The sequence below is a fragment of the Buteo buteo genome, chromosome 12 (assembly GCF_964188355.1).
Source record: "Buteo buteo chromosome 12, bButBut1.hap1.1, whole genome shotgun sequence".
Taxonomy (NCBI): Eukaryota; Metazoa; Chordata; class Aves; order Accipitriformes; family Accipitridae; genus Buteo; species Buteo buteo.
In genome coordinates, this window is record NC_134182.1 from 27,308,608 (window position 1) to 27,380,401 (window position 71,794).

General features: G+C 43.3%; 1 protein-coding gene and 1 pseudogene across 1 annotated transcript; one reads left to right on the forward strand and one right to left on the reverse strand.

The window, feature by feature from the left end:
- The first annotated feature begins 975 nt into the window (after positions 1–975).
- LOC142038106 (protein ELYS-like) lies at positions 976–42,549 on the forward strand (annotated as a pseudogene).
- A 1,877-nt stretch (positions 42,550–44,426) lies between these two features.
- SCCPDH (saccharopine dehydrogenase (putative)) lies at positions 44,427–55,151 on the reverse strand. The gene is made up of 12 exons (XM_075043147.1): positions 54,891–55,151; positions 54,499–54,611; positions 53,269–53,349; positions 52,671–52,800; positions 51,068–51,117; positions 49,331–49,461; positions 48,675–48,792; positions 47,394–47,513; positions 47,241–47,297; positions 46,589–46,700; positions 45,696–45,777; positions 44,427–44,985 (listed from the first exon to the last, which is right to left on the reverse strand). Exons 1-12 carry the CDS (start codon positions 55,096–55,098, stop codon positions 44,880–44,882), a joined length of 1,308 nt encoding a protein of 435 aa, XP_074899248.1. The 5' UTR covers positions 55,099–55,151; the 3' UTR covers positions 44,427–44,879.
- Between the last annotated feature and the right edge of the window lie 16,643 nt (positions 55,152–71,794).

The window sequence follows — 71,794 nt, forward strand, 5'->3', positions numbered from 1 at the left end:
AAGCTGTAGTTTGGGGTCCCACAGCCCAACCGTGGTTGAAACGTAGAACATAGAAGTGATGCCTGCTGCCAGGCATTTGTCGTCTCTGCTTCCCAATCCCAGATCCCAGCGATAGTGCCACACAGAGCTATTCCTTCCTGCCCAGGAGCAGCTTGCTTTCCCGGCCACTTTCCCAGTCCGTCAGCTCCTTCTGGAGGAGAAGGTTCCCTCTCTGCTCCCCTTTGCTCTCCTCCTGCGCTTCCTGGGCCTCAGGACTGAAAACCGCTCTCTTTGCAGTCCTTTCAGGCAGGCTTTTGCTGGACTCCAGCACTAATGCCTTCTTATTCCCTCTCCCATAAAAAGAGGTCAGGCACTTACACCCCAGTCCGTTATCCCAAAGCGGGTGATGGCTCGGTGACCTTGTAGCCGCAGCAGCCTGGCTGTTTGCAGGTGTCAGGAGCAGAAGATTTAATGTCTCCAGCAGCAGTTCAGTCCTGCAGAGAGCTGAACTGCTTTCATGTGCCGATATGAACGCAGACCAACAAACTCCCCACGCCTGAGCCAGCTCCGTGCAGGGGCAGCTGGAGTTGTCCTTTGCCTGCCTACCTGCCGTACCCACACTTACAGTGGGTGAGGTGTGGTTTTGAAGTACCCCATCCCATATTGCCCTGCATACTAGAGGCAGAGCGGCTATGGCTCCATTGCTGCAAGTTAGGGTTAGCTGGAGAAGAGAAAGGTTTTCGTGGGCTGGCAGGGGCAAAACCAAACCGGGCTGTGATTGCTGGTAGCGGTACAGGAGAGGGCATCAGATGTTTCCACCCAAGGAGCAAAGTGGCTGTGAGACTTTTTCGCTTGTGAAGTTCCAGAGCTACATGGGATATTTCCAAACAGGGAAAAGAACAAAACAAAACCAAACCAAAAGTCACGTTTGATTGGAAACGTTGTCGTTTGCTGGGATTGTCTGGGTAACAGCTTCTTTTTTGTCTTTTATGTATTTTCATATTTAAAAGGACAAAACGGGTCAGGAACAAAGCAGTGGTAAATGCCAGTCCCAGTGGGAAGCTTCTAAGAGAACCAACCGCAGGCTGCAAATAACAAACTGTTGTGCAGACTGGCTGGGCTCGGGAGCACAGGGCGACCAATAGCCGATGGAACACGTACGTATTTCAGCATAAATACAGCTATGAATAGCAAGCAGATTTTGACTTCCCAAAACATTCTCAGGAGGCATTTTTGGTAATCTGTAACACCGAAGAAGTACGGTGGGAATGGAGCTGAGGAGGATTCGCGGGGGTTGGCTCCTGTGCACGCTCTGGGCACCGTGTTTTGTTGATCACCTTCTGGTTAGACGAGGACAAGGAAGATGGCAGCTTTCATTTCCAGTTCAGGATGCTGACAGCAGCAACAAACGTCTCGGCTGTTCCGCAGCGAGGTGGGTTTGTGTCCCCACGTGCCGTACGGTCCCCAGGAGGTTTGGGTTGGAAGGGCTTGCTCTGCAAGAGGCCAGACCGCCTCCCACTGCATGGCTTCCTCGCTGCTGGTCCTCGTCTCTCACGGGGTTTGATATTTTACACATAGGTACCCTGGTTAAAGCTGTCTTGCTGTTCACAAGAGGTGTGGTTTTTGCTGGCTGAGAACAAGTGGCAGATCTGGAGCACGCAGGCGACGTGGGAGTCCTGGCTGGAGGAAGCCCAGAAGGAGTGGGAGCACCAGCACACTGCAGTGGCTCAGGCGAGTTTCCCAGTAATGGGCATCGCGGGCAGATACCTTAACCTCTGCTCTTCTGCTTCTGATGTTTTCCCCTTCTTGTCATCTTTAAGACTCGTTGCTCACACACTTCTGTGCCAACAGTGCCCCGATGAGACCCTCCAGGGGCTTTTCAGCCTGGGTAAACTGGCAATAACGTAGCCCTGGGTTACGGGTCCACAACATAATAGCAAATCTCTCATGAGCTCAGATAACAGCATATTCTGTCTACTTCTAAGTACCTTACGGTTTCTTGGTTTCATTTTGTAGTTGTGAGAAATCATGACTGAAATAAAAGGTGCCAGTGAATGTACCAAGCCGTGTCAAAGCAGCTCAGGCTTGGGTCACTTCAAAGTCCTTGACAGGGAGAACCAGAGGTTTTCCCTTTAAAACCAGTCATGAGATGAACACCCTAGAACTTGGGGCAGATGTGTTCTTTGCACTTTCTGAAAAAAACCCAAAAAACAAACCAAACCCCCCCCAAACAAACCCCCAAAACCCAACACCCCCCCCCCCCTTTTAGTTTTGGGCATGTTTCTGAAAGCAACCAATGTTCACATGACTTATTTAGCCAGCCAGAAGCATTTCAGTAGGAGGCTGTGGCGGTGCGTGAGAGCCAAGGAGTGCATGACGGGCTGCTCTGGGAAAGAAGGGGCCTGATGGTGACTTGATGAATAAGTCGTTCAAGGCACACCTTCACTGAAAGGCCATACGCTGCTCCCCTCCCAGCTGCTTCTCACGAACCATTTTATTGCTTCAACATGGGTAACTGCCAAACAGAGGAGCTGGGAAATCGGCTCTCTGCATAGAGCGGCGATCGATTGCGGGAAGAGGGCTGGGTTTAATGGGGAGAGCAGAGCTTTACAGGAATCCCGCGCGTTTTGTGGGGGTCTCTTGATTTTTGCATGAAGCCTGCATCACGCAGCAAAGTTGCTGACTTAAACAAAAGTGCTTGATTTCTTCCTGACTCGAGGTCTGGAGCTTCTGCCAATAGAAGGAAGCGTGGAGTCAGTCTTTCAGCTCTAGTAATTGCTTGCTGATGGTGTTTGGTAAAACTAGGGGACATTCAGGGGCTAAATTCTGTCGGGAATGCTGAACCCCGTGTAGGGTGTACGGCTAAACGTGGTAGTTCAAGTGCCGCCTTAGGCCCATCGGTCTGGATGATGGCATCAGTCTTGGCTGGCAGCTGTCACAGGTGTTTGGGCACACAGGACAGGACCCTGTTCTGCTGAGGACAGCTCCTCATCCACTTACTGCATCGGCTCGTTTTCCTGCATTGATTTGCCCGGGGTGTGCTTTTTTAAGATGGTGAAATGAACTTAATCGGGCTTCTATTAGTTTTGAGTCTTCTCCCCAGCAAGCTGTTGGATACAGTTTTAGAGAAGTAATGGTGACAAGCCTTTGCTGGTGTGGTATTTTTTCACCTGTGTGGTGGAGAGAATACTTAAATTGGTAGGAGAGAGTCACCAAAAGCCTGGGCCTGTTGCACGTGTTGCCAATGTTTTTGCGGTTCAGCTTGTCAGGTTGCTGTTTGTCCAAGTACGTTTCAGAGCTGGATACTCAGAAGCCGTCTGGACGTGGTGCTGGGCAGGCTGCTCTAGGTGAGCCTGCTTGAGCAGGGGCTTGGACCAGATGACCTCCAGTGATTCTGGAAGGCCGCCTGCTTCCAGAAGAGAACTTCTGGAAGTTCTCTTCCTTGTGATTCTGTGATTCTAGAATTTGTGCTGGGAGGGGCAGGCACCGGGGCGATGGCACACCGGTGTGGTATGCTGGAAATGTCAGCTGCTGTCTCCCTCTCTTAGGAAGGCTGCGCGTGTGTTCTGTGCTGAGACACTTAGCACCTATGTCTGTCTGTCCAGGTACGCCAAGCAATGTAAAAAGAGCGTAAGTTCAGAAGGGACTTTAGGAACTTTTGCTCGCTTAGCCACGTTAGACAGGGGCTGCGACTCTTGAATGAAAGTATGGTCGTGTTAGAGAATAACCATAGGAGGTGGCTGGGTAAACTGGCTCCAGTGTCAAATTCTGAGCTGTGTTGGTTTTGTTTGTGTTTTCCTTTGAAGGGAAGTCAAATCTATGGTCTTAGCTGTTGGGGGTTGTTGGGCTAGAGAGCTGAAATTCTTCCTTCTCCTTGCCTTCTGCTGTAGGTTTGGGCTTGTGGAGCATCCGCACAAACTCTGCAAGAGAATCTGTAGGCTGCGCTTGAGTGAAATAAGCCTGGCTGTGGAGTTCCGATACAGACCGTCTCTGTTATGCTAGTGGCTTTTTAGACTAGAACTTAGGCTTTGGATGAAATGTAGGGTGGTTGCCTAAAGCATCGGGGCGGGGGGGGTGTTTCTGCCTAAGTGGGAAAGAAATGACCCGGTGGTACTCACAAAGTCACCTGCTAACTCACTCACTAAATCCTCTTTCGGCTGGAGTAAAATATGGCAAAGCGCAAATTCACTGAACCCGACTACTAAGGTGCAGAAAGTGTCTTTTCCATCCACTGCTCCTCCAGCGCTTGTGAGCTGCCTCCTGCTTTTCTGGGGAAAATGTCATTGAACCAGTCGTTAATAATAATTCAAAAAATTCTGTCATTGTCATCTTTAGCTGTTATTCAACAAAGTGGATGCTGGTTTTCTCAAAAGGACTTAGTTTTTCTTCCATTTCTTCTTCTTTGGCTTCTTCCCACTCTGTGTCCTGTTTCCTTGGAAAATGTGACCTGAATCGTGTCGCACGCTGTTGTCCGTTCTCTGATCACCAGGTAGCACTTCCCTGAAATCGCTTTAGCTTCCACATCTGGCTGAATGAAAGAATGATGCCTGTCAGCTGCAGCCTTTCTCAGTGAGACAGTGAGTCTCTACGCGCACGAGGGAGTTAAAAGTTGACTGACTGTGTCTCGGGTGGTGTCCTTTCTAAAAGGAAAGGGTTCTGCAGCTCTCCTTGCAAACTGCGTGTGTAGTTTCACACGTGTATGAGCTAGCGTAACGGCTTACTGCCACAAAATGGAGACGGACGAATTCCCTCTCCTTCTTCCCAACGCACTGTCCTGCCTCCTTCCTTGTGCCAACTTTCATGCTTGCCAGTTCTCTCTGCCAGCCAGTTTAACTCTCTAAGCTGGTGGAAAACTATCTACTTTTCTGGGTTCGTTTCCCATCTGCTTAGGCAGTTAACCTGGCTCGTAAAGTGCTCTAAAAAGTGCTCAAGTCAGTGCAAGGTAAGCCGCAGGAATACAGCAGTAGAACAAAGGAGCAGATGGAGAGATGGGAGGCGGCAGCAAGGCCTCTCTTCCGGCGGCAGTGAAGGCAACGTGTTTTGTGAAACCGTATCTTCAGCTGCGACTGAGCGTATTTTTAGCTTTTTCTTCAGTAAGCCTGTAACATTGTTGGCCTTTGATTTTCCTGGACTACCGTCAGTCAGAACTGACATCGCAGAACTCTGACTTGGCTGTATGTGATTCCACTCGAACATGTAATTTCTCTTTTTTTTTTTTTTTTTTTCCCCCTGGGGATTTTTAATCCAGAAATCTGTCATCAGTCTATGACTTGTGGCATGTTCCTTTCTTTGGAAACAGTTCATGGTGTTTAGAGGTCATAAGTAGCAAGGGTGAAGAAGAACGGTAATTTTGGCAACTTGTGCACAGACCACTTTGGTGTAGCATACAGCAGGGAGGTTGGATTCTGGCTTCCTCCTGAACATGGAGTAGGCCTGTGGCATTTTACACTGATCTGTTTTCTACCAGACAGAAGGAGGAATGTGACTGTAGTTGTTGTTTTCAAAGAGAGCAGAAACGCAGTTAGTGTTGGATATCGCTCTTAAAGGAGAGGCTTCACGCCTTTAACCTAGTTCTATCTAACTATTTTCCCACTGTGTGGATTTGCCAGTAATCCTTGGTTCAACTTAGCAGAATGATGCAAGTAAAACGTCCTGATAGCCAGGTCACTGTATATACAGTTCAGGCTTTATTGTGGAGTTTATTTTCCTAGTTCCATATTACCAAGCCAGATGTCTAGGAACAAAATGTTTCAAACGGCCATTGGCGTACTGGCGGAAACCTGGGCATGCCTGATGGTCTAGCGTTTTCACGTGCTTTTCTATGCAGTTAATAACTGCAGCGGAATTAAATTTAAAGTTCCATGAATGGTCCGGGCGTGGGAGTGTTACGTACTTGATGGTTCTTAGCGGTGGTATGGGCCTGATAAGCACATTTGTTGTGTACTGTAGGCAGGAGTACACTGTGTCAAGGTGTGAGCTTTCCACCAGAGAAGAATTCTTTCTGATTTGGTGGGGAGTTTGGGGTGGCGAGTGGTTTGTTTTTACGCTCAACTCTCCCCAGTAGAGTATCTTAAAATTTGATGTGCAATTTGGCCACGCCAAGTTCTGTGCTCTTGGCCTGTCCAGGTAGGCAGTGGCAAAGGCAGGGTGACGCAGGGTGACTCTTGTTCTTCCTCTTCTGAAATTTCTTCCCGTGATAATCTTCTCTGGTCATTCCTCCTTTCTTATTCAGCATCACGGTATTGCTGAAGGCACCTGTCAAAACAGCTGGACGTTGAAGGCCTTTGAGAGATGCTATTCACCAACCCAATAGATCTGTATTTGTATTTGGTATTATGGGTTACTCATAAAACATATGGATTAAATCGTGACAATTAAACTGAGCCGGAAGGCTGGTCAAACTGTGGGGCTTTTTACTCTCTGGAGCCCCTGGATGCAGTGCAAAAGTTCATCCCGCTGTCCCTGTGAAAGGATGACAAGTACCAAAAAGCAAACGCGAGAAAACTACTGCAAATGAGTTGTCCCACTTGGAACTTGACCTGTGCTAGTTGTGAATGCTGGCAGGGCGGTCAGGCTGGCCGGCTGCAGCAGCGTCCTGCAATACTGGCTTTGCCATCGGCAGCCTTTTTTTCCGAAGGTTGACTTGCGCTTAGTGCGGGACCCTGGCTTACACTGCCTGTGTTTCACGCGCTCATTGTTTTCATGCTGGCAGAAGATACTGGAACATGTTCTCAGGTAGAGTGCTTGTGACCTGAAATATAGTAGATTCCAATGCCCAGGCTTTAGAGCATAACCTTTCTCCACAGAAGTACAATCTGTGTAAATGGTATTATTTATAAGCGTTTCCCTTTAATAACTTTGTGTTGCTCCCAGAGTCTGGTCTTCAGAACTAGCTGTAACCTCCTATGCCGTAAGGAAAATAGGTTATTAGTGCACGCTGGAAGAAGCAACCATAAAACTTTGCTTGCGGGAGAACATGTGTGCTACAGTTAATGCAATGGGCTTTGTGTGCCCATTGAAGTGGCTGGCTGTACTGGTTTGTGGCATAGGGTAAGGGTTCTGTTTGATGCCCGAGTTGGTCAGCATGTGTAATGCCCAGGAATAGCGAGCTACGTAGAATATCTTCCTTCTGAGACTCCATGGAGAAAGCAGTGCTATTTGAAGAGATGCTTGAACCTGTCTTGTCTTCCGGAGGCTTTTTCAATAACCCATAGAACTTGCAAAACGTAGTGACCTAAAGTAGTTTGTATTTCCACGTGTGTGGAATATCTCTTATTTAGCCTCCTATTCAATCTTGTAAGTCACCTGAGCTTTTAAGTTCCTGCCCCCTCCCCCCAAAAAAAAATCTATCTTGACATAGTGAAACGTGAACTGTCTGTGGAGCACCGATAGAGGTGTGGAAACTGAAAGGCCTCAAAGTTTTTGTACAATAGTGCAGAGATGTGATAAGGACTGGCAATAGGAAGGAAAGGACTGGAATAAGGAATATGGGGATTTAAGTGTAGAAAAGAATCCGTGTTTTAAGGTGCTGTGTTATGTTCAGGTGATAAGTGTATGGAAAACTACTTTCCAACTGATGAGCTATGAAAGTCTGTATCGCTTGTCATGCGGAAACATCAACGGTACATTTTCTGGAAGAGTTTGAGAGTGAAGGTAGTTAAGAACTTAGTATTCCTTAGAGTTCAAAATAAACACACAAGAAGTGAACAAGACACAAACGATGCCTGAAATCTACTAGAAGACAATTGGCAATAAATAATGAGGTACAAAATCAAGAGCAAGGACTAATGGAACCTCACACCTCTTACTGCAGCGCTAATTGAAATACGCTTTTTCTCGGATTGCATCTTACTACAGACTCGCATTTCTGAGTAGACTTGAACTCGGTGTATTGTTTTTTTTCCTGTTATTGACCTTACCAATACCCCTGTGTCGCTTTTTGTTGGTGATCTCATAGGCATTAGAAAAGTAAAAGGATTCTCCTTTTGCTCTGCTGTGAGATCAAAAACTGTCCCGAGTGCCATTTTTTGAAGGAAAAGAGCTACAGGAGCTGTCTAGGAGATTACTTGCGGCATACTGATGAAACTTCTGTCAATCTCAAAAAGCAAATCTCAGTTATGGCTGACATGAGTCTGTTTTTGCATTTTTTTCTTTATTTACAGTGAAGAATGCGAGACCTATCAGCTCAGGTAACGAGCAGTCTGCTGCAGTTTCCAGAGGTGACTACTGAGGCACTTGGGGAAGATGAGAAACCCCTAGGTTCTGTGCTGAGCGGGAAGTTTTCTGGAGGTGAGCGTTCTCCTTTAAATTTGGTCTCGGTCTGAAGTTCTTATTGCCTGGAGGTTACCTGAAGCACAGGGTCACAGTATCGACTGTGTCAGGCTGGTGCTGTTGTTAAGATGCATCAGGTTTCGAGAGAACAGGAAGGAAGTTTTAACTATTAAAAATGCTAATATTAAAACCTTAAAACTAGTATAGTTAAACTTTGAAATTACAGCAACCTTCACCAGTCTTGTGCTATTAAAATAATTTAGTTAAGCATGCTGAGTCAGCGGGCCTTCCTCAATGTTGTGGTCACTCAATTTTTAATTAAATAAAAGGCAGTTTTCAAAAAAGTGATAGTGTTGTTTTGGGCCCTATTTATTTGTACCAGCTCAAGCTCTATGACCATCATAACACCACATGCGGAACTAGTTCTTCTACAACGTTACAGAGGCACCCCCCTCCCGCCGCCCACCCCCCCCCCCCGCTTTTTCTTTTCCTAGTCTGAATACAAACAGCAAAGGAAGAGGATAACACTGTTAAGCGCTGCAGCCATATTTCCAACGTATTTAACAGGGTGCAGATGAGTACCCAGGGAGAGCTGCTGAAAGTGGCTAAGCAGATTAAGTAGTTGACTTTCTAGGTGATCCGCAAGTAGAGCTAGCTGGGTGCCTACCTGGTTGTCTAGGCTCTGTTAGACCAGGTGGAATCCATCTACCTGACTGAAAGTGCAGTAATTGAGTTAATACTTCCTCCGAGTTTGTTCAGTGAAACAAAATGTGTTAAATTCTTTCTGTCGTCAGCCCGTGTAAAAGATCAGATGTACTCATGCAGTGCCCATTTGACGATAATTTCTTGCTGCCGTCCAAATCCCTGCCCCAAGTAGGCGTGTGTCAAGTAAAATTAATAAACTAGAAATGAATTGGTTTAGATTTGTTATCTTTGAAGTGTGCTTTAAGACTCGTATTCCCGTATGTATTTAGACGATTTCTAGCCAAAACAAGCCGAATATGGGATGAAGTCTCTAGATCAATATGTTGTCATCTTCATCCCAAGCAGTCCAAATCCTTCAGTGCGGGAATGACAAGTAGAAATGCAAAATAATAAGGTTGTTAATATTAAGAGGTAGTGCTGGAGGATCTCCATGGGTGATTTTGAATAATTGACCACAACTAGGGAAGTCGGTCTTCCCTTTTGGGTACTTTTAGTGAAGGAAAGGGGCAGTGGCTGTGATTTTTCAGTTGTTTTCAGTCTTGTATTGGAAATTTGCTTTAGTCAGCTTTCTTTTCTCTTACAGGGAGAAATGGCTTGGCATGGCTGGCGTGTGGTCCTCAACTGGAGGTAGTGAGCTCTGTGACGGGAGAGCGGCGCTCTGCTTACCGTTTCCGTGGAGTAAAGAAACAGCCTCCCACCATTCGTGTGGTAAAGGATTTTTCCTGGCAGAAGAGAACGGGACTGCTGGTTGGGTTGGAAGAAGCAGAGGGAAGTGTTCTCTGTCTGTACGACCTCGGAATATCGAGAGTGGTTAAAGCAGTTGTTCTCCCAGGAAGGGTACGTACACTTTAATCGGAGGAACGAAGCTTTTGCGTTGTCAGGTGCTGCGTAATCCTGTTTCAGGAGAAGCTTTGGAGCGTCTCTTTGTAGGCGGTATTTTTTCTATCTTGCATTAGTGCAGACTGTCACTTCAGAGTATCCAGTCAAGAGAGCCTTGGTGCAAACTCTTGGGCTTAACGGTACCGTTATCTTTTGAGCTTACTGATTGTAAAACAAGTTTTCTGGGTTTATGGTAGAGCACATAGTTACCTAATTCTCCACTGCCACAAAAAGGCATTGAGAACTATCTTTTATTGGCCAGAGTGAAAAAGGAAAAAAACCCCCGCTGTTCCCAGTGTCTGTAACATACATTTCCGAAATGCTTGATTTCTATGTATGTTAGAAATACTGTCTTTAAAATATCTGAAACTTCCATAGTTGTGCTGTAAATGACTTAGACACATTCCCCTGAATCTCAGACTAGCAAGCGGGTGGCTTTAGAGCAGAACAGATTTTTATGTTGACTTAGGATAGGAAAGAAGAGCCGTTAGGGAGTTACCTGACGGATTGTTGAACGATTGACTTTCAACCTGCAGTCCTTGAATCGCTGCTTATTGAATATTGTGTTTGTGTAGATGGGAGAGGCTGGTGGAATGTTACTCATTTTTTTCTGTCTTCTGTAACCCAGGAAGTCCAATGATGTAATGTCCCCTAGTCTCATTATCTTAATGTAAACAAGAATCAGTGCAAGTTAATAGAACATCAAGATTGACTATATTGGTTTTTTCTTGATATAACTGGAAACAATGCTTTGCTTTTAAGTCTTATGGTCCTCTGCATTTACTTTCTTGTTTCTGATGTGCTAATTCCGGCTTCACTTTTGAATGATTTCTGTTCAGCTTGTCAAACAGCTTAAATGCTAGCTTGCAGTTTTCCTGTAGGTAACTGCTATAGAACCCATAACTAATCACGGAGGACCCAGCGTGAGCACTCGGCACCTACATCAGAGTCTGCGATGGCTCTTTGGAGTGGCAGCAGTGGCTACAGATGTTGGTCACCTACTTCTGGTGGACCTTTGTTTGGATGATTTCTCTTGCAGTCAGAATGAAATACAAGCATCGGGTAAGCCTGCAGTTTTTAAACTTGAATTTGAGAGTAGGAAAACTTGTGTATAAACAACATGCATCCCACTTGGAAGACACTAGTGTGCAGGCATTTCTGACTGCTGGTTACAGATGGCGGTTTGCCTTGGTATAGTCCCGACCTGATTAAAAATGGGAGTGGCTTAATACTCCTTCTAATGTTATAAATGCCCCCCTGCCACCAAGATCCGTACGTCACTATGATGCTTGCCAGTGAGGTGTAGGAATTTTACCACGTGAGTCAGTGCAGCTGCCTAAGAGGAAGTTGTGTCAGAGGCGCCCTATTTCTTGGGAATGTTCTTCTGCTTCTGTGGGTTGACTTGGGGCAAATTTTAGGCTTGCTTGTTAAAATGAATCCGACTTGTCAAAAATCGTGCATTTGGATGACTGAAATCTCTAATTTGCATATTTGGATTACATACGCTGTTTTGGCTATTACAAGAGTGGCTTCAGGAGTTGGTGTCGCTTCAGACAGCTTCATCGTGAGGCCCAAACGTGTGATTTATAGAGCCCAGGAAGAATTTGTCTACGAAGGTTACGCTCTTACTTGGTTTTAAAATACGAGTGAGAATACCTGTCCGATCAGAGAGTTCTTCTGTTCTTTGGAAACATACAAAAGAAAGCGTTGCATAAATGGGTATTTTGCCCCGGACGGTAGAATTGGATGAGACGTGTTGTCACGTCAGTGTTCAAAATGCAGCCTAAATGGCCTGACACATTAACTCATGGCGTGGTTTTGTGTGTGTAGGTCTAGAAGTTGTCACTAGAATTCCTGCTGAAGTTCCACAAAGAAGAGAAGCTGTGACCAGAGAAGGGAGACATCTCTGCTTTCAACTACAAAATCCTTCAGGAACAGCAATATCAACCCTGTACTACATAAGCAGAAGCAATCAGCTTGTTGTGGGTTTTTCAGATGGCTGCCTGTCACTGTGGAATATGAAAACTTTGAAGAGGGAGTAAGTAGGCCTTTACAGCTGGCCATGCCCGGAGGTGCAGGGGTCTCAATTGTTTGCTTACGGAAGCATGTTCATGAAAGAGAACATTTTAGGGAGTGAAATTTTGGGTATAATCTTGGGATGTTTAGAAATCCTCTTCTGAAATAACTATTAGAAGTCATACATGGATTAAGTGGACCGCCTTCTCCCCAGTGGACTAGGATTGTTTTCCTTCTTGTGCCTGTGGCTCGAGGGATTGTGGAAAGCATGCTTCTTGGGGTTACGTCAAGCAGTTTAGGATGCGATGGAGCTCATTTTTCTAAGACGCTTTGTCCGATCAGTAGTGTTCAGTGAAGCCAGGAAACGTATGTGTTTTGATGAACCAGATTTTAGGAATGATTTTTCAGAACCAGCTACTGCAATTAGGGCATACATTGAGAAGCTTACGTATGTTAATAATGTGGGTTTGGGGATAATATTCTTTAAAGCGCCCAGGATGAAACTAGTGAGACACGAAAAATCAATAGCTGATCCGTGCCTGAAAAGATATTCTTTCCTACATGTCAGCCTTGTCCAAAATAGGGGACTGACCCATTCCAAGGCAACGTTGCGTGTGAATGAAAATTTGCTTGGAACACTTGGAGATGAGGATAAGGGGCATGTAAATCTATAAGCAATAGAAAAATTAAGAGACGATTTTATATCTGCCAAAGGGCAATCACACGTGAAATATGTGACCAAATTCAGATAGGGATTGGCTTAAGCAAACCTGCAGTGACTCACCAGAAACTGTTGGATGCATAAATAGACAGTGGAGGACTAACTGGGTGGCAAGAATAGATTGTGAAGGTACACGTAAGGTTCAGAAGTCTGGAGGAAAAATGCTTTACGTAGCATCCGAGTAAAGAAATGAGAAAGTACTTGTGTTTGGCCCTGTCTTAAATTTGTTCAGAAGGTAGGCTGCATTTTAAGTTCAATATTGAAGTCGGCTGGAACAGGAGGAACAATCTTTTGCCTGGCAGGTGAAGTAATCATTTATGTTCTTCCTCCCTAGGCAGAGGAGGATATAAACCCAGGTTATTGCATTTGATGGACAGTAATTTCCTCAGCTCTTGACTGCTGCATAAAAAGTAGTCGCTTCCCTGACTCACTTGTCTGAGATGGAAGTGTGACCTTCTGTACTTTGGGGATAAGCATGGAAGGATAAGCTTTTTTCTCAGAAGATGCTTCTACCCTTCTACAAACAGTTAGGGCTCATCGTAGGCTCACAGGTTTTTATTTTTCTCTCTTTTCCCCTTTTCCTTTTTTTTTTTTCATTTTTTCTGTCTTTCTTTTTTTTTTTTTTTTCCCAACCACGTAGGCACCACTCTCAGCTTGAAGGAGGAAGGATTCCTGTCTATGCTGTTACTTTTCAGGAGCCTGAGAATGATCCTCGCAATTGTTGCTACTTGTGGGCTGTTCAGTCTACACAAGAAAGGTGAATAAAAAGTTACTATAAGCCACTGAATGCATTTAAATTTTTTTGTATCTTTGTTCACATACCGTTGATACATGTATATTTGTTTTGTTTATGTAGCCGTGCAGGAGATTCTCTCAGGTGTGGAAGGTGTTAAGCTTACACTGCAATTTTTACAGGATTTAACAGATGTGAAGAGGGACCTACTAGTGCCTACCTTCTGAAAGAAGGCAAAGCAACAGTGGCTGTATCTTTGTGCTTGCATTCTTAAACGATTTCCTTTGTTTCTTGAGGACTGCTTCACGATTTGTTTGGTACTCGCACCATGGTATGAAAATACCATTCAAAGTAGTTGGGGCTGCAGATCTCGAGCGCTAAACGTGCCAATATGACAGCCGGCTGCCCCTAAAGGAGGGAGGTGACAGTATTGCGGATTACCTTGTGCCAACTTGCGCGGTCTTTGGAGCCTTTGTGAGCCAGGCCAGCTCACCTGGCAGAGACCGATCCCTGTTGAGCAGCAAAGTCAATGGTTTCCTGCTGGGCTAATGACCCGAATCAGTATGTGGAAGGGTGCAGCGTGTGTATGCAAGAGAGGGGCTGGAACTTTGGTGGGAAGGGAAGGGAAGGGGAGAAAGATCTCTCTCTTTCAGCATCAGCAAGCTATTTAATCAGCTCAGCCGTTCACAGAGTGGCAGTCTTTTTAAGTTTGACTTTAAAGCAACAATTTGTAGTCCGTACAACATATTAAAGCTTTCAAATTGTATGGTTAGCATTTGCCCCTGAAGCTGTTAGTGTCCAAATGTCCTCCTTTGTGTTGTAGCGGCTGCACGTGACCAGTTATCTGATGGTTTGGGAAGTGGTGTTTTTCTTTTCAGCAAGAAAACATCAGTCTAGATCTAATAAAATGATAACAAGGCCTCTAAAGCAGCTTTGTAATCAAATGTCCTAATTTCTACCTTTTTCAGTGAAGGTGACGTCGTGAGTTTACATCTGTTGCAGTTAGCATTTGGTGACAGAAAACGCTTGGCCCCAGGACAAGTCATGTATGAGGTAAGGCGTGCACGTATGTGAAAAGATGAAAATAGTGATTTTGTCTATGTGAGTATCAGTGAAGTTGTCAGGGGTGATTTTTACCATCAAAATTCAGAGGTGACTGAAACCCCAATCTTTTGCTGAGTCTTCTTGGGCATGTTTTATGCTGCTGCATCTCTTGTAGTGCTCTAAGCACTTTGGCAGGTCGACAGGAGAAAGATGCTTTAATCGTTCTCCAGTTTCACTTTTGAACTTCTGCTTTGCTTTATCCTCTTTTAAAAGTTATTTGTAGCTACAGTCTTAGCAGTGGCAAAGACCTTGTACTGTGTGCTGCTTTGGAAGAAAACCCAGTCGTCGATATCCATTCCTCGCGTGGCTACTTTGTTCTGTCTCAACGCTTTAATGTTAAAATGGGGGACCTTTTACTATTTGGCAATGCTTTGCCTTGGTCATCTTCTTTTCCTGAAAAAGGTGTGACGAGTGTCAGATTTCACCTCAGAGGGTTGAAATGTTTCAGCAGCTTTGAAAAATGGGTCTGCTAAAATTTCCGGTTTTAAAAAAAAGCACACAAAGTGATTAAATAATGTGGTTTGCGTTTGTGACCTGAGAAAGCTGTGGTGTCGCTAGTGTGAGACTTTTAACCCTCTACAGACAGTGCAACCAGTAATACATTCACAGGCTTCTAAGAGGTGTCAGGCACCAGTCTCTGCCTTTGAGATATTTTACTCCCCTGCTGTTCCTGCGTTCCTGTGATGAGCGTTGTGCAAGGTTGAAACAGGAACCAATCTCACAAGGTAGTTGAAGAGAGAACAAAACAGCTGGACCTCTGGGGGGAAAAGTCAGGTTCTTCAGCTAGCTTCCAGATGAGCCACTTACACATGTAGCTTCATACCAAGACTTGCTAACACCTCCTGCCAAAAAAACCCCCCAACAACTCCCACCCCCCGGAAACAAACCCAGAAGAAGCATTAGTACAGGATCTGTGTTCTACAGAGGACACTTGGAGTGTCGGAATACTTCCCTGTAGCCACAGATTGGTCAGTACTACATGACTGTCTGCCTGCGTGACTGGCTGAGTCAAGTTTCTTGTCCGTCTTCCGTGGCAGAAAATTTAAGAGTTGTTCCCAATTGCCAGGCCAAATTGGAGGAAAGGAGGAGGAATCTACTGTTGACCCTTGTTCGTTGAAGAGAGTTCACAGAAGCTTGAAAGAAAGCTTGAAATCTAGTGCATCCGGCCATGGTCATGGAGCGCACCTTGACATTTGTCCTGCATGATGCTTGCAGGTGGATAGAGTATGCAGCCCCCACGTCCACATCAGAGTCTGACGAGTGCATCTCATTTGAAAACTGTCTTCAGATTTTACGGGTCAATAAAGTCATTATTTAACATCTTCCACGCAGTGGAGTTCCTTAACTTAGATTTGCTTGCCCCAGTGGAGAATTTAAAATACGCTGTTTTGCTTCAGAAGTTGTCTTCGGCAGGAATTGTTTGATATCTTTTTTCCCTTCCCCTCAGCCCTAACTTTGGGGGGGGACTGGCTCTTCACAGATGAATAAAAGTTGAAATTTCTAGCGGTTAAAATTCATCTCTAAGAGGTTGATGGAGTTGTAGTACTTTATCTGACAAAAGGGTCTTTTGGCACGGTGGACCTGTTCAGGACATCTTTTATTATAAACTGTGTTTGGTGATTATTCCTTCTGTAATAAAAATGGGATTCTTTGCTTAGGCTTCGCGCTAGTTTTTCAAAGAGATGGTTTAGATTTTCCTGTCTACTCTGCACATGTCTGTTATTTCCAAAGTTACTTGATAAAGTAGAATGAACTGTGCATACTGCAGAGCAAATTTTAGCGAGGGAAATGCTAAATTCTGAAAATGTGCAAAGCCCGTTACTATTTGACGCTTCATTCTCTTGCATGTCAGATGTAGTTTCTATTTGCCATCAGAAATAAGCTCATGGGAAATATACGGTACAATATGCATATTATATTACACATATATACATTCTTTCACATTTAGCTATAATGTATGTTTTTATCTCAAAATGACCTTTTCTCTCTCCTTTTATTTTTTCCCCAGGGTCTGGAATACTGTGTCGAAAGATACAGCTTAGGTCTCACAGGTGGAGTCTTTCCCTTGAGCGGGCAGGCCAGCGATATTAAATTACTTAGCTGTCAGACTGTAGAAAAACTTCCCAAACGTGTCGACGGAGAGGATAGCGTTAATGCAGGTTTGTTCTAATGTCCCTGTTTGGTTATTCTAAAATAAGTAGTTTTGGAATCTAAGCAATGAATGCTGTTCTGTACCCCAGTCTGTGAGTCTTGAATACCTTTACAGACTAGCTTGTTGGGCTTATTTAAAAAAAATAAATGGGTGCTTAAGTTATATGGGACTTCTTTAAAGGAAAAAATAAGTTGTGTTTTATGCTTGCTGACATGCTATAGCGATGTATGGTGGGGTCACCTGCATGAAGCTTGTCAGTCGTTCTATTCCTCCAGCTGTCGTCTTTGAACAGTAAGATGATGCTCCCCATTGCTTAGGAGTGTTACCTGAATTTTTCTTTCCCTGTTCCAACCTATGTCTGCATCTGCATCCAGCTGGTGGCCGGTCACAAGTGGTGTTCCCCAGGGCTCGGTATTGGGGCCAGTTCTGTTTAATATCTCTGTCAATGATCCGGACGAGGGGATTGAGTGCACCCTCAGTAAGTTTGCAGATGACACCAAGTTGGGTGGGAGTGTTGATCTGCTTGAGGGTCTACAGAGGCTCTGTGGAGGGATCTGGACAGGCTGGCTCAATGGGCCAAGGCCAACTGTATGAAGTTCATCAAGGCTAAATGCCAGGTCCTGCTCTTGGGTCACAAGAACCCCATGCAACACTACAGGCTTGGGAAAGAGTGGCTGGAAAGCTGCCTGGCTTTGGGCCCCTCGCTACAAGAAAGACATTGAGGTGCTGGAGCGCATCCAAAGAAGGGCAACAGAGCTGGTGAAGGGTCTGGAGAACAAGTCTTACGGGGGTGGCTGAGGGAACTGGGGTTGTTTAGCCTGGAGAAAAGGAGGCTGAGGGGAGACCTTACCACTCCCCCCAAGTACCTGAAAGGAGGCTGTAGCGGGGTGTAGTGTTGGTCTCTTCTCCCAGGTAGCAAGTGATAGGACGACAGGAAATGGCCTCAAGTTGCGCCTGGGGAGGTTCAGGTTGGGTATTAGGAAAAATTTCTTCACTGACTGTGTTACAAAGCATTGGAACAGGCTGCCCGGGGTTGAGTCGCCATCCCTGGAGGTATTTAAAAGACAGGGAGATGTGGCGCTTAGGGACGTGGTTTGGTGGTGGACTTGGCAGTTGGCTTTAGGGTTGGGCTCAATGAACATAAAGGTCTTTTCCAACCTAAGCAACTCTACGATTCTGTGATCTGCCTGTCCATTTCTTCCTCTCTAAATCTAATAGGTTCCTACACCTGCAAGTTCTTAAAGCAATAGCTTTCCTTGTCCATATACACAGTTAAAACTCTTACGAAGTCTTTCATTATCTTGCAGTAATTAAATGTCCCTCTCTGGGTTTACAAATTCACTTATGTTCTGACCCTATTTTTGAGCCTGCTGCAGTGATAACTTCCATGGCCCTTTGTTTTGACTGCATTATTCACCTTCCCTCTCTTCTGACTGGCCTTTACTGATGTATGATGTTTACAAAGAAGACACTTGCATGATCTTTCTAGGCTACTTCTGTTTATCATCTTTGACTTAGTCCTGAAGCGGCAACTTGCATCTCTTTTGTGATGCCATCCTCTATCAACAGTGTGTCAAAATCGAACAAAAACACCTTTGGATTTTCTCCACTTGTGTCACGTTTCTGAGGAGAGTGCCTCCTAAAAGCTTGTTAAAAACAAACACACACCACCACTCCACCACACCCGAAAAAAAAACCCCAAACCAAAATAAGAACAACAAACCCCCTTTCTGTCTCCTTTTTATGAAGCATGAGGCATGGAGAAATACCTGTAATTTCTCGGATGGTTTCTAATTAGCTTTCATTCAGAATCTGTTTGAGTTAAGTTCTAGGCACACATGAGCTGCTGTTGGATGTGGGTTGAGGCTAGCAAAGAAGCTGTCTTCTGAATTATGAAAATAATTGGTATCTTCAAAGGCACTTGCAGCAGCTACAAAACGGAAGCGGCACAGATGTTCACAATGAAACATAGTAAAGTGTGTGAGGATCCCTAAGCGTAATGATGAATTCAGCAGAGAACAGAGAAACCTTTTGCCAAACAAACTGTCGCCTTCTTCCTTACTCTACTAGGGTAAATGATATACCACATCCTTTGCTTACATCTGGAGAATGCGTTCTCCCCAGAGAAGACAAACCATTCCACTTATTGAGAGAACTGGAGTATAACATTGTGAATGTTTTATGTTAAAATCTTTGTTCCAATTTCCCGTTTGTTGGGTTTGGGTTTTTTGTATTTATTTTGTGTGATAATTGTGTTCGTTCATTCTGAATGTGCTGGAAAGGAGCTATTCTTAAAACCTGTAATTGAGTCCAATCTGGAAATTAGTAGTGCCTGCTGAGTGATACCAGAAGAAGGGGCAGTATGACTGAAACCTGTCACAGAGATGTTTGCTATTCCGTAAATTTTTTTTGTTGTTCTCAGTGAGTGTTGTGCTTTGTGAGTGATATAACAGAATTAAGCCAAAATAGGAAGTGGTGTTTTAAACATATCAGCTATAGCGTTATTTTCTACAAACAAGAAACAATGTCTTGTCTTTTACAGTAATATCGCCTGACACCAGTGTATCAATCTTCAGCTGGCAAGTGAATACATGTGGTCAGGGAAAACCATCTGCTTACTTGGGTGTATTTGACATTAATCGCTGGTATCGTGCTCAAATGCCAGATTCACTAAGGTATATTTTTATTAAGTTGTTTTCAATATCCCTACAAATCAATCATTTGGAAGTCGGTGTTTAGCTTATGCACTTGCTTGCTTTCAGGCCAGAAGAACTCCTTCATGATTGCCCCTATTTTGCGTTGTGGTCACTGGATACTGTAATAAGCATGACTTCTCCAAACCCCATTTTGGATATTCTGGTACACGAGCGGAGTCTAAGTCAGGGAGTTCCTCTTTCTCGTCCACCACCTGAGCAGTTTTTTCATCCAAGCTCCTACAATTTTGGTAGGTATTTCACTGCTTTTGATAGTGATAAGCTTAAAGTGAGGTCAAATGCCATTTATTGGTTCTCCTGTTCATTGTTTGTCACTCAAACCCCATCCGAAACCAAAAAGCCCCAAACGCCCACAAGCCCAACCCTTGATTACGTTGTACTAACAAGGTGTTTAACACTGTGACACATATCTGACAGTCTGCTGAGTTTTGGGTTGTGGTGCTTTTGTAATGTAGCCTGTGAAGGGGTGATGGTCATCAAATGAAATGACGTTGAACTGAAGCTCAGAGCAGAGCACCTTGATAGCACTAGAGATAAAATTGCTACACGCAGTAATTATTTTCAAAAAAGTAAGTTTGGAAGTGATCTGATGAAGAAAATGGGTACTCAGTTACAGCTTTCCAGATACTGCTATTTACATACAATTTATATATTTTTTATAAACCGTAGCGGTTAGTTTGGCTGCCGTCTTTAAGACTCTACGTAGTAGTGCTTACTGATGCAAGCTTTCTAACAATTTAAGTGAACATTTTTTTTTATTTCTCTTAGCGATTATTCAGAACCTTAGTGACTGAATAATACTGCTGTCTTAATCCGTAGTTTTTGATTAATGTTTCAGGCCTTGAAATTTTTAAAGAAATGTGGTCCTTCTATAAGTGAAACCATTCACGATAGCTACAACAGGTGTCTTGTAGCTGGCTTGCTGTCTCCAAGACGCGTTGATGTCCAGCCATCCAGTTTGAGTCAGGTGAGTGCGTATCAGGGAATCAAGGGGGAAATACATCCATCTCGTCTGAGAGGGCTGTAGAGGCTACAAGACATGATAATCTGATTTTCCTATTATTCGCAAGTTGCACTGAAATGCAGGTGTTGACTTGAGTTAGCAGAAGTTATAGTATTCTTCAATCCAAACTACCGAGTTTGAGTGGGGGCAGCACTAAGAGATCTGCGTTGAGAGACCCATCTCTTAATTCCGTGCCACAGATACGCACAAGGAAGCGTGCAGGCAGTGCTGGTCATGCGCAACATAAAGCATCTTTCCCTCACAACAACCTTCGCCCCATCGGTTTCTCAAAGCCTTATGTTCAGTGCAGTAGCTGACTATGGGGGTGCCTCACTCGGATGAGAGCTGTTGCAAACATCAGCTTGCTGCACTAGACGTGATCGCTTGCTTCCAAGGAATTGGGCTGTGGTAAACAATTACTCTTGTCAGCTCTGCCTGACAACTTCATCACCGCTCCCCCTCATCTTCCCTTCATCAGTAGGCTTTCCTGCAGCCTCTCAAAGCAGATCTTCACCTCTGTAGCCTCGTAGCCCAATTTACTCTGCTTAGACTGCCCCCTTGTTGCTGCAACACCTGAATCGCCTTTATCTCCTGACACCCACTATCTTCTCTCTGCTTTGTCCCACCATAGTGACTCCCCCCGCCTCGTCACAGGTTTTCCACTTGCAGTGCACCAACCTTTCTCTCTCATCTGAAGAGTTTCATGAGAGACGGAGCCTTTGTGATGAACAGCCCCTCTTCACGCAGGCAGGATCTAAGCTAAACGATTAGCTAGCTAGTCGTCACACAGTGGAGCCATTAGTAGGAAGGGGAGAGCGGTCTTCTCGCTGCCCTCATCTTCCTGTCTACTGGACTGTTCACCAGATTTGTGGAAATGCGTTAAGGCAAATAACACTTCTGCACAGTGTGGTAGCTAAAAGAAGTTTCTTGGCAAGCTGCCCTAGCCCATAGACTGCTTATTTTGCAAGCCTGGCGTAGACTCTTGCATTCAAATGGGATGTTCTGATGTCAGCTCCGGTTTGGAAATAGCTTGGGCAACCAAGACGTGTTTTAATAACCTTTGCTGAATTGTGGCCATATCATTCAGAGACTTGTTATGCATTTGAGCAGGGATTTCTTTTGAAAGTTAGTAAGACAAATTTCAGAATTAGGGTCAAGAAACTGGGTTTGGAGTTTTGTTTGCCACCGTAAGTAGTATCTGGTGTGTTTCCTTGTCTGAAACCCATTTTCAGAAAAAGATGGACATATCATATGTGTATTCTAATGTGTAGAAATTGCTTTGAATGTAATGATTTTGCCTAGAAGGGAAAGCTACTTTTGAATGTGTTTAAAAAAAACACATAAAAAAAAACAAACAAAGAAAAAAACAAAAAGAAAGAAGTAAAATTTTGTGAAGGGTCATTTCACCTGAAAGAAGTTATCACACCACCAGCTGAAATAAGCTGCTACTTAATAATCGCACGTCTGTGCATAGCTGTGCATTATCCTTCTCAAGGATTACCACTGCATTATAATACAGTATTTGAGCAGCCTACAATTTAAACCTATTAGAATTTAAATGTGTCACGTCTTTTTCTGTCATTTTAGAAAATGGTAAAGTTTTGGGTGTCTGAACTGCTTCATGTCTTCAGAGTCTAGGAAGCTGCTTGCCCTTAGCTTCCCCATTTCCGTGCAAGTGTTGCACCGTTGTCTTTGCTCTGTCCCCTTCATGCATTCCTGATGGCAAACTTCTACGTGCAAAATGCGTGACGGGTATTAGCAGAGGATGTTACCGGAAATAGTTAATTGGAACTCGGTAAACTGAGACTATACTGCAGAGGCATGCAAATAAAGGTTAGAATCAGCCTTCAGTAAGTTGAAATGTTAGAGGGAAAGTTTAACGTGTTTCTCAGACCAACAAGCAGTGCAGCCTGTGGCTAGAGTTAAGAAAAGGAATGTGGAATTAGCTGCGTGTGTACGAGTGGACTGTGTGATGTTTGAATGAGTGTACAGTTAGAAACAAACGCTTGCTGTTGCTGGTTCAGATATTGAAAGCATGTAAGATTCGCAGTTTATTTTGTCGGTTACGTTTAGGAGGAGCAGTTAGAAGCGGTATTGTCAGCTGCCGTCCAGACAGGTTCTTTAGAACTTCTGACTGGATGCATTAAACATTGGGCATCTGAAGGTAATACTTCTTACATTGTTCTTACGTTATATATTTTTCTAGTTTGCAATTGTCGATTCATTTCTTTTTTGTTTTCTTTTTTTAAAGCGCAGCCAAGTTCTGCTGCTAATTTACAGTTTGTTCTTGAGTGGACATGGAAGAAAGTGATCTATGCAAAAGATGAGTTTGACCAAATATGTGAGTACTAGTGTAGTCATTCTGCCAACACAAAATGGTTCTTTCTAATTGAGCTTATTCAGGAACGTGGCGGTATATGGTACTGCACGGGGTTCTTTAAGCGTACTTTGAAACTCTGAAATTGCTCTGAAGGCTAATGATGTAATATTTATTCTTGAAAAGGTGTTCCGCTGTTTGATGGCTCTCGCAACTTTGTTGACCCGCAGACGTTACAGTCTCTTCAGCACTGCCAGTTGCTTTGGAGCAACCTGAGCACGGTCTTAACCTGTTTTCTAACAGAAGCACAAGAGCTTACTGAAAAAGGTTTGTAATCGTATATATGAAATCTTTGGTATGTTTTACTAAGATTTGGAATTATGCTTGAGTTGTAAGTGTGGAAAGATGAGCTTCTGTTGGTTTTGATGATTGGAAGACAGCCAAATTTAGCTGGGAGAAGGGGCTGAAATCTGAGAAGTTGGGACTACCACTTAATACGCGTTGATTTCAGGGAAACAGTTGGTTGTGGAGTTCATGCAAGTGGGTAGGGGAGGCTACATTCAGCGAGAAGCTGTGTAAGCAGCTGGGTGGAGATTCCAGCAACCGGATGTGGTAGCGCTGCAAATGATTCCTTTTAATTCTTAGCTAGCAATTTATAATTGCATGCGAATGTTGTATTGCAAATTGCTAGAAAATACAAAGGAAGCACAAATGAGTAACTTGTGAAGTAAGTTACTTGAGTTTCTGTAGCTTTTTATGTTATCACTTGTCCTTGGCATATTGAGGGGAAAAGAAGACTATCCCTTTGCTACGGTAAAAATCCCCCGCTACGTGAAAAACAAATGTCTTATTCGTGAGTGTATGTAATAGTTCCGGCTTTAGGTTTTTTTTCTTTGAAGCTTTAGTGAATCTGGTTCTTTGTAGGGGTTGCTTTTTTGGTTTGGTGGTGAATGTGGTTTTTTTCTTCAAATAAGAAGGTGCCACAGAGTGAGAAATGCAAAGACCGCGATGTCTACTGCCTTACTTTTATACTTTCTATTTGGGATGATGAAAGGGGGTTTGTAAAAATGAAAGGAATTGGATAACAAGAATCATCTTGTGCCTTTTTTTCAGGTTTTACAGACTTGACAAACAAGCAGGTGGTAACTGGCCTCCTTTCTTTGTATGCACGAGTGGTCATCTGGTTCTGTCGATCCAGTCTCCTTCCAGAGGGTTTAGGTAAGCATGAACTGTAACACATTTGTAACAGGGAGACTATCCAGTAAGTGATTCCGATGAACACGTGCTTAGCCATGTTTTTGTAAATGTTTTGTCAGTGCTGAAGGTTCTTTTGGTGAAACGGAGATTTTACTGTTTTTTTCAAATACCTAGTGTAGAATAATGCAAGCAGTTTCTTTCCTGGATGTTCCTTAGAAAGAGCAATAAGCCTCTGACTTGAAGGAGTTGCTTGTGTCCACAGCTTGCAAGACTTGGGATTTGAAACAAATTACTATTACACAACAAATCCTGGAATGCTTGTTTTTACAGCAAAGGCATTACCTGCGTGTTTGGAACTTTTTATTCATTGCCTGAGGAAAAAATACACCTCGGCAATACTTCTTTATTTGGGTGGATTATAAAGTCTATTGTCAGCCTTCATTGTCTCACAAATGCTCACATGACATGTTTAAGAAACCATTCCCTTTGAGAATTGTCCTTTCTGTAGTGAGCTTCTGCTTACAGTACGTGTTCTGAATGCTACCTCAATTGTAAACTTGAAATGGCACTTGAGAGAAGAAGGAGTTGAGTCTTGTGTCTCACCGCTCCGTTAGCAAAGGCAGAAAGAGGATTGGCTTCTTTCAAAGTGGGAGGCTTGCCTGTGCTTCTTGATGCTTAGCTCGTATGATCTTCTGTCTTTTTAGTCAAACGTTTTAGTTTCAACATGTGATATTGCTTCTTTAACTTGCTTTTACTTTATTGCCTGTAGATGATGATGCGCGTTTGGGTAGACCTTTCTACAATTACCCTCTGATTCAGAGCTACTACACTGGTCATCGACAGAAACTTGAGCGTTTATCAAGGTGAGCCTTACAGGAGAACTCGAGAACACTTCCACTGCGAAATCAGAAGTGGCAGTGAGTGAGTGGCTTTGCTATCAACAGTTGGTATTTGCTCTGCTTAATGCAGTTGCCGGCAATCCTCTCCGCTTCAGTGATGCATGCGTTCTCTTGAACACGGAGGTTACTTTCCTGTGTTACAATATTTGTGTATACCTCTGCTTAGTACCATTTGTTGGCATCATCGTTTCTTGGTAGCGTACTTAATCCAGCGGCCAATCTGTATCATTTGGTACTACTGAAAAGGTCATGTGTTCAGGAGAGGGTCAGCGATCTCCTGTTCAGCAAAGCACGGTGTTCACAGAACAGGTGTTTTGGACAGAGAAGAAAGCCAGTTTTAAACCCAAACCAAACCTCATCTCGTTTATTGACTAGCGAGCAAGGGTAATAACTGTATTGGCCTAAATCACAAGTACATTTGTGTGATTTAATGAGATAGTCAGAGTTCGATGTAGTTGGCACACCTAGCACTCTACTGGCTGTTGGATAAAAGTCACTTGCTGAACGTGAACTCTCTTTGCTGCGCTAGCTCACTAGCATATAGGTGATATGCCTTGGATTAGACGATAATAGATTTTTCTTTGGAAATTGTGCTGAAAACTAAATAAAGAGCTAAAGAAGCTTAGGCTATGGCACCGCAAACAAGAACAGGATGCTGCAAGATGAGTTAAGGTGCAAGCTGCGGTGTAGTAGCTATTGACTTTAAAGTTCATCTTACTTAGCTTACTTCTCAAGTAACTTCCATACCGGCTCAGATGTCCCTTAGAAGCATACAACCTCCAGTGTGCTCTTTCTGCTTCTTATTATGGGGAAATTAAAGGGTAGTGTCGCAGTCAGCCAAAGATTGTGATGGACTTGTGAAGAAAGCAATTTTTAAAGCTTCACCCATCCATGGTTGTAATGGTCTGTGCACAGAAACATAAATGCTGCTTAAGATGACACTAAGCTTCACCTGTATGCTCAGCTTTCTGAAAACAACTTTTTTTCAGTAGCAAAAGTGAGCTGCTGAGAACAAAATCTGAACTTTCCGCGGTGTTGTCTTCTCACAGCTGTGTATTGGGACACTCCAACGGGAGGCATTAGACTTGCGCTAAAGAATAGTCCTGGTCTTTTGATACTGTTCCGTTTCCTCTGTTAGACAGTAGGAGAGTGGTTATTTCTGGCACATAAAAAACTTTGTTCACACTTCCTTTGTACTACAAGTAAGACAGCAAAAGAGAGAACCTGAAAACGAAAAGGTCCCTTAGTAGGGGAGCTTTCCAGGATGTCTGTTTGGAACTCTTCGAATCATTCAGTATGATCTAACAAACATCTTTCACCTGACTCGGACGTTTCTTTCATGTGCGTTTCAAGTCATAATCATGCCTTTGTGTGTTTGTCACTTTCTTTGCCTCGTGGGAGCTTTTTTCTGTTTGGTTTGACTGGAGGAGATCTGTTACACTGAGAGGCTGGAATTAGTGTTTGACTCTCCAAATCCTTGCTACCTTTTGTTCCAGAGGAAAATGGGATTCTGACTGCTTGATGATTGATGGAATGGTTTCCCAGTTAGGAGACCAAGTTGAGAAGTTGTGGCGGAGAGATGAAGGAGGAACTGGGAAATACCCACCTGCTAGTTTACACGTGAGTGTTACGTTCCCTGAAAACAGCAACGAACCCCCCAAAGCCCCACCCAAAAGCCCATGATTCATGAAAGACAGGAGTTTTTAAAAAACTTTTGATCTTTCATTTTCAGGCACTGCTGGATCTCTATTTGCTAGAAGGCATTGAAGAAAGCTACAAACATGCAATTGTATCCTTTCTCGTTATTTTTACTACACCTTCAGCATATGCACATAAATGTTCTTAAATGTTTGTCACCTGCGCCTTTAATAATGTTTTTGAATTTATGCTTCCAACACAGTGCAAGTGAAAACATTTAGTTTAGAATGAAGGCGTGGACAGGAGCATTGTTTTATTTCTTTGTACCGTGGATTCTTTATGATTTTTTTTTTAATGTTTTGTTGCAAAGTCTTTTCTGACATGCGAAAACAGGTTTACTGAGAAATGTTAAAGATAAAAATCTCCCTTGGTTTTTCTCAAAACTTAGCACAGTGTTTAATTTTTTAAAGCACCCGTACCTGTAGCAAATGGCTGCTTACTAGGATGATGCAGTAATACGTGCTGCTTGAGAGCAGAAGGATTTCTAACCGGTACCTGATTTTTGCCCAATTCATCCGTCTTCCAGCCCAGATAGCAGTGCTTGCTTTTGTTCTGTTAGAAGTGCAGGCACACCGAATAAGAAAGGGAGAGAAGAGAAAAGTCATCGGGCAGAAACTTAATTTTTAAGCTGCTGAAATATACAGAATTACTTTTTGTTGTTTGCTGCCTAACCCGAGAGGGGAGCCTAGAGAGCAAGGGGTTTAAAAACGGTTGTACCCCAGAGCTGTCTTATTAGAATATGTCCCTAAAAACGGATGTCAGAAAGAGAAAATGACACTACCGATGAGTGATCCGCATACTGTTTTAAATCCAGTGTCAATCATTCAGTGCTACGTTGTCTTGTAAGGACACCTTAATTTACATTGTTCTATATACTCTGGAAATGAGGAAAAAACCAACGGTAGAATTTGTTTGCTTTAATAATTAAGCATTGGATGTTCAGGTGTTTTGAATGTCCAACTGGTAGCTCCAGTGACTAAAGAGGGAGCCTGAGTTTGTAACAACGGAAGTATTTAAGTATCTAAAGTTAACCTTTCTGAATGCCTTACAGAAATCAAAGAGTATTTCTTTGTGGCTATTTATTCAGAATGCAGTTTTGTGGTTAGGACCTGACCGTCCTCAAGTTAGAATAGCTCAAAATGGCAAGACTAATACGGCAGTATTTTCTGCTTCCTACCACTTGTATATCCTGACTTCACTGTGTTTTTCGAAACGTGATGTGATAAGTGTTTGGTCTTCCAAATTGATTAGCCTTAACTAGATACTTGATGTCAGACAATTTACTTGCTGCTAGATATCACGCGTTCCTTTCCGAATAAAACAGAGACTTCAATCGACTCCTTCCCAACTGCCTTTGCTATCCCTTGGGGACTTGTTAAGCTTGTTGAAGGTTTTTGGCTTCTAGATCACAATGATTACGAAGTAAGTACGTTACAGTTCAGTTAGACATCCCTTACAGTCCAAAGCTGTAATCTGTAAAATGATTTTAAAAAATCGGTGCTTAGCTAATAACAGGTGCTACAACATTAGAAGCCCTTTTGTCATACTGCTTCGACATCTTTAGCAATAAGTTATAATCTGAAATTCTCTTTTAGCCACTTTGACAGGAAATGGATTAAAACAAAGAAGAAATCAACTTTAATCATGCTTGATACTTGAGTTTTCAAAGCCATCCATTTAGGTTGCTTCCAGCAGACCGATGGAGCGCTTTCTCAAAGACAGTGTTTTAGGTACTTTAAATATTAAAACTATGATCATAGCAGCAAGGTTTGAGGCAGAAGACTGCAGAAGTGACTGTTCAACCTAATTCATGTTCTTTCTGATGCTGAAGGTTGTTCTTTGCCTGTCACAAAGTTAATATATCTGTTTGTCTGGGAGAATAGCTTATTATTTAGTAATGTATTTATAGAAAGTGGTGTTTGTACACAGAGATTTGGTTACTCTGGAAAAGTGTGAATTACTCCTTTTAAAACACTCGCTTTGTTCTGTATGGCTAACTGGATTATTTTTTTTGCAAATACTTGAGAATTTTTATCTACAGTAGTTAGTCATCTAAGTTTATTTGACACACGTCCACCCTTACTTAAGATACTTTTGAATGTTCTTGTGGCGTGCGTGCACGTGCATATGATAATACACCTGACCTCTAACCTCTACAGAATTCACTGGCCCTGCTCTTTCATCCAGCCACAATCAAAACTGTGTCATGGCAGCACAGGAGAATTATTCAATCCCTGATGTGCCAAGGAGAGCGTAGGCGAGCCCTCAGATACATACAGATGATGAAGCCAGCAATGTCAAGCAGCAGTGAAGTGCGGCTTTTCCTCACGGTGTTGTTGTCCAATAGGTAAAGAAACCTATCCCACCGTTTTGGCATTCCAATATTGTGAAAGGTGGAGAACAACTAATGCGAATCACCATGCCCTAAATTCCCTTTAAACTCTGAATACAGTCGTTTGGGGGCATCTTTTTGGTGATACTATTAATATTCCTTTACATCTCAAAAAATTGAATTACAGGTGCGTGGTGGAGGCTTGGGGTCTGTTGCAGCAACATGCCACCAGGTTAAACATCGAAGAGCTGTTAAAACACGTGTATGAAATCTGTCAGGAGATGGGACTAATGGAAGACTTACTGAAGCTACCTTTCACAGGCACTGAACAAGTAAGTGTGGACACGAAAAAAATCTTAATGGTCTCTTTGAAAAGAGAAGAGGCAGAATCATAACAGATTTTTGAAATGTGTTATTTCTCATAGGAGTGTTTGGAGAAGATTTTACAGAGCGATGCTGCTGTCCGGAATCTTAGATTTCCTTTAGACCACCATGTGCAGCGTGCCAACTATATCCCAGCGCTGCAGTCGAATCGTTCAATGAACGTTAATCTTACGGTAAGCGTGAAAGTTCTGTCAAGTGTGCAGGTTTCTGTTAGGTGTTACTAACCATTTTTGGTAGTAAATAAAATAAAAATCAACGCTTTGGTTTTTATACCATTCTTTGAAATACTAGGAATAAGTTTCTACACTTTCCGTTCCAGCTGAACCTAAAAGTTGAACAAAATATTTCACTACTCCAAAGCTACTGCGTGAAGTTATAAACTAAGTGTTGCAGACCATTGTTGACTCCACTTAAAATAGTTTGTTTGCATCTAAGGAATAATGGTTTAGATTGCCGAACGCTGTTTGTGTCACTCCTTTCTGTGGCATGAAGAGTATGTTGTATGTCACCTCTTGAATCTTGCACACAACTTTATTTTTCTAGCTGAGAGCAGTCTGGATGCCAATGCACAGGTAAAATCTGTGTGCTGGTTTGGTTTTCTTTTTATTTCCTCCAGTTATAGCATGAGCTCTGCGACTCCACAACTTCTGTTTTACCCCTTTGATGACAGAAATTCTTATCTAACTTCTGTTTCTCAAAACAGCCAGATTAAATTTTGCGTTTTGCGAACTTCTGTTATGAATCTGTGATACATTTTCTGTGTTCCGGAACCATAGTTTTCCAGTGGATCGCACTTATAAGGTGGTCTTGGAAGGTTTAGGTCCTGCATTTGAAAACTTTCATTTGGCCAGAAGGTGTGTGTAGGTAGCCTTTTCTTACTTGTTTTAATATTCACATCATTGCGTCCACTGTAATTTGCAGTTGCCCTGAATATTCAGTCATCTCGGACATTGGTGTTTCAGGAAAAACAAGGGAAAGCCTGCTATTTCATAAGCCATTTGAAAATTGCAGGTGAGAACAAGCGTATCGGAGTGAGGTTCTGCCGAGTGCCAGAATTGTTTCAACTTGAAGTTGTAGGTTCTGTTCTTATCCTAGTCTGCCTTGCCCTTTGCTGAAATTACCAGGTGGAATTGGTGTGTGCCAAGGAGTAGAACTTGCTGCTCCTCTGTGCAGTGGCGGTATTATACAGTATCTGTGGAGGAAATGTATTCACTAATTAGAAATAGCAGAGATAGTTGTGTGCAGTGAACTTCTTGTAATCAGTTACCTTCTTGCTTTATGCTTTTTGTTCATCAGAATGATCGTGAGCCTGGCTTGAGAGAGAGAGCAGTTGCCAGGAATTCTACATTGCACCAATATGGCAAGATCCTTCCTAGAGTTCAAAGGAAGCTGGCCAGAGAGAGAGCCAAGCCTTACCACTTGCCTTCATTGGTCTCAAGAGAAGGTAATTTTTAGGGGAGGGAAATACAATGGACAACTGACCACGACTTTGATCACACAAGGCTGATATTTTTTCCCCTCTTGCTTTACAGTCGCAAGACCAAAGCCGTTATCAACAGTAACAAAACAAGCAAATGCAGGAAATGTGCGTACAAGAGCAACGTTCATCAGTAATGTATTGTCCAAAATTGGAGAAGTAGCGTTAGAAAATGAGCAGAAAACCAGTTGCTCACGCCGTGATAGGTAAGCAGCCTTTTAACAAAGTTTAGTCTTGAGCTGCGTGTTTGGAGAGAGAGAGAGAAAAATCCACTTGAATTATGTTAGTGTTTTGGAGGGAAGGGGCACCTGAATAAAGCTTTCTTTGGCTTTTTTTGCACCTACAAGATATAACATTTAAGAATCAATTCATCTTAAGTAATACTTGGAGTGAGAGTTCTTCTGCTATGACAATCTCATTTATGCAAATACATCTATTTACATTACAGTAAATATGTTTACAGAATTTAAGGTAGCTGAAACGAAACCCATGATTGCCAACAAGCTATTGGTGTACAGGTTTTGGTAGACTTGATTGTGTGATCAAATAGCAATCTTTTACCACTTTGTGCCCAGCTTCTGCTTCGTTTCTGCCTTTTCCTTTTTTTTTTCACTCAAAACCAGGCAGAATTATAAAGAGCAAAAAAGAAGCTAGCAGTTGTCAGATGATTTTCCTAGAGGTAGTATATTCAAGGTGAAACTTGAATTCTGGTACGTTTGGACTTGAGGGGAGTGCAAGTCAGTTACATTTTCCTTTTAATTCTAGGCCTAGAGCTACAGAACCACCAGTCATAACACGTCCTCTCCCTGATGCAGAGTTGCCCGATGCATTTGTTGGGACAGCCGTTAACAAAATTTAGCTTTGTACCTGTTAAAGAAAAGGTCGGCTTGGGGACACAACTAAGTGGAGAATTTGAAGTGGCCCCAGCATTGAAATGCAGAGGAATTTTCTTCTGACATGAGAATTACATCACTGGTGCAACGTAAAATTGCATTACTCTTGCCTCAGATGGCAGGGATTTAGGAAATTAAGTGACATCACGAAATCATGAAAAAACAAGAGAAAGCCTGTAACTTGTTCATGGGCCTGATCTATCAGCCCAGCAGTGCGGGTTCACCTGTATTTCTTGTTCATTGAAAGTTTTTGTTATGTATCATCTCAGATGTCTTGAGCACAGCTCAAGATTTTATTTCATGTATTTATTTATGTTCATATTTTCAATTGTGTATCTTCACAGATTGCCGGATTTGGTGGTTCATCCTGTTCCTTCAAGTTCTGCAGCACAGGGTGGTAGCTGGCAGTCACCATGTGGCGCTTCTACTTCATTCATGGCATCCAGCCCATTGAAATCAAATATGCTTGGTTCCATCTCACAAAAGAATTTTTCAAGAGCACCGGAGCTGAATTTACTGGAGACACCTCTTGTGGTTAAGGTTTGTGTTTTACAAAACAGGATCAACCAACCGAAGCAAAAGCCTGTAAACTTTGTTTAACATGAAACCACCAAAATATTTAACACAAAGTATTTAACATATTTTCTTTGGAAAAAGAGCAGTGCAGAGGCTAAACTTTGTCCTCTCTGCTGGTACAAACTCACTTTAATTTGAACTAATACTTTTGACAAGTGAAGTCTTCCATTTTGAAGATTTAATAGGTCTTAAATTAAATATTTTTTTTTCTTTTCATAGAGAGCTAATGTTTTGGCCACAGCTGCTTCTGGTTTTCCTGCGTTTACTCCTCGGTCTATTCTCAGATCCAGCCTTCGCACTACACCCCTAGCAACTCCTTCTGCATCTCCAGGACGATCTCTACCTCCTCCTCTACGAGCAAAGGAGCGTAGGGTATCTTTCAGGGAAGAGAACTTGAATGCAAAATGGACTGTTGGGGTAAGCTGGCCTGTAGTTAGTGATCTTTATAGTTAAAGGCTTTACAGACTGTGATTTGATTTAGTTTTTTTCAAGTTTTCCAATACTCCTTATATTGAGAACTGGAATAGCAAATCAGAACGGCAGACTTGAATTTGGTCCAAAAAGGTTATGTTAGACCTTCTGTAACATCACCTGCCTGCAGGAACATATTCTTAACAAATACCAGCCACCTTGGTGGTTTTTACTCCAGCATCACTAGGCGCTGTGATTGTTCCAAATTGCATGTGTGCAGCTTCCCGCTATACCTTTTGAAATGGTGGTATGGCAGGAGGGTAAGGAATACAGATTGAGTCAGTTGTTTGGGTTCGTTAAGCTTTGTGAATGAAACACCTCTGAAAGCAACAAAAGTCATGAGCTGCATTTACTCTCAGTCTCTCTTTTTGCAAGGCCTGGGTTTCCTTAAGCTATGGTAAAAATAGACTGCCGATGAAGAGAGCTGTATGGCTGTCTCTTCTCTAGCCCTAAAGTTCTTGGTTTTGCTTCTTGCCTTGCACCAGCGATAGCATTCGTGTAGTTGTCAAATGAAGTCTGTCCACCTGGAAGTTGCCCCCTTCTGCTCCTCCTTTTGTTCTGTCAGGTGGCTTCCCTGATTCAGCTCGTCATGCAGTTGCCAAAGTAATGTTCCAAAGCTAGTATCTACCTGGAGGAGCTTTCCGTACCTGTACTAACAAATTGTCTTAACCTGTTTTTATCGTACCTGTTATTGCCTGTTATAAAGAGCTACTCAACTGTAAGAAGAGGCTCTCTCTCCTGTAGGAAGTTCTTAGTAATAGTGCAGTGTGGCCGGATTAATTTACTTGTTCCACGCCACAGGCATAGTGAACGCTAAAATATGTTAGTAGTGCATACAAGCTGAAAAGGCAAGCATAAAAAAAGAGAAATCTTGGAGTTATGATTTTAGGTATGCAAAGCTCCCTCTTCTTGAAAACACAGTAGTGAACCCAATGAACAGCCTTGAGACGACAGGGTAAGCAAGCACTTACAAGGCCCACTTCATCTTAATTCTCCAAGGTTGTGGAAACTCAATAAGCAGTCAAAAGTGGGATTGGTTTTTACACTCTGCTTTAAAAGCTAAGATAGTGCTAGCATGAGAACTAATTTTGTAGCGCCTTGCTTAAGGCGACACTTGCAAAACTGACAAATATCGGTATATATTTGTTCTTTTTTTTTGTCTTGCTTTGACAAAAAGCATATGTGTGATCTTGATTGTGAACTTTCTTTTTAAAAAATAAAGGTAACGGAAGATAACAAAGCACCATCTGGAGTTTCATCTGAGCATCATCACAGAGTGGTGGAGGATGCTTGGTCAGAAAGTAGAGATAAACCAGCTCTGTTTCCTCTGAGCAATCCCGAGGAAGGTGGTGCTGAAGTGGAAGAGTCTGGAGACGGTTTGGAGAAAACGGATGTCAGCAAAGAAAACAGTAACTTCTCTGCCAGGTCAGACCAAGCTGCTTTGGAGTATCATGATGCAAAATCACCTGGCGATTTTGAAGATGAAGTCATCTTTATAGCTGCTAATCCAGCTAATTCTTCCGCTGAAGAAACTGCCGATTTTGAAGAACTGGAGAAGGAGGAAGACAGTGAAATAGTTGAAGAGAAACCCTTCCCGATGGGACAACCAGATTCATCAGAACTGAGAAAAGCAGCTGGTGTGTTTCCTGCTATGATAACCTAAGCTTCTGCATTTTTCAAATGTCTTCAAAAGGCTAAATTACTGACGGGTGCAACAGTCCATGATGAGCATTCACAAATGTCCGAGGCACTTCCTTGTCCTAGGCTTTTAAAATTGCCACTGTGTTTTGAGCCCTTTTTTAGGTCTCGTGGACATTCTGCATGTATACTGCTTTTGGCTGGCATTTCTTGTGTGTAATTGCAGCGGAGAGGCAGCAGCGACTTGTGGGAGTTTTGAGAGGGGTACAAGCTGAAAACTTAGGCTTCTGGTTCTGTTTTAGGGGGACTTCTGTAGGCTGCAGGTTTTTTTACAGCACGTTTAGCCTATGGCGTGCTTTGACTAGATAGGTAATTTTTTGTTGTTTTGTTTTTTTACCCCCCTCGTTAGTGCTCAGTTAAGTAGTTTTCTTTGGGAAGTGAGTCTGCTTGTGTATCTGCTTCTCATTACAGCCATGTTTGCTCCTTTTGCTGGCTCAACAGCTTCTGCAGCCTTTTCCAAACCTATTTCAGCTGGTCTTTGGTAATTCAGCTCAATTCAACTCATTCAAGCCAGTGCAGCTGCTGAAGATGTGTTCATATGAGCAGGTCTGCTGGCAGATTAGAAGAGATGTAGCTCACTAGCTGGTGAGCAGTGATGAAGAGCTGGGAATGACAGTGGTGCAGGAACAGGGAGAAGATGTGTAAACACAGCTACAGTCAGGATTGGACAAACAGAGCTCAGTCCGCTCAGCTCCTTAGAACAAAAGTTTGCTATTCCTGGGAGAGGTATGCAAGTGTCGGAGTTCTGCGTCCGAGGTCTCGAAACAGTTTGTAGCGGGGAGCGCGTACTCCGGTATCTGTGAATCATATGCAGCCTGATTCAGTCCTAAGCCTGAGATGATTCCGGAGGATCCTGGAGAGTCACTGCTGCTCCTGAAGCTCCTCAGCTCCTTTTCTTTTTCAATAAGAGCAGTGCCCAGACAGGGACTCCGTGTACATGGGTAAAAGGGGTTCTCCAGGTCTGAGTGTTTCTAGTAAGATAGATCAAAACATTTGCCTGTCTGATTTTAGCTGCCCTGTGTTTGGACAAGAAATCAAGGGTGCTTTTCCTTAAAAACAATGATAAGGTCCTAATCATTAAAGAATAACCTTATGAAGAAAGTTTGTCATTGCCGGACTATGGTACAAACAGTTCTGTACAATTTCGGTACTCTGGAAGCGTTAGGGGGCAGTCAGTATAGCTCTTGTTTGGGCTGAGCTAGCAAAATTATCCCAGTCCTGCGTACTGTCTGCAAAGGTAATTGTTGGATCTGGAGGAAGCAGATGGCAGAAACAAAGAAGAAAAGGAGGAGGGTGTTTCTAGAATTTGGCCTGTTGAGAGAAAAACAGGCTAGCAAGCAGTTGGGTTTCAACACCACCAGTCAACCGCTAGAGAAAAGAACAGGAGACGACCTTAGATGCATTCTTGTAGAAGAGGGGAAACGAAATCAGGAAAGGAAAGAAGCATTGCTGGGATGAGTTAAATATCCAAAGAGAAATAAGAAAAACTTCTGACCCAATTTTAAGAAGGAGGGATGTTTCCTGAGGTTTTTATGTATTAGGTCAGTAACATATCAAGTTGAGTTTGTAAACAGAATGTCAATGGCCATGTTGTTTTCTTGACGGAAACTATGCATCAGACTTCTGGTTTTACTGGACAGAAGAACTCAGACCTTCTGTGCAGTTGAAGTCTTGGTAGCGTTATTTTGTTAGATCACCATCCTAGGTGAAATGCGTTACGGCTCTCTCGAAAATCATATGAGCATTTTGAAAGAAATGATGTTAAGTGCAACAGGGAAGTCACCCATCTGTCTGTTTTTGTAGGATTTGTGGAAGAATCAAATGCTGACCGTCTTACCCTTCCTGAGGATGGTAAATGGTTGTTTAAAGCTGCTGAGGCTGCTACTTCTGGGACTGCAAGTGAAGGGTAAGTTTATGAAATATAGATACACCTTTAGGTTCACACAACATGTGACTGCTGGCTTTCCTGTGTTTGAAAACTATGATTTTTGAGCTGGTATTGGTTCTCTCCTGTGTTCTTAAATACAACAGGTTTCCTGTTCCTTTCTGTCTGTGGACAGAACTAATGTGGCATGAAGAGAAGTCAAATTGACGAGCTGTCAGTTTGAGCCTTTTTTTCTCAAATCATTGCAGACCCCAAAGTAGCGGGATAAGGATTTTGTTCAGCAGGCTATATGCACCTTTTTACAGTTTGAGGGGGTTACTAAGCAGATACTGTGAAGAGAAGCCCTGCTTTTGTCTGAATGTTATGTCGGTGCAAATTACACCTGAGATTCCTGTAACTTTAGTGGGTTTATTGTGGGGCTTGAATACTTTCTGGCAGTATTTTATACACTTAATTTCTATTTTCTGTGTGTGGTCAATTAGCACCTGTTTGTTTCTGGAAAGGGAAGCAGTTTTCTCACCAGGTACTTTAAAAGCTGCAACTGCTTAGTGAGAGACGTTAGCGATGAAATAACCCTTAATTTCAAGTGGTAACTTACAGTGGCACAAACTTCTGTTCAGTTGGTTCTAGACCTCGAGTATGGCAGTTGCACTCTTTCTACAGAAGACAAAGAATATATTATTCTTTAATACAACTCTGTTGTTATGTTATTATCCAGTGTGAGATAGCTGGGAAGAATGTTAAGTACTTGATTCGTTGCACAAGATGAGTCGGGAATTGAATGTCGATGTGTTGGTAAAGGAATTTCTCATTTTCCTTAGTTTTTTTCTGTTTGGAAACTGGAAGACCTTACAGTGAGAAAGTAATTTGTAAAGCTCTTCAAGGTTTGTTTTGAAGCTTTGTGATGGATTTCTCTCTTTCTGCTCATGCAGTGAAGCAAACCAGCAGGAGTCCAAAATGTCCTCTTCATCAGAAGAAAAAGCCATACCAGTTGCAACAAACACACAGCTTTCTGAATCCCTGCAGGCAGAGGGTGAATGTACGTACAGTATGTGGGAGATGTTATGTGAGTTAAGGCAGCTGAAGGCCTCAAGTAAAACATGCAGTTTGCCATAGCGCTACAGGTGTCTCAGACTGAAGTAGTACTAGCATGTTACTGCTACCTTTCATTAAACTGTAGAGAGAAGAATACCCTCCTCAGAGAAAGTCCTTGTAGAAAATGCATAGCCAATGTTCCTGTTCTGGATAAAGGTACTGAGAAAACGGGTAGAATGTCAAATATTAGAAGGAGAGATCATTATGTATTTCGGTGTTGTACACCACTACTAATTTGTGTGCTATGGGATCTGCTGCTTGAGTTACTATTTTGAAAGATGATGCATCCCTCAGTACTCAGGCTGTGAAGAATAACTAGCTGCCGGGTAGATGGTTCTGGTTTCTAGCGTTTGGGGAAAGCCCGATGTATGTGGCAGGATGGAGAACTGTATTCTTGGCTCCTGCTCCCTCTGTTACTTCCTGTTGCTTAAACGCATCTCATTTATAGAGCAGTTAAGTTAAAATGATATAAATCTCTTCCAGCTGTGATACGTATCCTTGACAGCGAGGAAGTGGTCAGTACTCATTCAGAAAATTGCCTTGAGGGGAAGTGTGTGGATTTACCTGAAGAACGTAACCCAGAAGCAGCTGGAGATGAAGGAAACGTTCCTTTTCCACAGGAAGAAGTAACTGTTTCTAACAATCTTCCTAAAACTGAGGAAATTAATGTAAGTAAACTATTTTCCCATTTTCTACTAAAGAGAAAACACCTTGCAAATTGAGGACAGTCCTGTCTAACTGACGATTAGAAGGCATGCAAAACCGTCTCAGTTTCTTTAGCTGGGTAACACAAGTCCAAACCTCGTTGGGTAAGGGCAGATAGGTTTTTCTCCTACGCATTTGCTGTACCGATAACACAGAATAGAACCTGTCAAGACTTGGGCCTTTGAGAGCTGTAGGAGTGCCAAAACCCGCCTAAATATTTTTTAAAATCACCATGCCTTCATTTGGTTTGCTAGACTGTAAATGTTTCTTATTTGACTTAAAAAAAGAAATAGTTTTAATGTTAAAGACAATAAGAAAAGTTGGGGAGTGCAGCTTTTCAATACCGGAGGCCGTTTACCAAATGACAAAATGGCGTGGGAACCAAACTCATTTTCAGAATGATTTGGGTGCTTAGATCCTTTGCTATTTGTTCCTTATTAACATAAAGAGAATTCCCAGTAATGAGTTAATTTCAGTGTCAAGATATTTCCAGCTGCCTAAAACTCTTTTTGTGTGCGTGTGAAAATGCGGGGGTTTTAACATCTCAACTTTGTAAAGTATGAATTTTAAAAGGTTGTTCACAAGGGCTGAAAATCAGAGCCAGAGATTCCTCAGTTGTGGCAGGTTTTCCCCATTGTTCTCACTTCTGCTGGGGCCGATGAGTGATTTGGATTCATTGTGGATGTCCTCTAAGTACCACATAGAGTATGCTGTCGATTTCCTGTAGGGTTGTACTCACGGGAATTAGTAATAGTTAGAGTGAAATACAAACTGAAAGGTAGGCGTAGCACAAATAGATTGGTCTCAAGCAACAGAAGATGCTTTTCGGTGTCGCAGATTTCAGATGAAGTTGAATAGGCAGTCGCTTACGTCGCTCGTCTCGGCTTTGGGGTTTAGGACAACGCTCTAGAGAAGATGATTATAGACTTGGGAATACATAAATCACTCACTTATGGGAGTAAATGGAGAATTTGTGATGGGAAGAAGGGAGCCGGTACGTGAGACGGTCACAAAGCTGCTGCAGTCATTCCTGTAGCAGTAGAGTGAAGGTTTTCCTGCTTTCGTTATGAGTGGTTCTTACTGAGTTATACGTAAACGTGTCTTTTTGGCTTGTCTACCTTCACTGAATTTAGGACAAACTACTTACTACTTTCTTGGTTGTAGATTTGTAAGCATAAAAGGAAAGTTTATGCAGACTGAGAGGGTTGTCAAACATTGGCATGTGCTGCCCAGGGAAGTGGTTGAGTCACCATCCCTGGAGATATTCAAAAAGCGAGTGGACAGGGTACTTCAGGACATGGTTTAGTGGGCATGGTTAATGGTTGGACTCGATGATCTTGAAGGTCTTTTCCAACCTAAATGATTCTACGATTCTATGATTCTATGACTAGTATTTCTCGAATTTAGCTTTGAAGCGTGGCATGTTGCTAGATGCGTGTTGCGCAACTACATGCACTTGTTCTCAAATTTGCGCTAATACCTCGCTTGCAGTCTGTGCTCCCTGCCGTGCTGTTAATGGCCGGTGGGAACCGGGCTGGAGTTACCCTGTCGTTGCACTTTGTAACGCCGGATTATGACAGGGTAGAATTGCTGGTGGTCGTGAAACTAGTCTGGTATTTGTACTCGGTATTGCCGTCACCTTCGTACTTCGGGAGCCATCCATCGGAAACTATCAGTAATTACAGCTTTTAGCTTTTTTCCTCGGCGAGCCCGCCTATGGGGGGCATCTCCGTCCTTCGGGTGCCATCGCCTGGAGACTGTTAATGATTCCACTTTTTACCTTTTCTCCTTGGGGAGCCAGCCTAGGGAGGAGAAATCTTCCCGCATCTTCCCCTTCTCTGCCAGGCTAATTCCAATAGTGTTTGAGGACTTTGAAAATTTGCATATCCTTGGGCTGCTGAAACCAGCATGGTCCTATGCGAGGTCTCCTGCATGTCGTTCAGGTCTTGTTTAGGGTTGAACAACTGTTTAAGAATACGATCAAAGATGATGCTTTAGCAACTTTTGGCAAGGCAGGAGGCAAGAAAATAAGCAGATTCTATGGAGACTCCCGCTGAGTGGCTTCCTCCTTCTGCCCTCTTTGGCTAGCCCTATAACTTAGAGGGTTGGGCAAAGGTCTTCACGCGTTGATTAAATTACCTTGGCCACCTGAGTCACTTGAAATACATAACAGAGACTACTTTTGCTCTCAGCATAAAAGCTTGAGTGTCTCATGTGGCTCTAGCAGGAGAGAATAATTGCTCAGTACGGGGAGCTACAAAGGCTGCGATGGAGGTATTTAGAATCTATGTGTCGTCTCCTGCAATCCAAGTGATTCCTTAAAGTGCGGTGTTGAGTTGTGCGATGTGATACCTGGCCAGTTTGACTAAGTGTTGCGGTGACACCTATGATGAGCGAAACTTTAAGCTTGGGGGACATCGTTGTACTTTGCCCCGTTAGATGCAGAGTCGGTCACTCTGTGTGGATTTGTAGTCAGTGCGGAAAGTACTGCAATGTGATGATTACTGCCAGCTGGGTGTACAGCTTGTATTGTAAAACTGCTCACTTTGTTCACGGGTGGTGGCAAATCGTTAGTCATGAACAGAAGTATCAGAAATGGAGCATGTGATTGCATACACGGGATACTCTGTTCTCTGTCCCTTAAACGCATAAACTTTTACCTGTAGTAGAGAGTACATGGTATGTTTCTAACTTTACATTTGGTGGTGATCGGAAAGGAAAAGCAGCATTTCAGTGTCCTCAGCTTCATCTAGCTCAGCCTGAAGTTAGTCTGTTTGGTAACTGATACTGCATTAAGAGACCTTTTTTAACTTTAGGTTCTTGAAGATGGTGCGGTTAAGGCACAAACCTCAGAAGAAGCACCTGAAACATCACCACGTAGTGAACTACATCCCTCAGGCAATCTTCAGTACAGCTATGATAGTACAGAGCAACAGTTTGCATGTCATTTGCCTGATAACAGAGATGGTGAATGTGATGCAGCTGAGGGAGATGGAGAGCTTTTTCTATCTCAGAGTAATTTTACTTTAGTCTTGGAAGGAGAAGAAGGTGAAGCAGAGATGGGAGACCCTACATTAGTAGATGCTTCTAAAGCAGCTGGCACAACAACAGAGGAAAAACCTGTCAACAGTTTAGGCAATACTGAAAACCAAGAACATGTTACCAACTCGGTGTCCACTGTAACTAGTGATCAGGCATCTCAAAATATTGCAGAGTCGCTCCCGTATGTGCCTGAACCCATTAAGGCAGCTACTGCTGAGAACTTACCGGATGCAATCAAAGACACAAGAAGTAAAGAATTTACATCTGAAGTTGCAGAACAATCTATTCATGAAACCATAGGTAAAAAGGTAACTGGATTCCAGAAGGCAAAAGCTCCCTTAAGAACTGTGCCGGAAGGAGTGGAAGACGAAACCAGCGTACGTCAAGTAGAGTACGGCATCGCTCCTGGAACACGTGCAAGGGGACAGCTGAGTAGAAGGCTAAGTACTCCATCGGCAGGCACTCAGCAGCTACTGAAGACAGGCAAACCAGGTCTGTTTGCACTGTCTCCTAGGAGAAGTAGCAGGCGAACAAAAGAAGCACCTGAGACTTCTAGTCTTCAAACGGAAGAAAATGCTCAAGAGGAGCAAACGCTTGTGATGCCTGTTACTCCTAGGAGAGGCAGGAAGCCTAAACCAAGTACTGCAGGAAAAGTAGAAAGCAGCCTTTCTGATGGACAAACATTGTCCCTCCCTACACAGTCCGTAGCCGCTACTCCAAGAAGAAGATTAAGGAGAGCGAAGGAAGCTGCAGCTGAACTCTTGGGAGAGGCTAATGAGGAAACTTCTCTTGCTGAAGGTAGCGTTATCGCTTCTGCTACTTCCCAAAGGACTAGAGGAGGGAAAAGTTCAGCAGGAGGTCAAGAAACTGGCCAGACTGACACGGGTCATAAGATAAAAACGTCAGTCAGTCCCAGCAGAAGTGCAAGAAAACTGAAAAGCGTTAATTTACAATTTATGGAAAATATTGTCAAGGATCAAGAGGTGCAGCCTAGTGCCCAACTCCTTTTACCGGTGGCAACTCAAAGAGGCAGAAGAAGAAAGATGAGTTCATCAGAAGTTTCAGAAAATTCTGACCTTGATCTGTCTAAATCATCGCTTCCTCAAACAGAATTCAAACTTCCCGTCACTCCGAGGAGAAGTGCTAGGAAGCGGGCACAAAATCTCCTGGCAGACACAGAATCTCTCTCTGCTCAGGAAGACATGTGTGCAGGTGGGAAAGTGGGAATCCTCGATACTCCTAAGAGAAGAATAAGAGGAGTCCCACATGCTAAACTAGAAAAAACACATGCTCCTGAGCAAAGAGCTGCCCAGCCAAACGAGGAATCAAGCACACCCAGGACTGCAGCAGGAACAGGGCGTCGGGGCAGAAAGAGACGATTAGCATTGGAGGAGAGCACAGAGGAGGAGGCCTTCCCCCAAGGACCTGGTGGCAGTCCTATGATGCTTAAAGAGAGAAACCCATCAAAATGTGCTGCAATATTAAGATCTGTAATGGACCGTATTACAAGAACATGCCTAGTGTGTAAGTAAAGCCACAGATAACTCTCAGGGTTGTCAGTGCAATACATTTATTTGCTGGAACTTCATTAGTTCCCATGTAACTAATCAGATATAGCCTAGGTGTTGATTTCTGGTGGGGAAAAAAACAAGCTACAGGCAGAAACCAGTCCATAGTTTCTTGTGAGTTGTTAGGCAATGCTTATAACCTATTAGCCTAGGCCAATCTGAAAATACGAAGAGAGAATAGGATTTCAAGTAGTAAGACAGCATTTGTTTCCTATTCTGTTTGCACTTTTGTCTTCTATGCAAAACTTCCAGGTTTCCATTCCAGGAATGCTTTTTTCACCAAAGCAGTCAAGATCATGAGTGTCTTTGATATGCCTGGAGATAAATGTACCGCGGTTCCTTTTGAATTAAAGCCGTTTCTAAAATAAAATGCATTTTCCAATGCACTGTGCTGTGTGGATGACCCATCTGTGAGGTAGAGGGAAAAATGCATGTTACGGTCACTGATGTGGCTGTTTGTTCAGGTCACTCACTCCTTGGCTGTGACTCTGACCTGGCAAGGTCCAAGAGCAGGCTTATCCCACAGCAGTCATTGGTGTGGTGTGCATTGCTGTTGTTCACTAAACCGTGAATTCTTAGTGAATGACTGATTGCTTGTATTTTGATACTACGACTGCAACTTCAATACACAGAGAGAGAAAGGTGAGGAGGTAGGTGTGCGATTTCTATGAGCACCAACAGCACAAGCATATGTAGAATCCTTCTGGAAGCAGGACGTTGGGAACAGTCTTGCAGAGGGGAAGTTTAGTTCCAAGTTAACTGCAGTACGCACATTGTCCCATAGCTTTCTGAAATACACTCATGTTTATTGCAGGGAACAAAGGAAGTTAAAATTGGACTTCTCAATATACTTAAGCCCTTAGAGATGCAAGTTGTAGCTTAACCATCTCATTATTTAAGTGCTCAATGGCTCTGTGAAGTTTGACTTGCATGCCCACAAGCAAGAACGTATATGCTTCTTAATCCATTTAAGGGACTGACAACGTAAGTGATGCCAGTTAAGCAATCTCAGTCTCTGTCAAATTCAGTGATGGCTTTTTGTAGGAATTTTACTTGTCTTAAACTGTCTTTCCATTCACTGCCATCAAACTCTTCTCATGTAAGGACATAACTGACCAATCTTCTTGGTGCTGATCTTTTTGGCTTTGCCCACCTGAACAGAATAGTTGTGATCTCAATCTTCAATACAGCTGTGATACTACAGAGCAACAGTTGCATGGAATTTGCCTGCTAATAGAGATGGTGAATGTGATACAGCTGTGGGAGATGAAGAGATTTTTCTACCTCAAAAGAGTAACTTTCAGAACTTTAGGAGGAAACTTTCTTATGTAAAGTACTTCAGTAAGGGTCACCAATATTAGCTTTACTCATTACACTTTTCATTTGTCTTATCTAGTTAATGACATAACGTAAATAATCAACCAAAAGGAAAATAATGTTAAGAGCCATATTCAGTTTTCCTCCAAGGTTCAAAATAAAGGAGGATGTAGACTGTGAAAACCGAGATGGACTTAACAGGTTTTGGTAGACCTTAGCTACAACAACAAAAAAACCCCCAACAACCACCACCACCACCAAACAGCCCACCCAGAAAAACCCTGAACCACCACCAGCTTGTAGGGCCACTCAGGCCTCCCAGCCCTGGCACCGCTGGCCACCATGGGGAGAAGAACTGCCGTGCTGCTGATCACGGTCTCATTGACAAACCCTACTCTTTGTGCTTTCTCTTCCATTTTAGCGCAACTCACTACAGGCAAGCTAGTAAGAATGAAAGTCAACATACCTTATGACAACAGTACAGAGTCACCTGGTCTCTATAATAACCCAGGGGAAAAAAAGAGACAAAACTGTTCCTTAAGCTCTGAGAAACAACAACTACTCTTTTATTTCACTGTGGGCACTCAGGCTTTGAAAGCAAGAACACCACAAAGCAATAGCACCCCTCCCAAAGAGGCATGAGGAGTAACTAGTTGTTTCATCTGCTAAGGCACTTGTTATCCAGGGCCTGCCTGCTTTTAATAGTTGCAGACTGGGGCCAAGCAAGAAGGCTGTGGCTGATTGTGAAGCTGATGCCATAGTGGTTCCGTTAAGTAGTAACTTAAAACTTAGAAGAGATCAAAGAAAATTCTAGAACTAGTACCCAACAAGTCACTGATTTAATATGCTTGGGAATTAAAACTCAATACCCTTTATGGGCTTGCTCGCTATAGCAAATAGTATTGTAACTTTTAACTCTGTTTTTCTTCTGTTTCTGCTGTAAACAATAGCACAGTGAAACTATTTTATGATTAGGCTTTTGCAGCCAAAGGAGTTTTATTGGAGTTAGACCAGGAAAGGGGTTAGTTCATACAGTTCTGTCTTGACTTCAGAGTTCAGGCTTGCTAATAACAGAGAACTCAACACCACATTTGCTGAGGCGATCGATCAGTTTTGTTTTGGAGAAAGCAGCTCCTGGAGAATATACACCACCCCTGTTAATGAAAATCAAAAGAGAAAAACATTAGTGGTACAGTGAGTGAGTGAGACCTTTTTTTTATTTTTTTTATTTTTCTTTTTTTAAGTCAAGGATGTATTTCACTGCCTGAGAAAGAAAAAGCCACTCTCTCCCACAGGAGAGCGTGTGCAGAATGTACCAAGCCAGCAAACTCAATAGAAACCATCCCATTAACTGAAAATCCAGACATTGATGCAACAGATGCAGCAAAAGCATTTCTAAAGACGTATGACTACATCCTTTCAAATTGAAAGGCAGATGAAGAGTAAATGGCTGTGAATCAGTATCTGAAGGTTTCATGTATTATTTTAATAATGACCTTAGAATTATTACATATATTACACATTACTACATAGGTGTATTACGATGACACACATAAAAGTACATTGAAATGCAGTGGATTGACCTTGGCTGAATGCCAGGTGCCCACCAAGCCGCTCTATCACTTCCCTCCTCAGTAGGACAGGGAGAGGAGAAAATAATAAGGAAAAAAAACCCTCACAGGTCAAGATCAAGGTGGTTTAATAAAGCAAAAGCAAAGTGTGTGAAGTTATCTCCCTTGCACAGCCATTTGGGTGAGGCAAGACAAAAATCCACAGGGTTATGAGATCTGCAGTTTCCAAGAGAAACATACACATATAGTAGCTTTAGGGGAGATCAAGCTGTTCTGCATGGGAAAGTACTTACCGTTTAGGCAGACAAGCTGCATCCTCCAGAAGAGATACAGCTGCTTGAACCATTGCAATTGGTGTAGCAACATAGCCAGGCTCTGACAAAAAAAAAAAAAACAACCACAAAAAACCCCAAACAAACAATGTACAGCGTGTTGAAATGTAGAATGTAATCTCGCTCTTACCCACAGCGTGCTGAAGAATAATCTCTTTGGCCACGAAACAGCCTTCCCCATTTAAGAACAGCTTTTTTACCTTGTAATCATCCCAAGTAGCTGGTGAAGTCCCTAAGATCTAATCTGGACAAATACTGCTTCAACTACAGGCCTATAACCACACAACAACCATGAGCGATCACCTCACAGGTGAGAGAGGGCTCTCCATTACAGCAAGAGCTTTCCCCATTCTGTGCTTAAATTCAGACTTTTGCTGTGAGACTGCTGCATTCAGCAGTTATTTAAAGAAGCTATGCTTCATTAACTCCTTTCTGAATACACATTCTTGCTGTCTCCAAACTTGACTTCAGGTGTCACCTCCCCTCAAAGGAATGACCTGAACACAGGTATGTTATAGCTAGAAATGATACTATGCCAGATCTGCTTAAGTTCACTCCCAGGGGACTGGAAATAAACACGTAGTAAGTCCAGGCTGCAACAACTGAAAACTAATGTTAAAACACTCTCCCTTTAACTGCTCTACTCTGCAAAAATGAAGGAAAGCGAATGACAAGGCAGCAAATGAAGGGGCTATTTCAAAAAACAGGTCACAGTGAACGCTACTCTCTGTAAAGGCTGTTGACTTTGTCCATGCTGCAAGTGCTCCTCAAGGGTGAGTAGCAGTGGAACCATAAACTTCTTTTCGAGTAGGGAATGTAAGGCAAAAGCAGTAAGCTGCTACTGACATACATACCTGGTCCTTTCACTTCAGTGCAGATCTTTACATTCGGTTTGCCATACTGGGGGTCTTGCCCCTCACTGTAACCCTCGCCAAAAAAAGTCATTGTAAAAGAGGTTCCATCCATCTGTAGTGGACAAGACAAATGTGGCCGCCAAAACAGTAACGCACTTATTATCAGGCAAGCACAAGTAGTAAATACAGGTATCTATTATGCCAAATTATGCCAAATACTATGATCTATCTAAATATGAGAGGAGTTATTGCTTAAAAGGTACAATCTCATCTAAATTTGTAATCACTTCCCCTTTGTTGGAACTGTTATTGTCCTGAAGCCCATTTATTCTCTCAGGGCTTTCAGTCCTGGGTTTGTACTACTCAGTGTCCCCCTGTCATCACCGCTGACAGATTTGAGTGCTGCGAGCCATCCATGTAAATACATCAGACCCAGCAACATGACCCATTTTCTCCTGGTATGAGTTGCACATACTTTGATGTCTAATAGCAGAAGGCATGATGATTTAAATATTCAAAGCTAACTGAACAGGCACACACAATGTGCATTTAGAAATTATTTCTCTGGGACTAAGCAGCTGACTCTAGATTACTATTCCACCATTATCATCACAAATCTATTCAGTAATTGTGATGGAAAACAGTCAGCTACCTGTTTCTGGGTTGGTCCTTTCTTTGTGAAGAATCCAGCAGAGAAAAATTCCGGGTACTATGTAAGAACAGGGGAAAAAACAAACAAACAACAGTAAACTAGAGGGAAAAAAAATATCCGAACACTTAATTCTTTTGTGTTCTGAACACTTACTTTTGTCAGAAGTTTTCTTCCAAAGCTAAACTTCACAAGAAGAAGAAATAAAATGCCGGCAAACATCAGCTTGATAACAGAGCCAAGGCCACCTATGTTCACATAAGCGCCATACTGCACCTGAGGCAAAAACATATTTCCAGTGGTAGAATTTACATTAAAATTTTTGCATCAGTGCATTTGTCAAAATGAATCTACCCCCAAATTAGGATGCAATTCTTTGATACAATAGATAGCTGTTTAAATAGGGCCTTAGACAATTGTCTTAGTTCTAAACAACTCTTTGAATAATGCTTCACTTTATAATTCATTATGAGAAGACAGTGTAACTACAGAATGGCGAGGGAGCGAGCATGGTAAACAAGAGTGGAAAACTTTAAAGAAAGATGCATTTTGGTATCCAATTCCAGGCTTCTTTCCCAAGATCTTCCTTTCCTCCTCTTACTGCTTTAGTTTAAGACAAACTGACGCCTTCCTTTAGAATTTCGGAATAGCAATGGGAAGCCTTTCTCATGAGTAGTTTCCAAGCATATTTTCAGAGCACTGCCTCACCTTCATCTCTTAACTGATGCCTGTGATTCTGCACAGCTCTTCTATACATTGTTGGTGCTGGTCTCCTCTCAGGAAACCATGGAAAACAAAAACTAAACACGACCACCACTTCACCTTGCCTTTACTCTGCACACCAGAGACCCAAGCATCCAAGAAGTCTCCAGATACAAACGAGCAGCATACGAATTCTTTATCAGAATGTTTACTACACTATACTGACCTGACTATAGTTGCACAGACTACAATTACAATGCTTTTAGAAGCTCCACTGATTAAAACGAGAAAAGCCTCTGCACAGGAACAGAATTTAACGTATTCGTCATTCCCAAAAATAAGGAAGCCTACCTCTCAAATATTTCTGTGACTCAAGGCTTCCATTCCCTACAAACACAGGCCCAGAAATCAGATAGCATAAGAACCCTACAAGAGACTCTCGTATCTATTATGCTAGCAGCAATAAGCAAGCTCATCAGGCAGAGTATCGAGTAGTACGAAACAGGCCCGTGCACCCAGAAGAACCTGGACCACATCAGGTCAAACAGCTTGCAAAGGAGATCAACAGCACAAGCCTCCTTCTCTACAGAAGCAAAAGCACATCGCAGTTCATTACTATTTACCTAACTACAGAAGCCCTACTATGCAGATCTGCACTAAGAACAGTTACCACATAAAGGAAAGATGCGCTGAAAATGCTAATAAAGACACAGTATACCAAAACCAGTAACTTACAGGTGTTTCCTGCAACTCTGTGTGCAAGTAACACTGAGACCGTTTCACAACGGAACCATCAGATCCCATGAATCGAATGGAGTACTCTTTGAATTCCTGATTGTAAAACACAAGTCCTCTGCCAATGGAAAAAAGAAAGTCAGAAAAAATTTTCAAATGTTCACGCATACTGAAAGAAACAGATCATAACAGCCCTACCAATACTGGCTTTTTCCTCAAGCATTTTTATGACGTCACCTCTTTCCACTGAAAGCAAACCATTCCAAATTTATCCCTGGCTCAACTCAAAATTCCACGCGCTACAGCGAGGATGAATTTGATAATCAAAATAATACTCTCCTCACATTTCTTTTTTCCTTCTACCAATCGCTTCTGAAATCAAACACAAAAGTTTGCCATGTCAACAAAAGTCTCTTAGAACAAGTTAACTTTGAGACCCACTAAATGCTGGGACATGTTCTTTATTTTCAGTAAAATAGGAACAAATCAGTAAAACTGAACTTATCTTCAATTCTACTAGATGAGTATCCATCCGTTCATATTACACTGGAGTCCTAAATGCATCTTTTTAGTATTTAGCAATACGTTACCAACCTATATAGCAAATACTGGAGCTGTTAGAAGACAGCGTGTTTCACATCTTACGCTTCTTATACCTGCTTTTAAGTTTTGCACCAACTACTGGAACAGGGGCATATCCTATCTTTTTTCGAAGCTTCCTCAGGTTGTCTTGATCCGCAAGGCCATAAACAGCTGACTTCCAGGTCCCATCATGTGCACAAGAGCCCTGGCAACATACCATGAAACCGTAGTTAATTCACTATCTGAAGGTTTCATGTATTATTTTAATAATGACCTTAGAATTATTACATATATTACACATTATTACATAGGTGTATTACGATTACACGCATAAAAGTACATTGAAATGCGGTGGATTGGCCTTGGCTGAATGCCAGGTGCCCACCAAGCCGCTCTATCACTTCCCTCCTCAGTAGGGCAGGGAGAAGAGAAAATAACATGGAAAAAAACCCCTCATAAGTCAAGATCAAGGTGGTTTAATAAAGCAAAAGCAAAGGCCGCATGCAGAAGCAAAGGAAAACAAAAGCTTTATTCTCTACTTCCCATCAGCAGGCGATGTCCAGCCACTTCCCGGGAAGCAGGGCTTCAGGACACAGAGCAGTTGCTCCAGAAGGCAAACATTGTACTAACACGTGCCCCCCACCCTTCCTCCTTTCTCTTAGCTTTTATCACTGAGCAGACATCATATGGTATGGAATATGCCTTTTGTCAGTTTGGGTCAGCTATCCTGGCTGTGTCCCCTCCCAGAATCTTGCCCACCCCCAGACTGCTGGGTGAGGGCGGGGGGAAATATTGGAGAGACAGCCTTGATGCTGTGCGAGCACTGCTTAGCAGCAGCCAGAACACTGGTGTGTTATCAGCACCTTTCTAGCACCAATACAGAGCACAGCACTATGAGGGCTGCTATGGGGAAAATTAACTCCATCTCAGCCAGACCCAATGCAATCTCCACCCCTTACGCCATACCATTTGTGTCATGCTCAGGTCCCACCTAAGTTAAGACAGAGAAGATTTTATATTTTTATATATAACTGCCCCATTGTATTTAATTCTCATTACTAAATCCCTTCTTACCAACACTTACAACCTATCCTACATACTTAAACCACCTTTATACCCAACATACAGGTTTATACACTCTCATTAACTACTATTCCCTGTCCTTTAACAGACAGGTATTACTCTCCCAATCCATGCACTTCCTCCACTCCTCCCAATGCTCATAAGAACAGGCTATGACTTGGGCCCCATCTGTCAATATGGGTGCTCAGGACAGGACAGGAGAAGCAGTATGTTCAATTGCTGGGCACCAACACTGTCTTGGTTTGGGTCATCGTTGCATTCTTTAAACAATGACCTTACAATTAGTACATATATTACACCCTATTACAATTATTACATACTTTAATGCATGTAATGCTAATACATGTACCTTGAAACATACCCCCCAAACAGAACAAACAAACAAACCAACCCACCAAACAGCCAAACACTAGGATTACTGGCAACACACTATGTATCTGTTACAGTTTACTTATGTATGAATCCTTCCGACATCTCTGCAAAACTAAGTTATTTCCTGAAATGGCTTAACACAACAAACTTTCGGTAGACAGCCTATGCAAATGAACCTTACAAAAGCGTGTTTGCTCGGCATACTTCTGTTAGCTCCTAAAGCTCTTAGAGCCATCACCAAAGAACTGCCAGCTTGTTCCTTGGTCTGAATTAATGTAACAACAGTTATTCTAATGGGCTACGGTGATGTCACCACAAATACCTCTCAGTTTCCAAGAAGGCGTAAACCAACTAACCTCAGGCCCAGATTTCACCTTCAGGAAACTTTCAACAGCAGTTAAGGTACCTTTAAGGGAGGAGAAAACATTACTTGGCATATACAGTCGTTAGTTCACAAAGCCAGAGTACACTCTGGTAGACTCAAACAGCAGGCCACTGACACTGTTAGTTGAAAAGGCAGAGTCACATCTTTACCTCAAAGTAAAATAAACTACAGTTAAGTTCCACAGCTGTTTTAGTTAGCAAGTATCAAACTTCTTGCGTAAAGTACTTCAAGAAGGATCACCAATATTAGCTTTACTCACTACATTTTTCATTTGTCTTATCTATTTTTATTATGTCATTAACTAATCCACAAAAAAAAAAAAAAGGAAAGGAATATTAAGAGCCATATTCAGTTTTCCTCCAAGTTTCAAAATTAAGGATGATGTAGGCTGTGAAAACTGAGATGGACTTACAGGTTTTGGTAGACCTTAACTACAAAAAAAACAAACCAAACAAAAAAACCCCACCAACCCCCTCCCCCAAACCTCAAAACACACAAGATATCCTAAAACCTTTAATTTTAGCATAGCTTGTGTTTTGCAAAGCATGCTTAGTTGTGATGAATAGCAAAACAAAACAACAACTCCAAATTCTGCTTTGTTTTGCTTTGCTCAGTTCCTTCTGAGAACGTGAAGACTGTACTCGTGGGGGCAAATTTCAATACAGCAAGCAACTGGATAGACAGCTGGTAATACCCTAAAGGCCAAATAGGAAGATATAAAAGACATCTTTATTCAAAACAAGTATCAGACATCAAATTATAACCCCACAAACAACCAGATACTCATTTCCATGCCTCTCCTCTCCCTTCAATCAGATCCAGATTGAGTTTTATTAAACTGAAAGCTGATGACACACTCCAATGTAAAGCAATCCCACTTTATAGCACTTTTAACGGTACATAAAAGCAAAACATTCGGATACTTTTATCAGCCCTTCCAATTGCAAGTCAGACCTGATGAATGAAGTACCCTCATTTGAGATTAGGAGCAAGTCCTATTTGCACAGAATGGAATCATCTCGCATCTTTTCTCAAATATATTTGTCCTCTTTCAGTTACTGTCCAGCTGCTCTTAAAGAAAAAGGCATTGCACAGCACTGGCTGTCTTCTTACACGCAGACAATGGCTTCTCAGGGCTTCCAGTAGAGAAAGAAAACCCAGGAAACCGGATTACCCACTGATTTCCAATCCCTCTCCCACAGCCTTCCTGTCCCCACTGTCTTTTCCCTACAAGATCCGCACTGCACAAGGGGCAGTGTGCTGAGCCTTGCCTAGGGATGTCCACATCCTGTCTCAACAGCCTGCTGCTGACAGCTGCAGGTTCTGTTCTCTCAGTGAGCAACATTACCTTGAATCCCTCCTTCACCTAATGACCAATCTTCTCCAAGCTAATGGGAATATGATTTACTTTTCAATTTTTATTTACCAGGTTTGGTTGAAACCGATCAGCTGGTAAAGGCAGGCAAAAAGAGAGACTGAAGGAGTCTCCACATAAGCATCGCTGCTTTGGGAAGCCAGATGAAAGCATGATCTGCATTTCTTTTTCCGCATAAGGTCACACTTAAATAAGTCACCTTTCAACTTGTCTCTGGTGTACAGTACTCCCATATCAGCTGGTATAGAGTCAAAGCCACAGCTTCCAATGACATACACTCCCTTTTCCGCAGCTTTTTCGTTGTATTTCAGGTACATTCCTTCCAGAAACTAAAACACAGTCAGAACAAGTATTGTAAGCAGAACTCTGTACTCGGCCACACCCAATATTAGCCATCAGCGCTTTACTGTCTTATCACAGCACCCCACATACTTCAAAACACTTACAAGCATCTTTAAGACAGATACATGCTACTCCTGTCTTACGGTATGAAAGTATCACAGCAGTGCAGAGAAAGGTGGCCTGCACAAAATTCCTATGTAGAATCACAACCCAGACTCGAAGCAGAACTCAAACATTTTGGATTTCCAGAGAACCCGAGAGGCGCTTGTCTCTAAGTCAGAAAACTATCCAACTAATACACATTAATGTACTTTAAAACAATTAATGCATCTTAAACCAGCAGATCAGGAGGCAAAAGTTGTCTTCACGTTCAGCAACGTTCGCGGAAAAATACTACACAAATACCCCTTTAACAGCTCTTTGATAGAAGGTAGCATTTTTCTACGGTCACGTACCTGGGGTTCTCCACAGATGTCAATGCAGCTCGCACCATTTTCAACACAAGCTTCTACCACAGGCTCTCCAAAGAATCTATACTATAGAAGGAAAGACCACCACACGTAACAAAAAATAAAACCCCCACACCACAACTCACCCAGCGTGCTTCATCTAACAGAGCCACCTACAAGAGAAGTAAGCCCTTGGTGGGTATTGGTTTTGCTACATGGGGCCAAAATGCAATAGCACTTGTGGGTTTTGGGGGGCTCGGGAGGAGGAACAGCACAACAAACTTCATCACTGATGATGCAGTTTGCTGCACGGACTGCTGCACCCTGTTTCTCTCTCTCCACAGGTAAGACCACCAAGGCCAATTCAACAAGGTATGCTTTTTGCGCTCCTGTTATCAGCATATTCTGTACTTAAGCGCCCCCAATTTCAAAGACGTCATCGTGACCCAACTTCCAGCTCTGGTACTTTGATCCCCTCCAAACGCGCTGGAAGTATCGCCACTGAAAGTTTTCAAGGGGCCAAGAACTTAGAAGAGCATCTCTAGGGGCTTCTTTTCCACAGATTTCCATTTCTTTTCAGCGCTAGCACCCCTGAAACCATTCTGGCCCAACCCAAAGCTCCTCCCCACTGTTACAAGCAGTTTCTTATGCTGCCTGTGAAAGACTCCCCCCAAGCCACAAAACAAGCAAAAAAAACCCCCCCGCCGCCAAACCCCCAACCAACCCTGCTGCCCTTCAGCGAGAACCGCCCGCGAATGACACCAGCAGAAATCGTGCTGGGGAATCTTCAGGCGACCCCAGGACACGGCTGCACTGCTGGCTCCCTCTCAAAAAGCGCCCTGTCAGCCGGACGGCTCCCGAAACCCCGCAGCCCAGCCGCAGAGGCTCCCGGTCGCCGCCTCAGCTCTCCCCGCCCCGAGCAGCGGGGCGCCCGGCCGAGGGGCAGGCGCCGGCCGAGGGGCAGGCGCCGGCCGAGGGGCAGGCGCCGGCCGAGGGGCAGGCGCCGGCCGAGGGGCAGGCGCCGGCCGAGGGGCAGGCGCCGGCCGAGGGGCAGGCGCCGGCCGAGGGGCAGGCGCCGGCCGAGGGGCAGGCGCCGGCCGAGGGGCAGGCGCCGGCCGAGGGGCAGGCGCCGGCCGAGGGGCAGGCGCCGGCCGAGGGGCAGGCGCCGGCCCGGGCTCTGCCGGCAGCCGCGCCCGGCGGACGCCGCGGGAGCACCGCCCGCGTCCCCGCACTCACCGGGCCCACGCAGTTGAGCACCAGCCGGGTCTGCCTCGCCACGGCGGCCAGCGAGGCCGCGTCGCCCACGTCGCACAGCAGCACGCCGACCTCCGCCCCGAGCGCCGCCTTCCCTGCGCACCGGAGACCGCCGTCACCGACGCCGCCCGCCGCCTCGCTTCCCGCCCCGGGCCGAGCCGCCGCCGCCGCCGCCCCCTCCCCGGCGCGGGCCCCGACGCCGCCGGGTGGGCGGGGGGGGGCTCGCCCCGCGTCGCCCCCTCAGCCCTTCCCTTCACAGCCGCCCGCCGGCGGCTCCCCACGGAGGGGGCCGGGGCCGGGGCCGGGGCCGGGGCCGGGGCCGGGGCCGGGCGGCTTTGCTGCGCCAACACGACCCCCCCCGCCGCGGCCCGTACCCAGCCTCTCGGCCGCCCGCTCGAGCACCGCCTGCAGCTTCTCCCGGCTGCGCCCGGCCACGGCCCAGCGCAGGGCGCCGCGCAGCTCCCCGCCGGCCGCCGCCCGCGCCACCTCCTCCACCACGAACTGGCCGGTGAAGCCCGAGGCCCCGAACACCACCAGCTCGTAGGGCCGCTCCGGCGCCCCGCCGCCGCCACCAGCCGCCATGGCGAGAGGAACCGCCGCGGTGCCTGCCGGCGCCAGGCAGGGGCCGGTATCACGCCGTCCCGCCCAGGTCCCCGCCCGTTGCCGGCGGGGGCGGGTCGGGAGGCCGGCCCGCGGGGCGGGCGTTACGGCCCTTGCGGCGGTTGGGGCTTGCGGTGCCGAGCAGCGGGCGGGGCTCCGAGCCTGCCGGGCTCCGGGCCTGCCGGGCCCCGGCGGTGCCCAGCCCTGCCCCGCTCCCAACGCCGGCAGTCGGCCGCTGCCGCGTACCGCCGGTGACAGCGCCGGCTCAGCCCTCGGCCCCCGCCGGGGGAGGGATGACCTTCGGTCTCGTTGCAGCAGCTAGGAAGGAGGGAGAGGTGCTCTCTCTCAGGGGATTTTTGACATACCGTGAACAACTAAAAGTATACCAAGATACGGCCGAGAGGCTTTGGAGCCCAGCAGCTTAAGCGACGACGGTTTGTAGGGAGAGGCCATCCTTATTGGTCCCGCAGCAGACAGTCTTTCTCCTGATGAGCACAGCTCGTTACTGCCGTAAGCATTTCAGCATAGGTAATATAGATGAACCGAGGACTGTTACGAATCAAAATTACCTTAATTACCCAGAAGTAAAATGAAATACTCTGTTTCCCCCCAAACTACAGGAAATATTTATGTTTCACTCAACAACAAAAGCAGAACAGTCCAAAATTTGAAGTTCCCATCGTGGTGGGGAGAAGCAATGATCCTGCAAAGCCCCAATGGTAAGGAGCATTCGTGACCGTGCGGCACAGTGAGGTATGGTCATGTTTTCTGTGCTTTCCGTGGCCAGGCTGCTCACCTGGATTCCAGAGGCTCACAGCAAGTCACACGGGAAGCAACCTCGTGAATTCTGCTCACTGGCCCTTTCCCAGGAGCATCTGCCGTATCTAAACCATTCCTGACAGATGCCTGTCTAACCTGTTTTAAAACCTCTAGTGACAGACACTTTTACACTGTACCCCAGGCAATCTCCTCCTGCACTTTGTTGTACATACAGCTGGAGACAAGAAGCTAGATCTCCACATCTGTAGTTTCAGCCCCATGCTATTTCTCCTGTTTCTAGAGGACATTGGTAAAAGATTTAACCCCTGAGGAATATATAAAAAAAAATGCTGCAAAGTTGGAAACGTCCATGCATTTCCTCAGTCTTCCCTAGATTAAAAAGCACTAATTCTTTTGATCTTTCCTCACAGGCCACTTCATGCATACATTTTTCCTGTTCTCCTTTGAACTCTCTCCAGCTGGTTTACATTTGCCTTGAAATCTAGTGTCCGCTACTAGGCCCCACATTCACATTGTCAGTGCTAAATCAATTGAGGAGGTTACGTGATGTGCCAGAATTTACTCCTGTTTCTACATGCCCCAAACATTTGCCTTTTTTTTTTTTTTTTTTTTTTGCAAGTGTCACATTGTTGATGCCCCTGGAGCTCATGATCTGTTCCACCTCAGAGGCTTTTTCAAATCACTGCTGCCTAGCCAGTCTTTTCCCATTTCAGATTTGTACTGAAGATTAATGTCCTTTCTGAATACATTCTAAACGTCTCCTCTCCAAGGCAGCAGGAGATCCTCACCTCTAAGCATCAGCATCAACTCCTTGAGTAGTGCTGATGCAGTTGTTTGTAGGCCTACACTATCAGCTGTATCAGTGAAACAACTCAGTCTAACAGAAAACAAAGAGTGGGGGAGGGAAGGACAAAGACTGGTTTTGTGTTCTTTTTTAATCCAGATCATTTTGTTGATCTGATTTACAGGGCAACCCTGTAAAACCAGTTTCTTGTGTTTGAGGTCACTGAACATCTCTTTAGTCAGGCTGGTCTCTTACTACCTTCCTGTCCATCTTACACACTGGGATAATTTCTAGCTGGGCTCATAATACTGTTGAACTCCTCTGAGCTACTTTTCTCTTACGCTCAATTTTTCTCTTCTGCCACCAATTCTCAAAGCAAAGTTTGTTTTTTTCGAGGCCACTGTCTTTGGTCTTCCACTCGCCTTTCTCCTTTGCAAAAGCTTTGAAAAAACATTGCAACAATAAGCAATAGATATTTTTTCCCCAATCTGAAGTTACTAAAAAATGTTATTTCTTCAGTCTTTGCATTAACATTTAAAATTGTTCAGTGACAGGAGTCTGTAAGGAGCCTGCAAATAGCAGAGGGATTCTGACATAGCTTGCAGGGCTGGCTGGGATCCTCACCCTGCTTTCTTCATCGCTTTGCTGCAGAAGCTTGCCTTTCTTGCCTTCTCTCCCTCTTCCATATTATCCTCTTTGCACATCTAATCCCCTGTCACTCTCAGAAAACAAGGCAATATATAAACCTATGACTCTGACTCAACCATTTGTAAAGAATAACAAGCTTCCTCGGGCCATATGTAGTTGATAAGACCTGCATTGTGATGTTAGGCAGTGGCTTGGCAAGCACAAGCTTGTATGCAGTGCTGAGAACCCTGCCTCCTCTCAGTGACTGAAACTTTACACCAAATTGGGCAGAGTTACCCTGTTTATCAATCCACAACTCTCAAGTTTTCATCTACTCTTTCAGTGTCAGCTATATTTCTTTAAAACACACCTGCTGGAGCAAGATAATTCATGTAAATTGCAGCTTACACAAGCAAGAAATCAGGCTTTCAGAGCTGCAGAGGGACACCTGAAAACCAACTAGAGGGGCATCAAAACACGAGGCAAACCTGGGTTTTTTGCTTACGTAAAATATCATTATGGTAGCTCCAACTCATTTTTTCTCAAGAGAGACCTGTGGTTGGTAAGGGAAGAGTTCTGTTTGCAGACATCTCCAGTTTCCCTCCAGCTCACTGGGTTAAAAAAGAACAAAAATCAAAGTCTCTAGGTGAGTTTATATTGCTGCCTGTGAAACTAAGTAGACAGGTAGGTTTCAAAATAGCAAACATCAAGGCACTGCCAAGGCTCTGGTTTTAAATGGAAGGCTTACAGTAGTCTTGACTACAGACAAAGGTTAACCTGTGCTCCCTAGTTAGTGCCACCAACGCAGGACTGCAAAAATTATTCTGTGGGAAAGCAGTAGGATGATTTAGTTTTTCCTTGTCCAATAGGAAGACAAGAAATTCCAGATCTGCTGCCAAATGCAGTTCTGCAAGGGACGTTCCCACCTGAATCAGCTTTAGAAGCTCCCCCTCAAAAAGATATTACTGTTTCTTTTAAAATCTTGTTTTTCAGATTTGAAGGTGCTTATTTTTTTCCATGTGTATCTACACACAGACACTTAAAGATTTCAGTACTTCATTTAAAGCCTCATTTAGCCAGACTGACTCAGTCTAAAATAACTTCAGTTACAAGAGGTCCTTGCCAATTTCTTTGGGACAGAGAAGCACACAAGCATATGTATGCGCGCACACACGTGCAAGCCATATCTTTTCAAATTCCTCGAATAAAAAGGGACATACCTCCCTTTGCTAGCTTCTCCTGTTCCACCTGGTTCCTCTGGCAGGATCTGAGGAATCTGTGTAAGCATTTATAAGAGCACTTGTATATCCCTTTATGTCGTACAGGAAGTGTTCTGATAAAATCCTCCTTATCAATATTTACGTATTTCTTGGACACCGATCTTTGTGGTAAATTTTTTTATACTCATTTATAACTTTAGGGTACTTTTTGTTTATTAGATGTTGTTCCATGACTGCTTTTTAATTACAATAATAACAGCATAGCAGAAAGAGTGCAATATGATGTCAATTGCACAATTCTGTATGAAGGCAATTTTTTAAAACACAACATAGCAATTATCTTGTACCCCAAAGGATGAAGTAAGATCACTGGCTTGCATCATTGCAAAAGTTACTACAGAACAGAAGAAAAATAGAGCGTAAGAGTAGGCAGAGGTGTTGGGAAAGAATGTCGATTAACAATGCATGGATAATTCACTGCAGGGTATGAAGAATTATGTGGGTGAGTATATAAGGGATTAAAAAAAAAAAAAAGGCAGGCATCTATGTACCTGCTACAGTTACTCAGTACTGTAAAACTGTGAGAACAAATGTTTCTGGAACAGAGCCCACAGTTCTTAGTGCCATGCTGTATCTTATCCTTAATTTATGCAGAACATTCCCGTATAATCAAGAGGAAATAAGCTCCAAAAAGCCATCCCGTACAGAACTTAAGAATTTGTAATAAACCAAACCATTTTGACTGGGACTAAAAAGAGCAGCTTGAAATTAAAAACTGCAGAGAATCCAACACAGAGCTGGTTGCTACATGTGGCAGTTCCATAATGCTTTATTTATTTTATTTTTATTTTATTTTAAAATTATCACCTCACCTTTTTGAAAAAAATATTTAAATCATAGAATCACAGAATCATTTAGGTTGGAAAAGACCCTTAAGATCATCAAGTCCAACTGTAACCTAACACTGCCAAGTCCACCACTAAACCATGTCCACATCTGCACATCTTTTAAATACCTCCAGGGATGGTGACTCAATTGCTTCCCTGGGCAGCCTGTTCCCATGCTTCATAACCCTTTCGGTGAAGAAACTTTTCCTAATATCCAATCTAAACCTCCCCTGGCGCAACTTGAGGCCAGTCCTATTGCTTGTTACTTGAAGAAGTTGGAGAAGACACCAACACCCACCTCACTACAACCCCCCTTCAGGTAGTTGTAGAGAGCGATGAGGTCTCCCCTCGGCCTCCTTTTCTCCAGACTAAACAGCCCCAGCTCCCTCAGCTGCTCCTCATAACACTTGTGCTCCAGGCCCTTCACCAACTTGGTTGCTTTTCTTTGGACACGCTCCAGCACCTCAATGTCTTTCCTGTAGTGAGGGGCCCAAAACTGAACACGGTACTCGAGGTGCGGCCTCACCAGGGCCGAGTACAGGGGATGATCACTTCCCTAGTCCTGCTGGCCACACGATTTCTGATATAAGCCAGGATGCTACTGGCCTTCTTGGCCACCTGGGCACACTGCTGGCTCATATTCAGTCGGCTGTCGACCAACACCCCCAGGTTCTTTTCTGCCAGGCAGCTTTCCTGACAGTCTTCCCCAAGCCTGTAGCGTCACATGGGGTTGTTGTGACCCAAGTGCAGGACCATCTTAAAATATGTGTATACAATATTGTATACATATATATATTCAACCAAATATATATTCAGCCAAATAATAAATGAAAAAAAGTTATTTCCACCTATTTGGCTGATTTCTAAACTGGGGATTACAAAACAACAGATGGCAGCCTATGACACCTGGAGATCCCTTATCTTTTAATAAGCTGTATACACATTCCCATTCATACACAATTCTAAACAATCTCTTGAAAGAAGAAACGAAGGATCTGTTGACCCATAGAAGTACAGCAGAGGTCAAAGCTTTTGGTTGCCCCTGGAGTTCAGGCTCTTCGTTCAATATTTACTGCAGCTGTCACTTCTCACACTGAACTTGAAGCACAGGTATGAAGAGACTGAAAAATGTACAGTTCTTTCAGTAGATGGAGACCAAACAAGAAATTGTAGGGGAAAAGTACAGTTTTCTGATGACACTAAATAATAATCAATGTTGCATTAGAACACTCTATAATAAAAGTAGCTGCACAGTAAATTAAGACATAAAGAGTTAAACGCCAGAGTGCTCTTGCTGGGTACTGCAGGGCTCTGCCCTACCTCACAGCTCAGTAGTCATTTTGATGCCAACAATTAAAGTTGTGAAACTTTCTCCCATAGTTGCAGAGAGATAATTTAAAGGTGGCTAAGAAATTAAAAGTGAAAGGATTCAGAAAATGCAAACTAATGCATACTGGAGAAGTTAAAACCTAGAATACAGTTATGCTAAAAGAAACAGGTGTAAGTGTTTTGCCCAGTGGATGGCAAATGTGGGAGATATTAGCAATGTAGAAGCATCAGATTGCATAGAAAGAAATAAAAATCTGTCTCCTTTTGGAAGTGTCATTTAAAACATTGCATTCTGGTTCAGCCACTTCACTACAATGAATAGACTGACAAATTGTAGACAGTTCTAAGAAAATAATCCAGGAAATAATGGAGTAGGAATTGAGGCACCTTCCAGGAAAAATCCAGAGTTCACGGTATATATTATTAAGCTAAAAATAGCTACAGAGGCACAATAACGCTTTGCAAATATCTGAGGATGTAACTTCCAGGGATGGAGGGTGAAGGACTTGGAATACAAAAAGAGGTCCGCACCTGAGCAGATGTGGCTGACAGAGTGACCAGCACAAGCCATTCCTCACAGCAAGGGAGGTGTCAATAGGAGAATGAGACCAGTGATTTGATGGGTGCCAATGGACAGGACATCTGAAACTGGGCATGTAAGTAGGTGGGACAAAGGACCAGAATGCTAACTGTGAGGAAACCATATAATGCAGCAAGAGTAAGCGGATGGCTAGGTAGAGCCTGTTCTTTACTGTCTGCAGTCGTCAGTATTAGACTGAACTGTAAAATTCTCTAGCCACCTTTCCCTCAATTACATTGTGAATGTAACAACAGAGTCTAGTATTTCTTAAAATATTGCTTGTATCTTTTTTAAGCAGGGTCATTATAAAGAGAAAAGATCTGTATGCTCTAATTAGCTAAATCTGCTTGCGGGCAAAAACCTACAGTTCCTCAATGTTATTCTCTGTACTCTACCGACTTTAGTTGCCTACAGAACTTCTTGGGGGCCAAGCCTTGACTGGCCCCACACCCAGGTGCCTCTGTTCAGTGCATTTGAATGTTCTGTTAGTGTTCATGCAGAGTATCCACAAGTACTTTTCTTCTTTCAGGTTGTATACTGTCTGTGTACACACAAAGGAATCTCAGATTATCCAATTTTACACATTGGCAAAACCACAACCACTCATTTTTGTCACATTTATAAAGCACAGCTGAACTACACAGTTATTACTGTTCTCAAAAGCCTTGTAGCTGTCTTTGAATTGATAATATATTCCATCTTTTGATCTAGGAAGACTTCTTTTTCCCAGTACTATCTTGAACACCTCCTGTGTGAGGCCATCTCTCCACTGTGCCTCTTTCCTTTACATTAAGGGTTAGGAAGGATGGGCATTCACAAAACTGATCTTCATCCCAGAAACTATAGCAGGTCAGTACAAAACTCTGTCTCTCTCTCATTCTGCAAGCAGAGCACATAGCTATTCCTTCTAACCCTATAGCAATTTTAACACCTTTGTGTCATCATAATTTCCTTTGAAGCCACCCTCTCTCACTAATGCTACATCCTCATGAACTGTCAGACACTGAGGGGAAGGGAATTCCTGGTAAAGGGAGAAGACATGGTGCAGCAGTGGAGCATTTCTCCCTCTTGCTCCTGTGAAAGAAAGTGGAAGAAGCGAGCACACCATTTAGCTTTGTGCAGCTGCTCTTGCTCTGTGTGGATGTTTTGTGTAGGAGAATTGTTGCAGTGTTTTGAGGGTGAGAGCAGAATGCCAATGTCCTGTGCTCTCAGCCACCATACCCTGCAGAGGTATTTCTAAGATGAAATATGGGTGAGAAGCAACATTTCAGAGCTGCTGCTTCTGTGTCTCCCATGTAGCTACTATTCAATAGCCCCTAACTGAGCTTCTCACAGGACAGCTGCAGTTGAATTTAGATCTGTCTGTAATATGGACAAAGGCAAGGTGTCTTCCATATTCCTCATAGGAAAGATCCTAAGAGATCTCTAGTGTCTGTGATGTTGGAATGGGGCACATTTTCCAAAATCTGCTGCTCACAAATATGTCTCATCAAGGAGGTTTTCTCAGAATTGCCACAGGAATGATCAACTATATCCTTTTTTTCATTCTGTAGAAAGCAGAAGTTTAGCTTTCAGTCCACTGTCTTGCCTCAGGACTGAGTTTAGAGCTGAGCAGTCAGCACATGCAGCATTTACTGTGATGATGGAAAGAACAAAAACACAGAATGTAATGCAGAGACAGCAAATTCCCCTCATTTTATAGAGCTGACCTGCTCAGCAGTGTGCATGGCCAGTAACTGAACTTTGAGAAATACTAAAGAACCAAATGGTCCTACCACGTGGGGAATATCTGCAGTGCAGCATGTTTTGCCATGTTCTTGACATGCCTCTAACACCCCAGGTGACTCTTTGCAACGCCTGTGTAGAGCCCTGCATCGGTTTGTGTCAGGACAGAGCCTCACTTACCATCACAGAGACAATTCTCTCCCACTTTTCTGAATTTCTGGGATAGCATCAAGGTGTCTAACCTGGACTGAGAATCAGTTGTTTAAGGCTTCACTTTAGTAACACCATCTTATTTGTCACCTACCAAAGCTTGCTCAACTCATATGAAATAATGAATTGACCTTATTAACTATTTTCATTATGTCGCTGACCATGTGCAGCATGATAAGGGCAAAAGGCCCCGATCTGATCTTCTTTGACCTCCTCCTATAGCACCTCCTCTTTAGCAGAGTGCCTAAGACTGTCCTAAGTAGTTTGGATGATTTTTCTAACTCATACTAGTATTTTAGTGTTCGCCAGGAAAAAGGCTCCCAAGGTGTGGCATGCAAACTTTTCTACGAGTGTTTTTTAAAGGAAAGATCAGCTTATATGGCAGTAGTAGCAGATTCCAAGTCTGCTGTGTGCTGACTCTTGGCTGAACAAGAACAAATACCTCAATGTGAATAGGGACTGCATGATATGGGGAGGACTGCCTGATGTCAGATAACTGATCACAAGGATAGTACATTTATAAAGGCCTTTACTCATTAGTCACTTCCTCAACATTAGATAAACACTTTCACAACAGCAATTACAGCTAGTCAACAGAACCTTACTGCTGTACATAGTGCATTCAACGGCTCCTCTCAAAATACCTCCAGCAGCAGCCCAGGGTTTGCCTGAACCTGCACTTGCAGCTCAGGATGGTGGAGCAAGGAAATATGAGGGAAAAGAGTCAGATAAAGCACAGGGTATTGGTGAAACCTGATGTGCTTTAGGTAGGTGAGCGGTTTAGGTTGGGGACATGCAGTAGATGGGATATGAGTGAGGTGCGTTACTCAGATGGGGAAGTAGAGCATCTGAGGTAAGATACCCCAGTTTGTAGGAGGAGCAGGATGTGCAGCATTAGGATGTCAGCACATGCATCTGAGGATCTAATGAAGGGGAAGGAATGCACTGGGAGTGAAGAGGCAGGCAGGAGAGGAAACAAACCTCTTCTGACCCATTTTTATGGTCTGGAAAAAAGTGTTCTGGTAATATCTACCAATGCTGACAAACACGTTAAAGTTTGAGACCTCCCCGCCCCAGTTCATTATTGATTTGCAAATTAGCTGCAATTGAAAGCTCAGTGTACTTTTCATAATGCAGGCTGTGTAGTTGCCCACACAGAAACTTTAAGTTAATCAACGGGAGAGATTTACCGCCAAAACACAAGGCAAGTAACGGTGAAGTATAGTAGCGCCTTGCTAGGCTCAGAAACTGTGTCTGAGCTCCCTCTAGTGAGTTGTGTCAGTTTTCCACGCTCAAAGATCACTACCAGCTGCCATGTACCTGTTGATTGAATAGCTAAATTAATTTTAAAACAAATAAACAGGCAAAGGATCTTTGTACCTGTCCTGTAGCCGTTCACATCAATTCTGCTTCTGAAAGCTAAGTTCTTTTCGGAAGTTTCCAGAAAAGTAAAAAAGAACAAATGCGGTTTTAATGGTGTTAGAGAAAAATTGAAACTAGACTGTTTCCAAAACACTTAAAAAAAAAAAAAAAAGGAAAAAAAAAAGGCAGGAGGCTTGTATAGCTTCCTACTGCTGGTAACATAAATGTTTCCCAAAACACAGAAGGGAGTGTGATAGACAGCTTTTGTCATCATCAACGCAAAACAACTGTCAGAAATAAGGCTGGCATATAGATCAGTTTACTTGATCTATGGAATAAGCAAATCGGTGAATCAGTAACTTTTTTAAAAATTCAGACTGCTCAATTTTCTACATGACATATGAACTCTAAAACGTGGCCACTTGTGCTGGTTTTGGCTGGGATAAAGTTAATTTTCTTCACAGTATCTAGCATGGGGCTATGTTGTGGATTTGTGCTGGTAACAGTGTTGGTAGCACAGGGCTGTTTTCGTTACTGCTGAGCAGTGCTCACAGAGAGCCAAGGCCTTTTCTGCTTCTCACCCCACCCCACCAGGGAGTCGGCTGGGGGGGCACAAGGAGTTGGGAGGTGACACAGCTGGGACAGCTGACCCCAGCTGACCCGAGGGATATTCCAGACCATAGTGCATCATGCTCAGCATATAAGCTGGGGGAAGAAGAAAGAAGAGGGTGATGCTCCGAGTGGTGGTATTTGTCTTCCCAAGTCACCGTTAGGCGTGACGGAGCCCTGCTTTCCTGGAGATGGCTGAACACCTGCCTGCCCATGGGAAGTAGTGAATGAATTCCTTGTTCTGCTTTGCTTGTGCGTGCAGCTTTTGCCTTACCTATTAAACTGTCTTTATCTTAGCCAACAAGTTTTCTCACTTTTACCCTTGTGATTTTCTGCCCCATCCCACCCAGGGGGAATGAGCAAGAGGCTCTGGTGCCTAGTTGTTGGCTGGGGTTAGACCACGATACCACTGTAAGCCTAAAAAGGAGATTGTACAATTCATTTAAGTGTCAGGATTTGGCGTCCTCCCCCAATAACATCCTCTTTGCAAACCTTAAAAAACGTCTAAAATTGTTCAATTTAAAGTCAAATTTTTTAAAAACTGAAATAGATGTACAAAAAAATTATCATGGAACATGCAGCTTGAGACATGTATGTTCATCATCCTGATGGCATTTCTTGCCTGCCAGTTTAATGGTTTCCTCCTGGAATGAGGAACAGAAGGGACATTCTGTATGCAATGAGCTTAAGCTACAGAGGCCATGAGGTGTTGCCCTAGCTCCTTCATACAGGCACGTACATGTACCTATGTTTTTCCCCATAGTGGGAGGAAAAAAGGAATATTGTTTTTATTAAAACAACACTCAGCTATCTTGTGGACAGCCTACGTGTGTCGTCCAGCTCTTCTGGTGATTTGCTGTGAGTTTACTTCACCTGTCTCTGTAGCATATGGGACCCCTTGTCTTGGTTGCAACCTCTTGTCTAGTCACTACTGCTACAGCAAGCTGTGGCCATCAGCATTACTGTTTCCTGCTACTGCTGTTCTCTGGCTTGTTATCATTTCTGCTGTGCTCATGGGACTGCATTTTATTGCATTGTTCAGCCACAACCACAAATTAACTTCTGTTCCTATATTCATCCTTTTTCAAGACTCTTGTGCCACCACCCCCCCACCCCCCCCATCTCCTAGACAAATGCCACTAAACCTTTTACAGCCCTAGCACCTTTTGGGTACAGCAGAGTAGTTCCCTCATGGTTCCTGTCCTCACACTGCTCTGCCTCACTGAGAAATCATTTCTGGAGTTCTGAAATCCAGGTACACGTTTAGGAGTAGTCATGATGGCAGCCATAAAGTTAATCAGAGCAGGGTGAGAAGTTGTTATCCCATCAGCCAAGGATGAGTGAAAGCTGTAGAGGAAGTTAATTTACCTAAATGAGGAAGAGAATGAAGAACTGGACCTTTGCATTTAACATCACCGAGCAGCAACATTTCCCTGCCCACCACATCAGGCTTGTCATAGGCTCACCAACAGGAGGTTTGGTCACTTGTTTTTACAAAAGGTCTCAGAAGAAGAGGAAGCACCCATAGGCTATGGTAGTAGAAACCACTGCACTGTATTTCCTCTTAGCAGGCTAGTTCACAATTTGATCATGCACTAAGCATTTGAATGGAATTTTTCAAAGCAGTTGCTCTACCCTGTCCTACAAATCTAGTGGTAATTGAGGCTTCCAAGGAGAATAACAGCTCCATTGACATCTGTGCTCAGTCACCAACTCTACATGCTGCCTACAATATGCAAAAGTTTCTAGGTTTGGTTTTAGCTGAAATGACTAATGCTGAATGCACTGTGATTACATAACAAGAAATATAGCATGAGGAATGAAAGGTACCTTACAAGTAATTTGGAGCACCGTGGTCAGATTCCATATCGGAGGAAGCATATAATGCTGAGACCATCTGGCCTGCGGCTATGAAAACACAAGAGAGGCATAAAACCAAGTTATGGCAGGATGCCAGGGCCTCGTTAAAAACCGACACATCACTAAAACAAAGTGCTGATATAGCACCACCAAGGCTCTTTAACGGGCCTGGAGACAGAGTGCCCTTACATTTCATTATATACCTAACAGCAATACCTGCCCCTGCAGAAGGAAGGTTATTTCTAATGATGTCTCTCTTATGTCTTATAATGGTTCCATACCCATGGTAAATATTAAGAGCTCTGATTGTCCTTCTTGCCCTTTAAATTTTTTATAAAACACACTGAAATTTGACTTTTTATGAAAAATGACCGATCTTCTTTGTAGGAATAAATAACAAGATCCAGCAGGTGAAGCTGAACCTGAAACTAGGACATTTTAGCTTAAAAATAACTCATTAGGATTTAAGCATGTAAGTCACCTGAAAACAGGCCAGAGATGCTCATCAGAATTACCAGTTAAAAACAAGTGCTACACCTGCATGTCTCGTTCAGAGAACATTACAAATAACCAAATAACTCCCAAGCATTAATGACGCAAATTGACAATCACATGGTTGTGCACTGAAATCGGCTGGAGCAGAGAAATCACCAAGCATCGCTTAGATCTGAGGAACAGACTTGTGCTGTTATCAGCTACTACAGCCATGCGATGTGGACTTACTTTCCTCTCATTAACACTTCAATCCTTTCCTGTATTTGTATGTGACCAGTTTGTAACATACACAGACAGAAACAAAGAATATCATTTACTTCAAGCAATTTTGTTTCAGCTGCAGCCATTGGTCTGCATCACTGAATACAAGACATCTCTTCTTGCTTGCATGGCCCCCCTGTGTCATGGTCCTGGGGGACGTGGTCTCTGGCACCCACACACTGAGCCCAGCTGCTGCAGAGGCAGCTCCTGGCACCACTCACTTGTGCCGCCTCTGGGTTCTGAGGATATATTCTGCTGATGTTGGTGTGTGGACTGCACATATGTCCTCTGTCCTATTTAGGATAGCTTTCCGTCTTTAGGGTCAGGTCTGCAGAGCTGTTGTTATTTCTTTTGCTGTAAGTAGGGAGGGAATAGTGTCCTGGTTTCAGCTGGGATAGAGTTAATTTTCTTTCTAGTAGCTGGTATAGTGCTGTGTTTTGGGTTCAGTATGAGAAGAATGTTGATAACACACTGATGTTTTCAGTTGTTGCTAAGTAATGTTTAGACTAAGTCAAGGATTTTTCAGCTTCTCTTGCCCAGCCAGCAAGAAGGCTGGAGGGGCACAAGAAGTTGGAGGGGACACAGCCAGGGCAGCTGACCCAAACTGGCCAAAGGGGTATTCCATATCATGTGACATCATGCCCAGTATATAAACTGGGGGCAGTTGGCTGGAGGGGCGAATCGCTGCTCAGGAACTAACTGGGCATTGGTCAGCAAGTGGTGAGCAATTCCATTGTGCATCACTTGTTTTGTATATTCCAATTCTTTTTTTATTACTATTGTCATTTTATTATTGTTATTATTATCATTATTATTTTCTTCCTTCATGTTATATTAAACTGTTCTTATCTCAACCCAGAAGTTTTACTTTTTTTTCCCCAATTCTCTCCCCCATCCCACTGGGTGGGGGGGGAAGTGAGTGAGTGGCTGCGTGGTGCTTAGTTGCTGGCTGGGGTTAAACGGCAACAAACAGGAAAAATCCAAAGAAGGGCAAAGTGTGTAAAAGGTTCTATTTTTGAAGCAGCAGTCTGGAAAGTGCTTGCTGCACAGAGGTCAACATTTGTTTTGAAATAAAAATCTGGATGCTTTTTTGGTTTTGAGGTGTCTGCTTAAAACCAAGTGTTAGCGTTTAACTCCTTATCAGCGTTCTCAGTTAACTGAAGTTAACTTTCTTTTTGTAGGAGTTCTCAATACTCTCAGCTCTCAAACCATCAGCCGACATACATGCCCCGTTTTCTCTCTCTTGAAGGGACAGCAGAGAAGAGGGAAGGAATGAAAGTGAAAATAAAAACTTCTGCCAAAGGTAAGACTGAAGAAGTACACACAAGTAGACTAAACACAATGAGAAAGCACTGTTATATCTGGCCTCCTACTTAAATAAGCTTTTCCCTCTGTCTTCCTCCAATTCTTGGAAGCCATCGAGCTGTGCCCAGAGCTCACTTCCTCTGTCTCTGTCCTCCACTTGTGTCCTCTTCCATTTCCTCTTTGATTCTCTCTGGTGCATCTGAAAGTGCCCCAGTTGCACAGAGAACATGGACCATATCACCTCACACAGTTACCCACACTTTACCGCTCGATAAGGAGGGAGAGGACATCTCCTCAGTTTGCCGTGGCAATATACTACCAAGAATTCATTTTGATTCTGCACAAGTGTCTTTCAAAAATTGGAGGCACAAATTTTTGCTTGCAAATAACTAAAAAGTCCTCCTGTGTGCATGGCATTTATCTTCCTCAGGTAACACTTGGAGGCTCTCCCAAGGACTTTGGGGTTAGGGTTTGATGCAAGACAACTTAATAACCTCTTAATCTTTGCAATATCTGTTTTGCTGGTTGAGTGATTGATTTAACACTATTTCATGGATATAAACAAGTAATATCTGTGTACACTGTAATGGACAATAAATACTGACCCTGAAATATTCAAATACAGTGAATAGGCAGTAAAAACAAACAAACAAATCTAGTGAAGATGAGGCTTTTTATATTTAACTTGTAGTTTCTGAGAATATACACCCATTAGTCAAGACTAGAAAAATACTGTGGGACTTGGGATAAAACATGAAGAGTTGGAAACACAACACACACAGGAGGCCTTCAGCTCTGATTATCAGTCTCCTAGAAGCATAAAATGTCTGAAACCTCAACTAACATATTGTGTAATCACTTAGCAGCAGATAAGGATTCTGGACTGCAAAAAGGATATCCCTAAATGACCCTTACAAATAAGGCCTACGAGGAGTTTCTCTCTCATTCAAATCCAAAAGCCATAGTTGCAGTGTTTTCTGTTTTATTCCCTCCCATTCCCCCAGGATCTTTTGCTTTCTCCCAGGCTGAGCTAGCTTCACTATTAAATACAGCTGCCTCTCTACCACACTCACATAGTTCCCTACGGCACCCAAGCAGAATGCCAAAGGACTCTGGTGGGTATGGATGGCACAAAGGTCTCCATGGCCTGTTTGTTTCTAAGTGCATGCTTAGAAGGGGAAACAGCAGAAACATTTATAGTGAACATGTTATTACAGACTTCATCATTAATCACCGAGCAGCTCCAGGAATGCTGCTCTGCAGATCTTGCCACCCTGGAAACCTCCCAGAGGGACTTTCGGAATTTGTCCAAGATTCCACCAAACTTCTGGCCCAGGACCAATACCTTGGACCTGCATCCAAATCTCAACTGTAGTCAAAAAAAGCTGAATTTACCTTAGGTCCACTGGAATTTATAACTAGTAACAGTTTAGTTTTCCTTACCTACACCACAGGTTTATGCTGGCTCAGCTGTCCAGGAAATTAGTCACACATTGATGGAACCAGGGCAAATTCTTATTGTACGTGGAACCAAAAAAGTTATAGCCATCAACCTCAGAGCTGCAACCTCTTGTCCAAGGTCAGTTGGATCCAGCTCCTCCCCAAAACCTGTTAGGACTTGGACAAATTGCCAAGAAGCTTTGAGAGAACTGATTGCTCCTCCCAGGACTGCCAAAGTGTGAGCAAGCATGCAAGAATCAGTCACCTAGAGGGGATGGCAGGGCAGGCAGGGACCTAGCAAGAATCACTCAGTTAACCTGCTTTTCTGTCTTCCACTTTTTAAAAGGGACACTCATTCTGCGCAGTGTAGCAGAACCAATTACACAACATAGGTTTCAAACCTCTAATTACAGCAGATGCTTCTGCCTCAATATTGCTGGAGGGAAACAGTCATGCAGTGAAGTCGTGATATCTGTGACAACAACATCATGTGCCATGCTGATCAAATAATAGTTCATGGCTAAATTTTAGTGTCACCCTTCCTGGTGATAATTATACCTTACAATTAAAAAAGAATCATCATGAAGGCTGTGTACAAACAAAATGTTTTCATATAAAACAAGGAACTCAATAAGCAAAATATTGTATCATTTTTTAATAATCTATAGTATATATTTTTAAAAAGTCTAATTATTTTAAGGGCCAAAGGATGAAACTTCTGTGATAATGAATAGTCTAAACTTCCGTAACTGGAATTAGGTCAACAACAAATTAAATTACCCAGCCAGCATGAAAAAGATGAACTGCAGGAAAATTAAAAACTGCTATTAAAATAGACTTCCAGCCTCTCTTGCTAAACCACCTGGAAGGGAAAAACCAGTAATAGCAGGATGTCAGTGTCATGAAAAGGAATTAGGCAGTGCCAAGCTGCTTTCCAGTTTCTGAACCGCAGTGTTATAAGAATCAAAGAGATGGAATTTACACCAGGATAGTAAGATATAGAAACAACAGGAAAGTTAGTGCAGCCAGTTATGGAATTCTTTCAGTATGTCTTTTATTGAAAAAATATGAGATAGATAGCTTGAAATTAATTCATGTTGGTGTCAAATCATAACAGTAAGATCTTTTTCTCTTTTTAGCACTTTTTTTTAAGTCAAGAGTGTCTCAAAGCATTTTACTACTTTTAGGTAGGTGACAAATCTAC

Excerpts from the sequence above, each read along its gene's own strand:
- SCCPDH (XM_075043147.1), bottom strand. The coding sequence starts at position 55,098 with ATGGCGGCTGGTGGCGGCGGCGGGGCGCCGGAGCGGCCCTACGAGCTG. Across the intron at positions 53,350-54,498 it reads TGCTCAACTGCGTGGGCCCG|TATAGATTCTTTGGAGAGCC; the intron begins GTGAGTGCGGGG and ends TTCCTTCTATAG. Across the intron at positions 44,986-45,695 it reads GCAGCTTGTCTGCCTAAACG|GGGTGGTGTATATTCTCCAG; the intron begins GTAAGTACTTTC and ends TTTCATTAACAG.